Here is a 72,089-nt window from a genome sequence, read left to right on the forward strand (position 1 = left end):
TAATGGTATTCCTACCTTTGTTTTGTTCGATTCGGGGGCTTCTCAGTCGTTTGTGTCTTCGAGTCATGTTAAACAGTTGGGTTTGAGAGTATATGAATCTGTTAGTGAGCAAGTTTTCATACCCTCGGGTGAGTCTGTATCGTGTGGGAGGTTGTTTAGAGATGTATCTTTGATAGTTGGGCAAGTTGATTTCCCTGTAGACTTACTAGAGTTCCCTTTTGACGGTTTTGAGATGATAGTTGGGATGGATTGGTTAGGAAAGTATAAAGCTAAGATAGACTGTCATCAAAAGAAAGTGTCTTTAAGAGGTCCTAAGGGAGTTAGTGTGTCTTACCGTGGGTTTCTAGTCAAACCCAAAGTTAAGTTGATTGCAGCTGTTACCTTGAAGTCTTATCTGAGGAAGGGGTGTCCTCTGATCTTGTGCCATGTGAGAGATAGTCGGATAGAGAGTCCGGCAGTTGATGAGATACCAGTGGTGGGAGAGTTTGCAGATGTTTTTCCAGAGGAGATTCCGGGGTTGCCACCGAAGAGGGAGATAGATTTCACCGTAGAGTTGAAGCCAGGGACGGTGCCAATCTCTAAGGCACCGTACCGTATGGGTCCCAAGGAGATGGAGGAGCTTAGGAAGCAGTTGGATGATTTGATAGAAAAGGGATACATTAGACCTAGTGTATCACCTTGGGGAGCACCAATTCTTTTCGTGAAGAAGAAGGATGGAACTTTGAGGTTATGCATAGATTACAGAGAGCTGAACCGTGTGACGATAAAGAACAAGTACCCTTTGCCAAGGATAGATGACCTGTTTGATCAGTTGAGCGGTGCTACAGTTTTTTCTAAGATTGATTTGAGGTCAGGGTACCATCAGGTGAAGATTAGAGAGGTGGACATACCAAAGACTGCTTTCACGTCGAGGTATGGCCATTATGAGTATGTGGTGATGCCATTTGGGTTGTCTAATGCGCCGGCAGTGTTTATGGATTTGATGAATAGAATCTTCAGACAGTTCTTGGACCAGTTTGTAGTAGTGTTTATCGATGATATCTTAGTCTACTCAAAGACTAAGGAGGAGCATGAGGAGCATTTGAGGATCGTGTTGCGAACTCTGAGGGATCATGAGTTGTATGCTAAGCTGTCCAAGTGTGAGTTCTGGTTAGAGAAAGTTGCTTTTCTGGGGCATGTGATCTCTAAAGATGGGGTAGCTGTGGATCCGGCGAAGATTGAGGCAGTGACAAAGTGGGAAGCACCAAAGAATGTTGCTGAGGTTAGGAGTTTCTTGGGTCTAGCTGGGTACTACAGACGGTTCGTGAAATATTTCTCCAAGATACCTAGACCGATGACAGCGTTGATGAGGAAAGAGAACAGGTTTCGTTGGGATGAGAGTTGTGAGACGGCGTTCCAGACATTAAAGGAGCGTTTGACCACAGCTCCTGTCCTAGCATTGACTGAAGGGAGCGAGAATTTTGAGGTTTATACAGATGCCTCGAAGAATGGGCTGGGATGTGTGTTGATGCAGAATGGTAAAGTGATTGCCTATGCTTCTAGGCAATTGAAGCCTTATGAGGAGAATTACCCTACTCACGATCTGGAGTTGGGTGCAGTGGTGTTTTCTCTCAAGATTTGGAGACATTACCTTTATGGAGCAATCTTTAAGGTATTTTCTGATCACAAGAGTCTCAAGTACATCTTCACGCAGAAGGAGTTGAACATGAGACAGAGGAGGTGGATGGAGTTGATTGGCGATTACGACATGGAAAATATCTACCATGAAGGGAAGGCCAATGTTGTTGCTGATGCTTTAAGCAGGAAGAGTGTACATTCCTTGTGTACAGCTCTATCTTTGATGAGGCTGAGGGATGAGGTAGCGAGCTTTGGGATACATATGATGCAGAAAGGAGATGCCATGGGTGATATGACAGTACATCTGGAGTTTTATGATGATATTCGAGGTAAACAGTCTTTGGATCCTAAGATAGTGGAGTGGAGAGCTGGAGTAGAGAAAGGGGCAGTGTCCCGGTTTTCTATTCATACAGATGGTAGTTTGAGGTTTGATGGTACGTGGTGTGTTCCTAACGATGAGGAGTTGAAAAAGACGATCATGACAGAGGCGCATTGCACACCATATTCAGTTCATCCAGGTGGAGACAAGCTATACAAGGATTTGAAGAAAACGTTTTGGTGGCCTGGGATGAAGAAAGAGACAGCTGAGTTTGTGTCCCGTTGTTTGACATGCCAGAGAGTTAAAGGGGAACAAAGAAGACCACAAGGTAAGATTCAGTCTTTAGAGGTGCCTGAGTTGAAGTGGGAATCCATTTCCATGGATTTCATTGTGGGTTTGCCAAAGAGTCAACAAGGTAACAACATGATTTGGGTGATAGTGGATCGCTTGACCAAGTCAGCTCACTTTGTTCCAATGAAAGATACATGGACTAAGGCACAATTGGCTATGGCCTATCGAAAGAACGTGCTTAAGTTACATGGAGTCCCTAAGGACATAGTGTCTGACAGAGATGCGAGGTTTATATCAAGGTTTTGGAAGAAAGTTGCAGGAATCGTTGGGAACAGCTTTGAAGATGAGTACAGCATTTCATCCTGCGACAGATGGGCAGACTGAGAGAACAATCAAGACTCTGGAGGATATGTTGCGAGCTTGTGTGATGGATTTTGGTGGTAGCTGGGAGCAGAGGTTGGACTTGATAGAGTTTTCTTACAACAACAGCTACCACACCAGTATTGGTATGGCACCGTTTGAGGCTTTGTATGGGAGGAGATGTAGGAGTCCAATCTGTTGGGACGATAGTGCTGAGGCAGTGGTTTTAGGACCAGAGATGGTGCATGAGATGGTGGAACATATTAAGATGATCAGGGAAAGGATGAGAGCGGCTCAGGACAGACAAAAGAGTTATGCAGATCTACATCGCCGGGATATAGAGTTTCAGGTTGGGGATAAGGTTCTTCTGAAAGTGTCTCCTATGCGTGGGGTTATGAGATTTGGGAAAAAGGGCAAGTTGAGTCAGAAGTTCATCGGTCCTTATGAGATCTTAGAGCGAGTTGGAGAGGTTGCTTATCGTCTGGCTTTACCTGCTGCTTTAGAGAGAGTGCATAATGTGTTTCATGTATCGCAGCTGCGGAAGTATGTGAGTGACCCATCACATGTGTTAGAGGCAGAGAGCTTAGAGCTAGATGAGTCCTTATCATATCTTGAGGTACCTAAGCAGATTCTAGACCGAAAGGTTAGAAAGACTAGGAGTGGTGAGACAGTTTTGCTTAAGATCCTTTGGTCTAACCACGAGACTGAGGAAGCTACATGGGAGGCAGAGGATATCATGAAAGAGCGTTACCCTTTCCTTTTTGATCAGGTATGTATGGTTACGGGGACGTAACCTTGTTTCTTTTAGGGGGGTAGGAGATGATCGCGAGCGTTTTTAAGAGTTTATACCCCTTTTATATGTTATGTCGGTATGTTTGTCGGGATAAGTTGGGTTAGTATCATGTCTTAGGTTGTTTTTGTTTTGGTTATGAGTCGGGAATGTTATGGGAGTACCTTTGTTTAGTAGTGGTTTGAACTTCGGGGACGAAGTTCCTTTTTAAGGAGGGAAGACTGTAATACTCCGTATTTATATGTCTTGGGGGTACTCTATCGAGTAGCCCTTACTCTGTCGAGTAAGGGCAAGTTGCGAAGTTAAATAGTTTCTAACCTGTTGGGCACTCGATCGAGTGGCTGGGGCACTCGATCGAGTAGGGGGGTACTCGATCGAGTACCTTGGGTACTCGATCGAGTGTCCGGTTTTGCGGGGGTTTTTCTCGGGTTTTGTTAATTATGCGATTAGGGTATTTAAGTTCGCCGTCATTGTTTTAATTCACTTTTTACAAAACCTAAAATCTGTTTAAGAGAGAAAGCAACCTGTTCATCTTCCTAATCGCATTCTTAGCAATTCCCGGAGTTCAAACGGTCAGTTTGTGTCATAGTTCGTATCGTTGAGTTCCTTGCGTCAAGGGTAAGCTTTTAACATAATTTTTATAATGCTTTGTTAGATTGGTTAAACCCTAATTTAGGGTTTGGAGGTTTTATGAGTAGTATGTGATGTATAGTCTATATGTGTTATATGGTAGGAGGAGGATTCGTAGAAGAGGCGTTTTGATACAGCTGTAGATACCGTCTGCTTGTTGTGCTTTCCAGGTAGGATTTCCTACTCAGTATTAGTCCCATAATGGGGTATTGGTGATGTGTTGTATTCAGTTGTTTGATATAATGATTGTACTGTGTTTGTGGTTGTGATTGATATTGATTGGTTCTCGAGATGCGTTCTCGGCTGAGTGGGGTCACTTGCGGGAGTGACTTCACGCCCTAGTTTCGCCCTCCGTGGAACCCGCCACGGGAGGGGATGTGCACATTAATGGACAGGGTTATCGCTCGATATGATGAGCGGGGCTTAGGTGGGAACGGCTGCGGTCCCCCACCTGGTGTGGTCGGTGGTGGGATCGAGATTGAGATGATGGGAGTTGGTGGTGTGTGTGTGTGTGTATGTGACAGTTCAGCTGTGTATTTATCTTGTTGTTGTTATCTATATTGATTGTGTGATTAGTACTGACCCCGGTGTTGTTTTGTAAACCTGCGGTGATCCATTCGGGGATGGTGAGCAGATATTGAGCGAGGTAATGAGATGAGAAATCTTGGGATAGCCGGGATGCCACGACATGATGATAGGAGTCTTCCGCTGTAGCCTTTAGTTTATTTACATTTCAGTTAGACAGCCAGTTTGGAATAATGTATCGTACTTTGGTTTGGTTTGAGGATTGTATTTGTTCACTAATCTATTTATAATAAACATTGTTTCATTATTGTTGTTTGATTATCATACCTCGGGCAACCGAGATGGTAATGTCTTCATACCTGAGTGGTCCTGGTAAGGCACTTGGAGTATGGGGGTGTTACATAAGCAGGCTTTGGATCCTAAGATAGTGGAGTGGAGAGCTGGAGTAGAGAAAGGGACAGTGTCCCGCTTTTCTATTCATACAGATGGTAGTTTGAGGTTTGATGGTAGGTGGTGTGTTCCTAATGATGAGGAGTTGAAAAAGACGATCATGACAGAGGCGCATTGCACACCATATTCAGTTCATCCAGGTGGAGACAAGCTATACAAGGATTTGAAGAAAACGTTTTGGTGGCCTGGGATGAAGAAAGAGACAGCTGAGTTTGTGTCCCGTTGTTTGACATGCCAGAGAGTTAAAGGGGAACAGAGACGACCACAAGGTAAGATTCAGTCTTTAGAGGTGCCTGAGTGGAAGTGGGAATCCATTTCCATGGATTTCATTGTGGGTTTGCCTAAGAGTCAACAGGGTAACAACATGATTTGGGTGATAGTGGATCGTCTGACCAAGTCAGCTCACTTTGTTCCAATGAAAGATACATGGACTAAGGCACAATTGGCTATGGCCTATCGAAAGAACGTGCTTAAGTTGCATGGAGTCCTTAAGGACATAGTGTCTGACAGAGATGCGAGGTTTATATCAAGGTTTTGGAAGGAGTTGCAGGAATCGTTGGGAACAACTTTGAAGATGAGTACAGCATTTCATCCTGCGACAGACGGGCAGACTGAGAGAACAATCAAGACTCTTGAGGATATGTTGCGAGCTTGTGTGATGGATTTTGGTGGTAGCTGGGAGCAGAGGTTGGACTTGATAGAGTTTTCTTACAACAACAGCTATCACACCAGTATTGGCATGGCACCGTTTGAGGCTTTGTATGGGAGGAGATGTAGGAGTCCAATCTGTTGGGACGATAGTGCTGAGGCAATGGTTTAAGGACCAGAGATGGTGCATGAGATGGTGGAACAGATTTAGATGATCAGGGAACGGATGAGAGCAGCCCAGGATCGACAAAAGAGTTATGCAGATCTACATCGTCGGGACATAGAGTTTCAAGTTGGGGACAAGGTTCTTCTGAAAGTGTCTCCGATGCGTGGGGTTATGAGATTTGGGAAGAAAGGCAAGCTAAGTCCGAAGTTTATAGGGCCTTATGAGATCTTAGAGCGAGTTGGGGAAGTTGCTTATCGTCTGGCTTTACCAGCTGCGTTAGAGAGAGTACATAATGTGTTTCATGTATCGCAGCTGCGGAAGTAGGTGAGTGACCCGTCACATGTGTTGGAGGCAGAGAGTTTAGAGCTAGATGAGTCCTTATCATATCTTGAGGTGCCTAAGCAGATTCTAGACCGAAAGGTTAGAAAGACTAGGAGTGGTGAGACAGTTTTGCTTAAGATCCTTTGGTCTAACCACGAGACCGAGGAAGCTACATGGGAGCCAGAGGAAGCTATGAAAGAGCGTTACCCTTTCCTCTTTGATCAGGTATGTATGGTTACGAGGACGTAACCTTGTTTCTTTTAGGGGGGTAGGAGATGATCGCGAGCAATTTTTTAGAGTTTTATACCCCTTTTATATGTTGTGTCGGTATGTTTGTCGGGATAAGTTGGGTTAGTATCATGTTTTACGTTGAATTTTGTTTGACCTTCGAGTCGGGAAGCTTATGGGAGTACCTTTGTTTAGTAGCGGTTTGAACTTCGGGGACGAAGTTCCTTTTAAGGAGGGAAGACTGTAATACTCCGTATTTATAATTCTTGGGGTACTCTATCGAGTAGCCCTTACTCTGTCGAGTAAGGGTAAGTTGCGAAATAAAATAGTTTCGACTGTTGGGTACTCGATCGAGTAGGGGTACTCGATCGAGTAAGGGGGTACTCGATCGAGTACCTTGGGTACTCGATCGAGTGTCCGGTTTACAGGGAGTTTTTCTCGGGTTTTGTTAATTATGCGATTAAGGTATTTAAACATAGTCGTCATTGTTTTAAATCACTTTTACAAAACCTAAAACCCCGTTTAAGAGAGAAAGCAACCAGTTCATCTTCCTAATCGCATTCTTAGCAATTCCGGAGTTCGACGGTCGTTCTTGTCGTAATTTGTATCGTTGAGTTCCTTGCGTCGAGGGTAAGATCTACGTACCCTTTTTATTGTTTTTCCCTTGTTTTGGTTAAACCCTAATTTAGAAATTGGGGGTTTTTATGTGTAGTGTGTGATGTGTAGCCTTTATGTGTTATATGATAGGAGGAGGGTTCGTAGAAGAGGCTTTTTGACTCATCTGTTGATACCGTCGATCATGTTGTGCTTTCGGGTAGGATTTCCTACTCGCATTAGTCCCATAATGGGATATTGGTGATGTGTTGTATTTGGTTGTTTGATATGATGATTGTATTGTGTTTGTGGTTGTGATTGTTGTTGATGGTTCTCGAGATGCGTTCTCGGCTGAGTGGGGTCACTTGCGGGAGTGACTTCACGCCCTAGTTTCGCCCTTCGTGGAACCCGCCACGGAAGGGGATGTGCACATTAATGGACAGGGTTATCGCTCGGTATGATGAGCGGGGCTTAGGTGGGAACGGCCTGCGGTCCCCCATGGCGGTAGTCCCGTGGTCCAAAGGGTCGACCAAGATTGAGATGATGGGAATCGGTTGGTGGGGGTGTGTGTGTGTGTGTGTGTGTGATTCGGCTGTCTGTTTATCTTATTATTGTTATCTATATTGATTGTGTGATTAATCGACCCGGTGTTGTTTTGTAAACTGCGGTGATCCATTCGGGGATGGTGAGCAGATATTGAGCGGTATTGAGATGAGTACTTACCGGGATAGTGGGATGCCACGACAAGTTGATAGGAGTCTTCATTTTGTAGCCTTAGTTTATTTACATTTCAGTTAGAACAGTCATTTGAGAATAATGTATCGCACTTTAGTTGGTTTCATGGATTGTAACTATTCGTTAAACTATTTATAATAAACGTTGTTTCTTTATTGTTGTTTGATTATCATTGCCTCGGGTAACCGAGATGGTAATGTCTTCATACCTGAGTGGTCCTGGTAAGGCACTTGGAGTATGGGGGTGTTATACAATCAAAATGTCATGTTTATGCACCATGATCGAACTACGTCGGATTTGATTTCGCTCCACGCGAATACGTAGGCAGTCCTTCAGAATAAGGGATTCAATCCACCCATCATCCAAGTTGTCATCTTGTCGGTTTCTTACGGGTCTTAACCAAGTCCAAATGAAGCCACCTTTGTTTGAGTCGGTCTTAGCACTCGATGTAGGCTAGGATGAGGATATAGGTTCGGATGAATAGTATCGAGTCTCAGAATGAGCTTTATCTAATGGTTTAGGCAAAGATGCTGAGTCACATAGATGTGGGTTTCTATTGGGAACAGAAAATATGGAAAACCCGCTGAAAAGAAAGAAGGCGTGGAAGGAAAAATAGTAAAAGCCCGCTGAAAAGAAAGAAGGCGGTGGCAAGAAATGATGAAACTCGCTGAAAAGAAAGGAGGCGAGGAGAAGAGTGATAGAATGTTCCCAACAAGAGTGATGTGTGATCAGTCTGTGTTGAGTATCTAGGCGAAGCTAACGTTGTTGCTCCGTGAGTTTAATCCACCTTGTCAATGCCAAGTGATCTTGATTCCCATGTGCCCTTGGGAGCACGCCCATGTCATACGATATCTCTGTCCCAAGTCCGACGACCTTGTGATTCCCGTTTGTCATCTTTTGGCGCCAGAATGGCCAATTTACGTTTCTACCCCCAACAAGTCCATAATTGAATTAAAACCCGTGCACACTTAGGGTTTTATTTTCCTTTTTTTGTTTTACGGTAGCGGGCTACGCCCACGTTGTTTACGAGTCATACAGAGTGTCTGTGTCGTATTTCATGCTCACCCATCAAGGTTCGATTTCAAAAATTTCAAAATTTCAAAATTCCAAAAACTTTTTGCGAATTGTGGATATTTGATCCAAATAGTGGAATCCTTGTGGGTCGATGATCCAATCCTTCGAAATTCAAAAATTCAAAATTCAATTTTCGGGTCGATGACCCAATTATTCAACATTTTCAAATTCAATTTTCGGGTCGATGACCCAATCATTCAAAATTTTTAAATTCAATTTTCGGGTCGATGACCCAGTATTTCAAATGATCCAATTTAAAGATCGATGATCCAAATGTGCTTATGTGATGATTATTGCTAGTACGTTTTTGTGTTTCAAATATAGCAGTATATGCTTCAACTAGGGGCTCTAAAGTCTTCGACTTTAGAGCCATCACAAACTGGGGGCTCTGAAGCCGTTGGCTTCAGAGACCATTATCAAGATGTAAAGGATGACATCCACCAAGAATTCAATTCAATTACAAGAGTATTAAATGGAAGAATTCCGTAGCTGAAAGCAAATGAGGAAAGTGGCGGCAACCTCCTCGGAAAGTCCCGTCCCATTTGGGCACCTGCTAGCAGATGATAAGCTTGGGCAGGTGTCAACAGATGATGAATTTTGGACAAACGCCAGCAGATGATAAAGTTAGGGCAAGTGTCAGCAGTGGCCGAACTACGACGCGGGTTTGATTCCGTCAGAAAAGGATACGTAGGCGCCTAAGGATAAGGCTCAATCCACCATTTATGCAATTTATGGGTCGATGACCAATGATGACAATTTGACGCAACAGAAGCAAGAGTCAATCCCCAACGAAGTTTCAGGTATGATCTCTTCTTATGGCTGGCGAGCTTATATACGCAAGTCTAATGGACTATAAACGACCCATGAGAATCCTCGGTCGAAAGGGACTGGGGTATACTTTGACTTTCGCCTTGTCCAAGCCTTAGTCAAAGTGGGGGCTCTGTAGATACCCGTATCCGTCGATATTGGAATTTATAGAGAACCCGACAAACACCCGATGATGATAGGACACATGTATTTATTTAGTTGTCATTGTCATTATTTGGGTTCGTTTTACGATGTAGAATGGGCGTTGTCGACGGAGTATTTTAATTTAAATGATATTTAAATTAAAGCTTTTTTTAAGGTGAATTCAATTTATTTTATTTTATTTTGAATTTATTTTCTCAAGTTTATTTTATTGAAAATAAAATAAATATTTGATTTGAAAAATCATTTTATGAGTATATTTGATTTGAAAAATCATTTATTTTAATGTGTTAATTGATTTGAAAAATCGATTTGAAAATCGAAAAGAACTCGTTTTGAACATGTGTTTTTGAGCTCGATTTTAGCTCGGTTTTTGAGCCCGTTTTCTTTACGAATTGGCACGAATCTCGAGTACACTAACCAACCTAGACCACTACCCATCCAACCCCAGTTCGAACCCCATAACCATGGCCCAAATCCCGTCCCAAATCACCCCCAACAGCCCGCGCAAAACACAAAGCAGCCCCCCTGTTTTGCAGCTCAAACCCGAGCCCAAAACCCGCTCCAAATACCACCAAAACCCGTGCCCATTAACCCTAACCCATACCCTAATATCCTACCCATATTACCTTACCTTAACCACCAAGAAAGCCCCCCAAAAGCTGCTGGACAGCAGCTATGCTCAACAGGCCCGACTGCCTCTTCCTCTCTTTTACCCTACTTTAACTCATTATAAATACCACCCCTTCACCATACATTCATTCCTATAAGTTCTCCATACATCCTACCTTCACTCACAAGCTTTAAAACTCAGAAACAAACCCTAATTGCCTCTCAAAAACCCTCCACAAAACCGACATCCAAACTGAAACAGTTTGTGTGTCCTCTTCGAAAAACAATTCGTTCCTCCTTCAAACCTCCATCAAAACTCGAGTTTCTTGTTCCTAATTAACCACATAACATCCATCTACACATTAGACAAAGATTTACGAGCCAAATTGCCCTTGAGAGTACACGAAATCCCTCGAAAAAAGAGTGTTATACACTGCTTTTTTGATTTGTTCTGTCTGTCGATTCTGTTTGTGCTCGTTTTTCGTGCCCAATAACTCAAAACGAGCAGGGTTTGATTTACGATATCTGTTCTCCTCTCTTTCTAGTTTTCAAAACATCTTTTAAATCGAATTTGCATCGTGAAACGAGGGAGAAATCATTGTTTGAAAGTTGCTGTCCAGATTTGCCAAAAACGCGTGTTTGCTTTGTTTCTTCGTCGACGACGGCCTCTCGAGATAAAATCTACCATCGATTACGACCCAAGACGGTGTCAACGATACATGTAGGTTGAGGGTGCATCAAATCCTCCTCTTTCTCCCTTTTATTTCGTTTTTTTATGTTTGTTTTTTTATAGTTTGTTTTTATTCGTTTATCGTTTTTGTTTATCGATTGTTTAATTAACTATGAAACTAGTTTAGTCCGAGTATGAGTTAAAGTACCACCATGAACACCCGCGTTGACTTGAGATGGGAAAGAAACCGCTACATCAGTCGGTCGTACACCCCCGTCTCATTTACATATCCTCGTGTTCAAGGTAGGACATAAATAAAACGAACTTCTAACTTCGCTCCTCGTTTTTGACCCTTTGTTTGTTTCGGCCAATTCGACACACCCTAGGACCGTTCACATGTTAGTTTGACCTCTGATTGTTAACATATAACTCGTTTAGATGACATTAGATCAATTTAATAACCTAATTAGACACTTTAGGGTACATCGACATAGCTTTAAAAATCAACTGACGATTCTGTAACTTAAATTGAATGCATCTCTCTCTTTTCACCTAATCTCTCGCTAGTATAAGAGTGCGTGACTAGCACCTTCTTATTAACACTCGACGAGTTAATTTAATTAGCGAACTTGACCTAATTTGACCCCTTAGGCCGTGTAGAACACCCGGTTTTAGGCGAAGCTTTCTGACCTCTTTTTGTCATCGATTTCTAATGTATTTTCCGCATCGCTTTGAAAATCCATCTAACCTAATGAATCTAACCTAGGAACTAGGATAGCCGTGTATGAGGTCGTGTTTGGCCGTGTCTTTTGTATCCCTTTTCTCGTTCTCTTTTTATCTTAGTCTCATTGTTTGTATCTTGTAATCAATTTGTGTTTATCGAGTCGCGTTTTGTAACTTGTTTGTAATTAGTTCTCCTTTATCGAGTCAAACGATTTCTAAAAACCTTAGTTTTGTTTAGTTAGACGGTTGTGCCCCAATGCAAGTAAGAGCGTAGTAAATCGCATGTTGTTTAAAGCAACATGGCCCGATTTATGCTAATGCATGCTTTGGTGCGTGGCCTTATGTCTAATTCGATAAGATTAAGTGAAAGCACGCATTACGAGGAGTGACCCAAGGCCGTGAGTCATGTAAGCCGTGGGCCACCCCTTTGTGCACGGTTTCCTAGGCCGAATGGCCGTGTTTTGCGTCGTGTGTATAGCGTTGTATTTTAGATCGAGTTGTATCTTTAATTTATCGTTGTGTCGGCATGAAATGCCTGGGTTGTAATAGGATAGATCCCAACGGCTCCCCCATTCCCATTAAGCCTTGTTTGTTTTGTATGTTGTTAGATTAATCAACCCACATGCTAAATTACAACTTTGACAAAGTTAGTTTAGTTGCATCTAAAACGACATAGAAATTGTTGTCACATGTTAGGGTTTTAAAACGATGTTTGCATATCATATATCGTAGTAGCTATGGCCTTGTTTGAACTCCGACACTTGACTTAGTAGAGGCCGTTATTGACGGGTGGGGTTGGGTGTCCTTATGGGCTTCCCAACACGTACCCTCACCCCTTACTCAAGATCTATGGTTTGCGGATCCGCCTAAATACCATTGGATTACGAGAGTCATTCAAATCGAGTGATATAGGGTACAAGTCTTTATCTTTAATCACTCGTAGTCGATTGGCTTTATGCTTTTCGACGAAAGGTGTAAAGTTGACTTGAACGGTTCCAAGTTCCCAAAAACCTTGGTGGCGACTCTAATATGTCTTAATTCGATTCGAAAGAACCTCGAGTCGATTATGCCTAGTGTGGATCCCGCGGACGCAGTTTTCGAGGGCCTTGTCCACACTTTTAATCCCATAAAGGAAAGAATTTGGAAAAAATTAAAGGGTTGGAAAGGAAAATTGCTCTCATATTCGGGTAGAGAAATTCTTATAAAGGCCATTGCCCAATCGATTCCTACCTATCATATGGGACTTTTTAAATTTCCGTCTTCGTATTGCTCTAAGATTGAGGGCGACCTGGCTCGGTTTTGGTGAGGTCATAGCGGGGAGAAAAGGCAGATTTATTGGGTCTCGTGGGACAAGCTGTGTTGTGCTAAAAAAGATGGTGGTTTGGGGTTCCGTCATTTTGAGACCTTTAACCTCGCCATGTTAACAAAGAAATTATGGAGGCTATATGAAAGGCCCGAATCTCTTGTTTCACGTTTACTTTCTGCTCGATATTACCCTTCGGGTGATTTTTTGGAGGCGACTATCGGGCACCACCCGTCTTACATTTGGAGGAGTCTCATGGATGCCCTCCCTGACTTTCGTAGTGGGAGTAGATGGCTTATTGGGGATGGTAGGAAAGTCCAATTTTGGCAGGACCAGTGGTGCATTTCGGAGGCGACGCCTCGCTTAATCTCACCCATTTTCGGAATGAATAATAGTGTCGTTGCGGACTGGTTTTTGCCTGACCCGGTTAGATGGAACGAGGAGCTTCTACGGCAACACTTGTACGAGTTTGAGGTCCATGAGGTTCTTCGAATTCCGTTGTGCTCAACCCACGAGTCTGATAGGCTGGTGTGGAGTCATTCGAAATATGGGTTCTATACAGTGAGGTGGGGTTACCATTTTATTCGGGAACAACAGGATATTAGTCGGGATAGGGGTGCGACAAGTAACAGGCCTGTGTTGTGGTCGCATATATGGGGCCTTAAACTTCCTCCAAAAATTAAGAACTTCATTTGGAGGGCGTGTAGAGGGGTGTTACCTTGTGGACTTAATGTGCAGAAACGGGTTAAGGATGCTGACCCGACTTGTAAGCGATGTCTTTCCTTCATTGAAAGCGAGACACATGCTCTCTTGGACTGTCCTTTTGCTCGCCAAATATGGGAAGCTGCGGGTGTGGATTAGGAGACTATCACAGAGTGGTTGGGTGCGAATATTGTGGACTGGGTGGATGGAATTTTGAGGAGGGCGCGGGGTGGGGAGGCGTGTAAGCTCTCGGTTATTTTATGGGCTTATTGGAATGGTCGGAATGAGGTGTATTATGGGGAGGTGAGGGTGGTGCCTCAACTAGTTGTGGAGCGAGCGTTGAGTTTCTTCAATGCTTGGGTAGACGCTCAACCGAAGTGTGGAGTGCATAAAGCAGGAGCTAGGGAAGATAAGGCGAGGTGGATTCCGCCTGGTATAGGAGAATGGAAGATAAATGTTGACGCGGGAATTCTAGGGGAGATGGGGTGTGGTCTCGGATTGGTGGTGAGGGACAACACAGGACGGGTGGAAAGGGTTGGTGTTCAACAAGTTCGAGATAGATGGTGTCCGGACATCGCTGAAGCAAAAGCGGCGGAATTTGGGTTAAAAACAGCGCTGCAAATGGGGTTGGATAATGTGGTGATTGAATCGGATTCTTCAACCTTGAATACTATGTTGAAGTCGAAGACTATCCCTGCCAACTACTTTGGCAGGGGCGGATTTGCTATTCTCGAGATTGCTAATTCCTTTTCTTGTATTCGATTTAGTTTTGTCCGTAGGGATGGTAATAGTGTAGCTCATGAGATGGCTCATCTAATGCCGGTCGACTCACTACTACAAATCCAGGCAACTACAATGCCCCTTTAACAACGCTTATCCACGAAAATCACCATAAGACGTTGTAGAACGGATGACGCGAATTTTACTAAAACTAATTACAACGGTTATGGTTCCATAACTGTTGTTATAGGTTTTAACAACGGGTCAAACATGCACAACCGTTGTTAATAATTTGGCGCAAAATTGGCGCAAAATTAGTGAAAAGTAATTACAACGGTTATTTATAAACCCGTTGTTAATACTTTTTAACAACGGTTTACTATGGACCCGTTGTTAATATTTTCTGTAATGACAACGGGTTTTTGTTTAATAACCGTTGTCAATACTTTTCATACTATAAACCACACAAACACAGATCAGCTACAGCCACACCACACAAACCCTAACACAAACACAATAAACATACACAAACACAAACACAAACACAAACACAAACACACTTTATCATCGTCTCTTTCTCTCTTCCTCATCGTCGCTTTATCATCTCGCCGTCACTGTTGGTTTCATCGTCTCTTACTTTCTCTAATTATTAGGTAAATATGCATGATTTAATTTAGGTTTTGTCATCTCAGTCATTATTTTCTTTCTCTAATTATTTCATTTGCATGTGTTTTTATCGATCATTATGTTCTTTCTCTAAGTATTATTCGCTTAATTAGTTTTGTCACTGTTGTTTTTCTGCGTTTATTAGCTTGTAAAACAAATTAAATAAAATAAAACAAAGAAGAAGCAAGATGATAGAGAGGAATGCATGATAAACTTAATTAATTAATTTATATATATATATATATATATATATATATATATATATATATATATATATATATAGAGGCAAGATCCGGTGCAAACGATCATTCGGTGCAAAAAGTGAGAACAAGCTGATTTATTAACAACAAAAAGACGGCAGCGAACACATTACTCTCTAAACTACTTGCCTAGTTGCCTCTTACTCCCGTAAAAAGACAAAAAAAATCCCCAAATCTATCAACAACAAAACCTATCACCATTAATGGCGGAGAACAACAACCATTCAATCATCAATGGCAAAACTCCGTACGAATTCTTTGACAGCACCGAGTTACCTGCCTTGAAAACGCCGCCTATACCCTCCGCCATCGACATCGCTCACTCGACATCAAAACCTCCGAGTTGGAAAATACAACTCTGAGTTCGACGCGCGAGTCTCCGAGTTGACTGCTGGGTTAGCGAGATTAGGAGACGAATAGATGAGTCTCATCCATTAGGAGACGAATAGATTAGTAGACGAATAGATGAGTCCCTGCGAGTCTCCGAGTTGACTGCTGGGTTAGCGAGTCTCCGAGTCGTCGAGGTAAGATATTCGCGCACAGGGGAGTGAATAGATGAGATCTGAAAGCATTAGCTCGCCGGAGTTTGTGCCGTGGAGTAAGATGACCAGTATTTCTCCGGTGAAGTGATGTTTGCCGGCGGTGGGAGGTGTAGGTCAGGGTGCGTCGTGGTGGTGCGTCGTATGTATGTCGTCATCGGAGTTCGTAAATAAGGACTCAAGCGCCCTTGTCGAAAATCATTAGTGGCAGTGGAGTGGTTGGCCGTCACGGGCGGCAGTCGTGGGTGTTGTTCAGGGTGGTGGCGGTGATGGAGTGGGAATTAGGGTGGTGAATTAGTTTTTGGAAATTAGGGTTGATAATTTGGGGAAAGTGTATCTAGCTTGTTAAAAAATGTATATACATTGTTAAAAAGCGTAACTAGAATGTATGTAGAAAAAAACGTATCTAGGATAATATGTAGTGTATCTGACGTCTGGCCGTCACGGGCGGCAGTCGTGAGTGTTGTTCAGGGGTGGGGGTGATGGAGTGGGAATTAGGGTGGTGAATTAACATTTGAAAATTAGGGTTGATAATTTGGGGAAAGTGTATCTATCTTGTTAAAAAGCGTATATACATTGTTAAAAAGCGTAACTAGAATGTATGTAAAAAAAACGTATCTAGGAGAGTATTTAGTGTATCTGATATTTTTGGTAAAAAAAAAAGTGTATCTACATCATTAAAAAGTGTATATAGATTTTTGGTAAAAAAAAGTGTATCTACGATAGAAAAAAGCGTATCTGAGATTTTGTAAAAAAAAAATAAAAAAATAAAAAAAAAATTCTACATTATTAAAAAGGGTATATAGAATTCTGGTAAAAAAAATGTATCTACGTTAGAAAAAAGCGTATCTGAGATTTGGTAAAAAAAAAAAAAAAAAAAAAAAAAAAAAAAAAAAAAAAAAAAGTATACCTTGTATTCTAATGTATATAGTGCGTTCTCACCGTTCTCACCGAGTGATCGTTCTCACCGGATCCTAAATCTATATATATATATATATATATATATATATATATATATATATATATATATATATATATATAGAGAGAGAGAGAGAGAGAGAGAGAGAGAGAGAGAGAGAGAGAGAGAGAGAGAGAGAGAGAGAGAGGAAGGATCAACTAAGGCCACTTATATATTTGAGTCCATAAGTTCTATTATGAGCCATTGGATGGAGGGAGATGGAGGGATGAGATGAACCCACCCAAAGTCATTATAGAAGCTAATTAACACACTTTACTAATCCACCCCAATTAACCACTAATTTACTATATATTTGTTTTCTACCCACACATTTCTCTCTCATCTCACACATTTCATTCTTTTCTTCTCTCAAAACCTCAATAAAAAAAAACCCAAAAAATCCAAATAAATAAAAAAAACCCAAAAAATCCAAATAAATAAAAAAACCCAAAAAATCCAAATAAATCAAAAAATCCAAATAAATCACCCACTCCTCTCATCTTCATTCACCACCACCCACCACCACCCCACCCGACACCAACTAACCACCCACCACCCCCGCCGCCGCCACCCCCCGCCGCTGACTCGGATTTTTTTTTTTTTTTTTCAACTCGGTTTTTTTTTGTTCGCTTTGTGTTAATTTGTATGTTTTGAGTTGTTTTTTCCATTCATTATTTTTTTTGTCTTTTATTTTATTTTAGTTGTCTTTTATTTTGTTAGTTCTCATTTTTTATTCATTTTCTTAAATCTCTTCTTGTTATACGTTTTTTTTAAGATTTCGTGTTTTAAATCTCGTTTTTTTTTTTGTGAGATAATTTTTTTTCATCTAAGACAAAAATGGACTAAAGTTATGCAAAATGAACCAAAGTTATACAAAAATAGACCAAAGTTATACAAAAAAAGACTAAAGTTATACAAAAAATGGACTAAAGTTATACAAAAAATTGGACTAAAGTTATACAAAAATGAACCAAAGTTATACAAAAATGAACCAAAGTTATACAAAAATGGACTAAAGTTATACAAATATGGATTAAAGTTATACAAATATGGACTAACTTTAGTCCATTTTTGTATAACTTTGGTTCATTTTTGTATAACTTTGGTTCATTTTTGTATAACTTTGGTTTATTTTTGTATAACTTTAGTCCAATTTTTTGTATAACTTTAGTCCATTTTTTGTATAACTTTGGTTCATTTTTGTATAACTTTGGTCTATTTTTGTATAACTTTGGTTCATTTTTGTATAACTTTGGTTCATTTTTGTATAACTTTAGTCCAATTTTTTGTATAACTTTCTTCCATTTTTGTATAACTTTGGTTCATTTTTGTATAACTTTGGTTCATTTTTGTATAACTTTGATTCATTTTTGTATAACTTTAGTCCAATTTTTTGTATAACTTTAGTCTTTTTTTGTATAACTTTGGTCTATTTTTGTATAACTTTAGTCCATATTTGTATAACTTTAATCCATATTTGTATAACTTTAGTCCATTTTTGTATAACTTTGGTTCATTTTTGTATAACTTTGGTTCATTTTTGTATAACTTTAGTCCAATTTTTTGTATAACTTTAATCCTTATTTGTATAACTTTAGTCCTTATTTGTATAACTTCAGTCCAAATTTGTGTAATTTTAGTCCAAAATTGTATAACTTTATTCCATAAGAGTATAACTTCAGTCATTTTTTGTATAACTTTAGTCCAAATTTGTATAACTTTAGTTCAAAATTGTATAACTTTAGAACTATAAATTCAAATTTGAAACAACACATAAGAAGATGATATTAAAAAAACCAATAAGTCAAAAAAGTACAATAAAAAAATTTCAATAACAATAATAAAAAATTAACCAATAATTAAAAAAAAAACAAATAACAAAAAAAAAAACAAAACCAAACCAAACAAAAAAACCAACAAAACAAACTTGAATGGTTGTATAACTTCAATTTATACAATGTATAACTTTAGATGTTAATAGTGTAACTTTAATGTAAAAAGTGTATAACTTTAGTCATAAAATGTATAACTTTAATGTTTTAAGTGTATAACTTTAGTCGTAAATAGTATAACTTTTATAAAAACCAAATAAATATGAAAAATCGTAATTAATCAACAAATATTAAATCTGAAAAAAAATTAAATAACAACCATCAATAACCAACAAAAAATTAATAACCAAAAAAAATTTAAAAACCAAATAACAATAACCAACAAAAATTAAAAACCAAATAACAATAACAAAAAAGTATAACTTTAATGTTGTAAGTGTATTTTAGTCATAAATAGTATAACTTTAATGTTTTAAGTGTATAACCAACAAAAAATTAATAACCAACAAAAATTAAAAACCAAATAACAATAACAAAATAAAGTAAATATGAAAAAAACACACAAAAAAACAAAATAACAAAAACCAAAAAACAAAGAACAAAATAAAGTAAATCTGAAAAATTAAAAAAATGGACAATGAAAATAAAACAAAACCCATACAAAAACCCATACAAAATAAAACAAAACCTATATAAAACAAAACCCATATAAAAAAACAAAAAACCAAAAAAACAGAAACAAAAGGGAACGATGGATTGAAAAAAAAAAAGAGAAAGGAAGAGGAAAAGGGGAGGAAGGAAGCACGGGAGGAAGAGGAAAAAAAAAACAGCCACCACACGACCCACCGAGACCAACACCAACACCCGCATCCACCGACACAAACACCAACCCCTTTAATTTTTTTAAAAAAAATGAATCTGAAAGGAGGACGGTTGGTGGTCGGCGTGAGCGGCGGCAATATGGTGAATGGTGGTCGGCGTGAGCGGCGGCAATCTGAAAGGAGGGCTGTCGGTTGTGGGTGGTTGTGTGGGTGGTGGGGGTGGGGGGCGGCAGACGAGATAGGGAGGGAGGGAGGGAGGGAGGTGTTTAAATATGGTGAAAGGAGGGCTGTCGGTTGTGGTTGTTTTTTTTTGTTTGGTTTTTTTTTTGTTGGTTTTTTTTTGTTCATTTGGTTTTTTTTTTTTTTTGAGAGAATGAGAAAAAGATGAGAGAGAATGATTGTATGAGAGAAATGTGAATGAATGAATAATGAGGAAGTGAGTTGGAAGATTAGAATGGTGGAAGAGTTGTACAAAATTAGGTGGAGTTATACTTAATTAGGGAGGGAGATTAGGGAGGTTCATTTGTGACCCTTGAATGAGATGTAATCTCATCCCTCCATCCCTTCCATCCAAAGGCCCTTATAAGGACTTAGGGACTTATTAGATGTAGTGGCCTTATAAGAACCCTTCTCTCTCTCTCTCTCTCTCTCTCTCTCTATATATATATATATATATATATATATATATATATATATATATATATATATATATATATATACATAAATACATAAATTAAAAAACGAATTACATTGATAAAAATGCAATTCTTAGATATGCATAGAGAGTCCCATTCTCTTCTATGATATCCATCCTCTCCTCCTTAGCTATTTGGAGGTTTCGTTCAGCAGTTGCTATATCGTCATATAGCTGCAACAACTGCTGCTCTGTCAAGCCATTTTTTTTGGCGTCCTTGAGTGCGGTCCGAGCGTCCTCAAGGTAGCTCTTGTACCTGTTCTCGATGTCCAGCAATCGGCGGATGAAACTCCTGTTGTGCGCGGTCATACTAACAGTCTTACGGATAGTATCATTCATTGTTGATGATGAAGTTTGGAGTTTGTTTGAAAGATTTAGGGTTTGGAGTTTGTTTTAGCAGTTAGGGTTTGGAGATATATAGTGAGATAATGGAATGGTGGTTAGTTGAGATAATGCATGTATTTATACTAAGTAATGTGTCTTTTGAGTTATTTTTTAATTAATATATGTTTAGGAAGTTGTGCCATCATATCTCTGCTTCAAATCTTATAACTCTTCTCATTCCATATATTGTCCATTCATATGCAGGGATTGGCAGTAATAATGCATGCATCGGAATTATAACGGGCCGCCGTAATAATGCATGCATCTAGTAATATTTAATTTATTTATTGTTTAAAAAAAAATAAACAACAACGGTTATTAAAAAAAAAAACCGTTGTCTTTAGTTATAACAACGGTTTTTTATACTGTAACCGTTGTTATAACTTTCCACCAAAATTTAGTCACTCTTTCCACAACGGTGTTTTCTACTTTAAACCGTTGTTAATAGTTTTCACAACCGGTTTCTTAGTAAAACCAACCGTTGTTAAAACCTACTACAACGGACGCTTTAACAACGTCCGCTTTTTTATATAATAACGGTTTTTAACCGTTGTTGTAGCCTGTATCTGTAGTAGTGATTATTCGACACGGTTTTGGGTGGGTGCGATTCCTGAGCATATTGTTCCTCTTGTTAATTCGGATTCTGCTCTTTTATCTTAATTCTACTATCCTTTCCTTCAAAAAAAGAAATACAAATTACCCATTTAAATACAAAATTAACAACTTTTAATACAAAAAAAAATATAAATTACACATTTAAATACAAAAATAAATAAATTAACCATTAAAATTGAAAATATACGGTAAAAAGCAAATAAAAAGGTCTGAACCATGGACGGACATTGAAATTCAATGTCCGTCCATGGTCAAGACATTAAGTTTCAACGTCCCAACCAACAATAGACGTTGAAACCCAACGTCCAAACCAGTCGAGGACATCTACTATTCACGTCCTACCTATATCAACGTTGAAGTTCAACGTTTCAACCAAAGACATGCGTTGAAGTTTAACGTCCATGCCCATACAAGACGTTGAACTTCAACGTCCCTACCCATTATAGACGTTGAAGTTCAACGTCCCTACCCATGTAAGACGGTTATCAAACATCCTCAAGACCTCAAAAAACCCGACAACAAATCAATCGATATCAAATACAACAACAACAACAACAACAACAACAACAACAACAACAACAACAACAACAACAAAACCATCGAAAAAAACAAAACAACAACAAATCCATCCACAACAAACAACACTAACAATAACAACCCAACAACAAATCCGACAATAATAAGCCTATTTGCGAGATTGAAACGAGAAAATAACAAGAATGAGGAAGAATAACGAAATTGAAACAAGGATTAATTCAAATGAAGACAAACATACATTACTAGCCTAATTAAAATCAAATTATACAACTAAAACTAAATTAATTGAAAAAAAACGACTTACTTGATTAAAAACAAGGAGAATGAGCTCTCGTTGGTGCTGCTATGTCGTCCGTGGTGTTGCTGCGGTGGTGGTGGAGGTGTTGCGGTGGTGATGCAGTGGCGGATGTGGTGTGTCGTGGTGGTGTGGTGGGCGGGATGTATGGGAGTTGTGAGAGTGAAAGAGAGAAAGGGAGGAGTGAATGAGAGAGAGAGAGAGTAAGGGTAGGGGGCGTCTGTTTTTTGAAAACCATCGACGACGTTTCACAACCCGGTTCGTTTTTTTGTTTCCGCCTCTTTTCTTTTTCGCGTTTTGGTTTTCTGTACTCGATTGGCTTTGCCCAATAGGCCAATACTCCTTCCCACGGCCCACCGAAAAAAAAAACAAATACTCCATCTCAATTTCCCTTCCCTCTTTTCTAGGGATGTCAATGGGGCGGGGTGGGTGCGGAGGAGGGGTAACCCGCACCCGCCCCGCGAGTCTATAATGCGTACCCACACCCGCCCCGTGACCCGTGGCGGGTTGAACTTTTTAAACCCGTCCCCGCCCCGCGGGGACCCGTTGACCCGCCAAATTACATATCTCCTCATAAACAATTTTTAAAAATATAAATCTAAAATATACTAGTCGTACTACTTATAGAAATAAGTTTTCGCAAAATATACATTCAATTAACTAGTACACAAGTTTTTCAAACCATGAAAGAGTTTTACAAATAATGAAACACATGTCCAAAGTAAACAAAGCTGCTTGATCAAATTAACAGAGCTTCACTCATTGTCCCCTCAAATCATCTAAAGCTCCGTTAGCATTCTTACCAAACTCCGTTCACCGTTTTCAAGGTCTTCATAAATCCTAACTTTTGGTTAGTCTCCATTTAGATTGTTGGCCACTGTTGGGTATTTGGGTGGGTAGTTTTATAAAAAAATTGGTTTGGGCTTTTTATCCTCTTGTTATAATTTTTTATTATTATTATAGTATAATTACTACTACTTATTATAGGTGGGTTGGAGATTTGGAGATGAGTGAGGCGGGTATAAGCGAAGCGGGGACATGCGGAGCGGGACGGGCGGGGTGGGTGTGGGGCGGGGTGGGTATGGGGCGGGTTTCATGTGATACCCATCCCCGCGACGAATGATACTTTTGAAACCCATCCCCGCCCCATGACCCGTCAAATCATTACCCGCGCCCGCCCCAAGTGGGGCGGGTGCGGGGCTAGACCCGCCAAAACCCGCCCCACTAACATCCCTACTCTTTTCCCTTTCCTGCCGTAAATCCCAATTTCAACTTCAACTTCCCGCTTTCAATTTCAACTTCCCTCATTCAATTTCAATTTAATTCAACTTCAACTTCCCGCTTTCAATTTCAACTTCCCTCATTCAATTTCAATTTCAACTCCCCTCTTTCAATTTCAACTTCCCTCTTTCAATTTCAACTTTACCTCTTTCAGTCCGTCTCAATTTCACTCTTTCAATTTCAACTTTACCAAATCATGATTTTTAGGTATATCTCTCTCTTTTTTTAGGTATATTAAATCATGATTTTGAGATAATTCCAACTTTATCAAATCATGATATAATTTCCACCACGATAATTTTGTTTTTCAATTTCAACTTTACCAAAATATTAGTCCGAAATTTTAATATATAGGATTAGTTACAGTAATGCGAATTTACCCAATGTTTTATTATTTTGTTTTTTGTATGTAGATAATTTGTTACAGTTATTATGCCTCCCAAGACTCGCAAGAACAAGGGCAAAATTAAGGCTTCGGCGACTTTTGGGTATATATTCTTTAATTTGAAGAATTGTTGTTGAGTATACGGTTTTGTTCGTTTTTCTTATATATTGGTGTTTATTATATTTCAGATTTGAAATTGATGTTGATAACATTCCTCAACATCATCGAGAAACACTCATATCTCATTCGCTGATGATTATGAGTCAGTCAAATACTACATATAATTTCTTCCTTCTAACAATTGTTTTTGGAGAAACTTCAATCAATCTTGTCTTTTATTTGTATAATATCTATCTTTATGGTTTTACCTGTAATGGTGGGATATGGTATTAACCAAGTGAAAGTAAATATACCATAAAAGGTGGAATTGAGACTAGCTTTACGGAAACTTATCGAGTACTAAGAAAAAGATTGGGGTAGATGTATTAAGGCAGTGTGTTTCAAATCTGTATCACAATGATTCAAGTAATTGGGCGGAAGCGTATTATGATATAGTTGCAAACATCGCTGAAACCTAACCCTTTCAACGATGTTTGCAACTATATCATAATACGCTTCCTCCCAATTACTTGAATCATTGTGATACAGATTTGAAACACACTGCCTTATACATCTACCCCAATCTTAAACTTCTTATCACTCGGATAAGTTTCCGTAAAGCTAGCCTCAATTCCACCTTTTATGGTATATTTACTTTCACTTGGGTAATACCATATCCCACCATTACAGGTAAAACCATAAAGATAGATATCATACAAATGAAAGACAAGTTTGGTTGAAGTTTCTCCAAAAACAATTGTTAGAAGAAAGAAATTATCGTTTGAAGGCGTTTCAGGGACTGAAATAACATGTTTCTTGGTAAGTGCTATGTTACATTAGTTGCTTGCCTTCATTATTTAGTAAGTACATCTGGTTTCTTGGTTCTTTTGTAACTAGTTGGTGAAGCAACTTTTTTTGGGTATCTTAGTAAGCTCGTTTTTATTATTTTTATTATTTACCAAGTGCATCCCGTTTCCGGGTTCTTTTGCACCTAGTTGGTGAAGCAACTTTTTTGGTATCCTATGTTATATCGATTAGTAAACTCGCCTTTATTAGTTAGCAAGGACATCCCATTTTTGGGTTTCCTGGTACCTTATTGATGTTATAACCATTGTAAATGATGGCGTGCTGCAATTTAAAAGTTGATGCTATAATTGTTTCATACTTTGTCGTCTGTGAAAGTGTTCTAGGTTTGTTATTGATTGTTAGTGCCAATTATGCAAGCCGACATGGGGTACGGTACTCCATGGTTGGTCTTCATAGTAAAGCTACAACGAATAAGTGAAACACCTATTCTGTGCCTTTTCAATTGTTTGGTCATAATTTTGTTCCTTGATGACGTAGTCCTATTATGTGTCTTTCCAATTGTTTGGTCCTAATTTTATTGGACCTTGACTAATGATCGTAGAGATAAATCATCCGAGTAGGACACTTTAGGGATGTATTCTTGGGAGTATCACTGAAATTACGTTTGACTTAGCCTACTCCCTAACCGTGGCATGCTAAAATTCCTATAAATCTCTACTTACTACCTTTGGGCGGACATTTGAATAGTTTGCAAATAGGTTGCCAAGTTCAAACTATGAACATTGTAAACGTTGGAAGACGTAAACGTAGTAGGTTATGGGTACTTGGAACACAAACAACGCACACGTCTAAGCATAACATTTTATACGTGTTTGTCATCGTATATAAACTTATTTGGCTAGGCTTCCAACTGCAAGTACCCGTGTTTTCCTTAAGGATTATGTTGCGACACTAACGGACACCTGAGTAGCTGTGCATACAGTTCAGCAAAAGGGTGCATGCCATAAAGTGCTACTTCTATTAAACAAGGGGTTCACATAGACGGAGCAAAATATGTAGGCAGGCCTTAATATACACACCAGCCGCTACACAAGAAAACATTAAACAGTGGCCTTTACTAAACCTTTGCAAAATAAAGGTGTTTTCAAATAACACATTCTTCATTAGCACCGTATTGAATCTACTCCTTAAGTGGTTCAAGGTGTTTTTTCCATTTCTACGATGCGTAATTGTTCCTTGTCTCGTGAGCGGTATGGTGTTGTGGGGGACATTTGTAGCAAAGGCATTCTGGCAAGAAACGTGCACAATCCTTCTCCAAAAAACACAATTGGTCTTCACATATGTATGGCGGTGCTTAGTACTGTTGTCCAGTCGCCTCTAAAAAGTAGGTCTTACTCAGCTGGTAACCTAACAACATTGTCATTTTTTTACCGGCTGCCAATCCCTTGGGTATATCAGAAATTCTGTATTCAGAAATATCATGGTATTTGCAAACTCTATATTTTGGTGCATAAAGTGCATATTTAAAATTGCAATGGAGGAGAAAGGGGGCAGCATAGCTTTGTGTTTTTTTGATTGGCGTTAAGCTTCCTTTTGCTGTAACGTTTGGCCTATTTCACTGTCCAAGCGCAAAATTTAATGCAGCACAATACGGTCCTGCTATCCGGGAAATTTCTTTTTAGACGCTGGCCTATGTACTTGTGCACAGAAAATATGTTTGAGATGGCCTATGTACCTTTTTTGCATTTTCGGCATAAGCTTTCCTGGCTATTTGGCTGGACTCCTTATTTGCAGAGGTTAGCACCAAATAGAACTAACTATACTGCATTTCATAGCACACTGCGGCTCATCGTTGTGTAAAACTGATTCATAATGCATGCATCTTTTGGGTAATTTTAGGTCATTATTGAGTTTGGACCAACTTGCGGTTGTTTGCCTGGTCCTATGCTCCAGGTGTTTGCCATTTTGATTGTAACTGTCACCCAACAATAGTGATTAGCATTAGTATTTGTAGAACAGTTTGTGTTACCAAGCATCACGATATTTCTCTTGCGTATGACACAATCTAATGCACTTACATTATTCTCTATGTTCAAATAAGGCCGGCTAGCTTTAGTATACTCCTATATTGTAAGATATCACATTTTTTAAGTAGTTCAAACTTCAAAGGCAGGTCTTCAGATGCTTTAGTACTCATCTACACCAACAAGATGATATTACTTGTCAGGCAGACTTCCTTGCCAGACACCTTCATACTGTTGAGTGTGATATTGTAGCTAATAATGATTTCGTTGTCCGTTTTAATGTGTATTGGTGTCACCCACTCCAACTCAAGGATGAATTTAAGCAGCCGTCTGAATGCCCCAAGGTCGTGTGCCTTTCCGCCTCGCTTATTTTATTTTTAAATTTTTTCCGGTCTCATTTTTCTTTATCTAATTCCTATTTATGAGTTTATTTGCTAATCCATTCAGATATCCACTGATATACAAGTACACGAAGTTCGCAGGTATGTAACTCTTTATTATGTTTACTTTTTATTGTTTTGATTTTACATTTAGTTTCCATTTGGTGTTGTATCAAACAATTGTCCTTTGGACACCACGTAAATGAATTTTACATCTGATGTAGTACATCAGATGGTATAGTACTTGAGCATTAAGATAAAGTTTCTTAGTTTTAATTTAAAACTTTTGAGTTTTATTATAAAGTTTTTGAGTTCATTTACTTAGATATTAATCTCAAAAAATTACATTATAACTCAAAAAAATTACATATAAGCTCATAAAAATTTGATTTTTGACGTCATAAAGCCAAATTGTAATTTATAAGCTTTATAGAACTCAAAAAAATACACAAAAACTCATCAAGTATGAGGTAGTACATCTGATGTACAATCATTTTTCTCCGTTTTGTTGGCAGGACTGTGCGTTCCCTATTGGAGGTGTATACAGTTATGGTTCATCACGATACTAATAAGGAGTTAAAGATCTGCGGGAAAATGTTAGTTTGTGACAATTGGACCGGGTTTTTATATTTTGACAGAAAAATGCTGAATCCTGTCATACTTTCTGGAAATGTGGAAACCATACCTATAAATGTCAAAAGGCGTTGTCTTAATTTATCAGAGTATTTGGCTATGGGGATAAGGCTTAAGGATGTTGAAGGTCGGGTATTGATTGAGGGAGAAATTTCTTGGAATGATTACAAAGCTAAGGAACCGATATCTTGGTATGATAAGCGTATTTGCTCCGTCATTCGCGGTAAACATGGCTACGCGGCAGTGTTTTATTCAATATTTTCCAAGGCAAGGCAAGCTGAAGTGAAAATTTCGTTCGAGTGTGCTGAATATCCGGATGTTAGATATTCTCTTGATGGGAGTATTGTTGCTGGGCACAGTAAAGGAACATACTTGACTGAATATGACAAGGCATGCTATCAGAGTGTCCTTTTTCGAGGTAATTCTTCAGATCTCCAATCTGGTTGTACCGTACCACTTTCAAAATCCGTGGTTGCTGTGCCAATTGATGCGTTCTTAACGGTTGTCATCAACTTGTATGCAAGTCCGCTGTCTCCTGAACTTCCTAAAGAACATTTGACTTCGAATGTTACCTTTAATATGGTTCCTGATGTTAAGCCGATTAAGGAGGGGAACTGTATCATTAAAGTGTGTTTAGAATGGAGTGATTTTCCTAAATTAATTTCCGAGGAACGGAACTCCAGTCTTAGTGACAGCGAGTGAGAAGGTATTCTAAATTTCGGTTTATGGAGTTTTAGCTTATGTATTGTACTGTAAGTTAATTAGCTAATTAGCGAACTAATCTTTGGAGTATATTTGTATTATGGATTATGAAGGGATAACTAAAGCCTATGTTTTTAAAATCATTTTAATTAATTTGTTAGTAAGTATGGTGAACTCATATATTGTAAATTGTATGTCTCATGCTATTTTTAGTTTATCATGATTTCTTAGAAGACCTATCAATCACCACAGAAATATGATAATGAGAATGGATGGACTCTTACCCTAATTAGTCATTCCTAGACTTCCAGACTTGAATCTTATATTAATTGTAGCCTTATAGAAGTATCAATTCGCTACCCCGCTTAACGAGTCTTTTGAATCGGTTTGATAAACTTCGGTTCGAGCTCGAATCATTCCCGGCCCCAAGTCCAAGTTTTGGTTTGTTTTTTAGTATAGTTTTTTTTTTTAAATTATATGATAATTGTAACACCTCCAATATCCTCTTAGTCTAAAAATCATTTCTTTATGTAAAATAAGGTTGTCACAATGTAACCAAATGTGGTACTAGTATGATAACGTAACAAAGGGAAATGTCTAAATGAGATAAAGTTGAAATGATAAAAAAAAAATCCGATCACAACAATACAGATTTCCTTAAGAGGTACTTGAAATGGGTTAAGTGAACTCGAGGGAGTGATTATAGCCTCATAGGTACTTGTAATGGCGTTAAGTGAACTCGAGGAAGTAATCGTCTGCACTTCTCTTTTATCATAAACAGTTACGAAGTTTGTGCACATAGTACCATCATAGTAGTAACAAACTTGTCGAAAAAATGAGGTATATCAAACATCATATAATCTCTCTGGCTGTTCATTAACATACACACATCCAACATTTATACCAACAATAGTAATTTGTTTTACCAAAAAAACACAACATAATAACATTTGGGTGATCGATGTAATTAATTACGAAGTATTATGAAAACAATAATACTCTTTTTCAAGTTAAGGCATTGGCACCTGCAACAATCTCCAAGATTTCACCAGTAATCTTAGCTTGACGCTGTCGATTGTAAACCATCGAAAGCGATTTCTTCAAATCACTCGCATTATCAGTAGCATTACTCATGGCTGTCATCCTCGCCGCCAGTTCGCTGGCCAATGACTCCTGCAACGCCCTCAATATCTGACTGTTCAAATACAATGGCAACAATGCATCCAGAATTTGTACCGGATCTTGCTCGAATTCCAAAATTGGCGAAAAATCAGCTGTTGCTTGTCTGACAGTTTCTCTTTCCACTGTCAGTTTCCCTTCCTTTGTCGTTAGCCTGAATAGCTCGTCCTCTGCCGCGTCCACGCAGTTTCCGTTAATGTCGCAAATTTCTCCTTTTGGTGATAGCGGTAGTAGTGTGTGGATTACTGGATCGGCTTTCACCAGTGACACAAATTTCGTGTATAGAAGCTCTACCTTAATACAGAACATCACGTATCAGAAATCAATTTCTATTTTCAGAATATTATGTATGATTGTACGCACTATTGTCATAGGATTACGCTAGCGTAATCCTATGACAATAGAAGAATAATCTTTGATTTGATCAAATCAAAGAGTTATTCTAAATTAATAATTTTATTTCTTACATACCTTATCGACTTCCTCAGACACGAAAAGAGAGAAAACATCGTCTGCAATGGCCTGAGCATCTTTGGCAGTCGGTAAATTAGTCCCCTCGAGGAAGCGATCAACAGGAATATGAGGCCGACGGATGAAGTACGAGTTTCCTTTCTTACCGACACTTATAACAGTATATTCGACACCTAATTTCTTGAGCTCAGAAATGCGCTGCTCTGCTTTCTTAAGAATATAATTATTGAATCCGCCGCAAAGACCGCGGTCACCAGTAACGACAACGAGAGCAATTTTCTTGACAGGGCGATTTTTGGTCAATGGAATATCAACATCCTCAGTTTGAAGCTGTTCGTTAATGTTGTACAGAACTTCGACAAGTGTTTCGGAGAAAGGACGGCCGTTAACGACAGCTTCTTGAGCACGACGGACTTTAGCAGCCGCGACAAGCTTCATTGCTTCAGTGATCTTCTGAGTGTTTTTGACTGAGCCAATGCGGTCGCGAAGCTCGCGAAGATTGCTGCATTGGATGGAGATTGGGGAGGCTGTGGTGTTAGAGGTTGCGGAAGTAGCGGTAGCGGTTGTGGTGGTGGTTGTGAAGCTGCTCACTGAAGAGCTAAAGGATAGTGAGCAAGCCATTGGTGGGATGAGATGAGATGAGGTGAAGTATCTCTTGGAAAAGAGTAGTGTGGTTTGAGAGGGAGAAGTTGTTGAATGTGTTAGAAATCTTATCTAAGAGTGAAACGTGTGAGGAGAAATTTGTGTGGGTGTGTGATGTGGAAGAAAGGAGGGAAATGAGAGGGTGGGAATGTGGATGATTTAGATGAGGTTTTGATTTGTTGTTGAGAGGGGAGATAAGGAGGGAGATTTGGACCATTCAAATGTAGGACTTTGAGACTAAGAAATCTAATAAGAATGTTATTGACTTGTTGGATGTGTTTAAGGTATAACATTGATTCCAGTACTTGTTTTGTTAATTAAAGTAGGTTTGATCTCGGCTTTGTCCGGGTTATCTTTATTTATCATTTAAAATTTATTTTCTATGAAAAATGATTCGCTAAATTTGGTTAACACATACATTTACAATTTGAGTTAAAACTTGGGAGAGACGATCTCTCACTATGTTATTGAGAGACCAATCTTTCGTATTCTTTTATTTGTATTTCGTACCCCTTTTGTTGTTGATCATAACAAAGTAATTTCGTACTTATTTACATAATAAATGTACCAATTTTATCATTAATCATAATTTGTACCTATTTTATTACCTTTAGTACCACTTTTTCTTAAAATTGTACAATAGTATCTCAATAAAGCTTATTAAGAGACTGTCTCTCAGGAGACCTGCAATTTATATCTTGAAATTATGATGAGATGTAAAACTTATTAACAAATTATGAGACACGTTCACCACTCCCATTGTTAATATTATTACTTTCACTACATCCCTTGTTAATACTATTACGTTTACTACTTTTTCGGTTACGGTTGTTTTTTTAACTGCTCCTACTATTTTCACTACTCCCACGGTTATTATTTTTTCTTTCACTACCTCCGCATTTATTACTGTTAATTTCACTACTCCCGTTGCTGATAGTATGACTTTCACTACCCTGCTACTATTGTTGCTTTTACTACTCACATGGATGTTTACTATCATGTTAGTTGATGATTATATAGTTGTATTAAAGTTATATACTTAAATAAATCTGAAATATTAGATTAGAATATTATTTAAGAGCAATCATTATTATTTACTAATTAAATTACAAATCTAATGAATTATATATGAGAATATTATATTTTTTGGAATCTAAAATGATTTATTTACCTTTTAAAAGTTTCCAAATATAACGACTTATATTATATTTGTATATGTTAAATAATTAACATCTTTATACTAATTAATACCATAAGTAGGGCCTGTTTATTTAAAAAAGCTCACAATATTCTGGTGTTCTCTAAATTTATACTTCAACCAAAACTATATAATATTTACATTGAAATCCCTTGTTCAGGTCCATCACACAGCGCTAGCGATTAAAAACTATATAATATAATTAATTTGTTTAGATTTATTTAACTACGTTGAAGTTCCTTGCTTTCTGGATTTAATATATAGTATTGTTTAGATTTTTTTTGTCAGAAACTATTTTTTATTTAGGGTCATTTGTAAACAACTATTTTTCATTTTATTTTTGCTTACAACTAACTTTCATTTCTTCTTTTTGCAAAAGACTACCAGAATTCCACTTTCGGCGAAAAAAGTCAACTTTTCGGTATTGACTTGCTCTTTTCTCCCCTTTTCACACATATAACCTAGATTTTTCATTTGTTCACCCTACAAAATGTGAAAAAACTCCTATTCATGCCCAACACCTTATCAAAAGTCTCTTCCATCTCAATCTCCCTCCCTCTCTATCTCCGTCGTAAAATCACGTTTACTACCGCCTTCAACTACGTCTTTACATTTCGACAACCTTAACTTATAGACTATTCATGATTCATCAACCCAATGTCCATGAGTCCATCTCAGACATATTAAAGTACCCTTTTTTTTCTCTTCATGGTGAAGATGTTGGGTATAAGAAAACTAATGAGATAGTAGACAAGTAATCCTAAGAATGAATCCATGATTATTTTCTAATAGTTAACACTGGGCGTCTTTGTTTGCTCATAATAGATCATTATTGTTGAAGAAGTATTTACCATGTTCTGATAAATTTCCATGGTGGTTTGTTTGATGAATTAGGATTTTGATTCGGGTAAGAGATGGACAAATTGAGGTGATTAATGTTAGGTTTAATCAATATTTATCATCAATTATTAGGTTTAAGTAGTAAAAAATTAAATTTAACATAAAAATGACGAATCAACATTGGAGAGTTGACTTTTTTTAGTCGGAAGTGGAATTCTGGTAGTCTTTTGCAAAAAGAAGAAATGAAAGGTAGTTGAAAGCCAAAAGAAAATAAAAGGTAGTTGTTTAAAAATGACCCTAAATAAAAGATAGTTTCTGACAAAAAAAAACTCATTAAATTAAGAGTGAATTTAGAGAGGTAAGATTCTCTCTACTTTGGGACAAGAACTAGGGGTCTTTTGTCAAAATGACCGTTTGTTTCAAATTATTCGTCAAAATAATCATTACATCAAACTATTATCTAAACTAGCAATATGTAGGTAAAAAAAAGATGGTTACTTTAATTGAACCACCTTATCTTATGAACAAGAGAACTAAATAAAGAAGATAGTAAAATTTAGTAAAGTAGAATTATACTTCTATTCATTTTTTAAAATTATGGAATAATGATTATATTAACCACTAAAAAAAGTACACAATTATTAGCACATACAAAAATGAAATATACTAAAATTTACTGTTTTCGTTTCAATATCAAGATTAGTAAAATCATCGATTTTTAATAGAAATTAAATTGAAATTCACCAAAAAAATCAGTAAATTAAATTCAAATTATATGATCTACTCAACCCTAAGTCCTCAACGACTGTGTACTTCGTATTAGTAAAATTTGGCTTAATAGCTTTGTTATCATGCTATGTTTTGTATGAAGTGTTGAGTTAGAAAATGTTGAGACACAAGAATTTCCTACGAGTCTATTACTACTTTACTACTAGTCCTCCCTTACTGGCAAAATCAATCTTGCAATTTAATGTGTAATTTATCAAACGAGTGCGATCCATTAATTTTTTTTATTATTATTTTTAATGAAAACAATGTGAATAGGCTAACAATATTTGTGGGTTAATTAAGGTAAAAACTTGTTTAGCTAAGATATTATTAGTTTGGGAATTTACTTTGATAAAATGGTTACTTTGGCGAATAGTTTGAAGCATATGTTTATTTTGGAAAAAGACCCTACTTTAAAGACCTTGTATTGATATAGCATCTTTCTCAAGTGTGGTAGCACTTTTCAAATTCAATTGAATAATGAGAGAGGTGGATGGGGGAGAGGGATTATGTACAAATTAAATGAGTAGTTGATTTATTTATTTTAAGAAAAATGTATAGGGTAATTTTAATGTTGGTTTTTTTGTCATATATTTAAATGAAAATCGTGTCATTATTAAAATACTAGAAAATAAGAATAAATTTATAGTTTATTTAAGGTTTACAAACTTGTCTAAAGTGGACTTTATAGAAGCTTAACTTTTCTGAACTGAACTTATAGGAGCTGAGTGAAGGTGATACAAATACACATTGTGTATGGAATTTTCATAAACAACCCAATAACATTGTGACACGTGGCAAACTATAGTTAACTTTCATTAATTAGTGTAAGGGTAGATTAGTAATTTAGCATTTATTGTTAAATTGTTAGCACATTTAGTTAACTATGTAAGTCAAACCTTAAAAAAAGATGTTGGTGAGGCTTGAACCCATGACCTCTTGATTTGGATGGCCTTGCTGTAAATTTAATTGTATATGAATTAGATCAAAATTGCAATTGGTCTTGTTTTGTTCAATTGTTTTCACGAAGGTTTTGGCCGCGCTGAAATTGAGCCGCTGAAAAAAAAAAATTTGCTCTCTTTGCTCTCGGCAAAAACCGCTGGAAAATTTTAAAAATTTTTTTTTTTTTCGTATTTTTCCTTCTTTTGGCCGAGCTGGATTTTTTTTGTTCGAAATTTTTCTCTTTTGGCCATAAAATGTACATTATACGGATGTTGTACACTCGCTTGATAGTGAAACGGTTCACTCACGTACCATTTAGTTATTTTAAAGCAATTTAAAGTAACGGATTATCGTGAATTAAAATTAGGTTGATAGAAGCGGTTTTGTCACATAATTTTAATCGTTAAAAGGTGGTTTGGATAAATTTAACATAATTACGGAATTATGTCACGAATAAATTTTGTTTTAGTTGATGCATTTTATTTATCGTTACTTTTGAATGCCATGAATGTTTTTTATTACGTATTTAATTTTACAAACGGTTGTAACTTAGTGTGGCCTTAGTAGAACGTGTTACCGTAATGATGGAACACGGTCTTGGTTGTATTTTGAGATCTCGCATCTCCGTTTTGGGTTTTTCTTTGTAATTACAGTTTTTATTTAGAATGTAAATAGGTTTATATTTTGTAAATTTTAAATTGTAATTTTGAGAAGACCAAAGATGGAGAATCGGATGCTCACTCCCGCTACATGGATCAAGATGGAACATCAAGACAAGCTTCTCGGGTCCAACGGTGGATTCCAAAGTTGTATTATGTTCATTTTGCTAGGATAGGCCACACTAGGACTTTTATTTACGTTTTGCATTTATTTTTATGTTTTTCATCGTAACGATAGTGTGCATCATATTCCGCCTAAAACCAAACCACCTAATATTTGCATGAAAACTGACTCATATAGAGGTCACGCGTTAGTTTTCTTTGATATACAGATATCACACGTTTTTTCTTTAAGCCATCACCTAAGTTAATTCATTCACGTAATGCTAGATTTTCGTTCACTTAAAATGAATTAAAACTAAGTTGATGGGATCTTCCTCGTATAACCAAAAATTGAGAATAGTCTTTATAGGTCAAACTCCAATGAATCCCTTCTTCGTCGGTAGGCATAATATGACCCCTTCTACGTCGGGTAAGTTGGAACTGATTGACCTATTTTATCTCAACACTATGGTCACTCGTACGATCCTGTGATTATGGTGGACTATAGATAGGATTTACGGAAATCTATCGACCAAGAGTTCTTGTGACACCCTTAAAATTTAGCGTTATCTAAATACTTAAATGCGTAAATTCTACGGAAAAACTGGTAGGATATGTTTGTAAATGGTTCAACTAGTCAAAAACCTGTAATTTCAAAAAAATTTCTTCCTAAACCATTCACAACCAATCCAACTCAAGAAGAGTGTCAAAAACCCTGCAAAAGCTGATAAACTAATTTACATACATAACTAAAGACGCGGAAATATAGTGATACAAACCCAAAATAGAAAAGGGAGACATATGTCCCTTCAAATTATATACAAGACCAAAAGTTAAAAGGTTTACTAATAGAATAGCCAAAACTAGGTCCAAGGTTCCTTGCTCACTAGCTCGTCTGTGACCCCAACTAAGCATCAACAACCTGTCAATCGCATTTTATACAAACACGAAAGCCACAATTCAGTGGGGAGTAACTTCGAGTCCTCCCAGCCACGAATCGTCATAATTAATGTAACATGTAGTAAAACATGTAAACTATATGATAATTCATCTAATTTCCAAGCATCCTAACATATGAATGCTAAATTGACTAATTTAAACTATCATGTGAAAAATTTAACAAATTGTAATCCAAACTCTATCAACCATAGCCGGCTTGCATCTCACCTTCTATGATTCATAGAATCATCAAACAAGAAAGGGCAATATATCAAAGACAGGCATAAGTTCTTAGTCCCGTCAATAGTCACTTTGTAACTCGAGTCTATACCACGAGGTAGGGAAGGTAATCGAACCGGTATCTTGGCTCAGCGGTTAATATTAATAAAACATGGCCAAGAGACAACACAACCCTAGCCTAAAAATGCTTGAGACCTAGACATGCGGATACACACCACCGCACCCAAGACCCACAACTTTTTTTAAAACAAAGTGAAGTGAGTACCCTAAGGAGTCCACCAAAGGGTTGGCTAGTACTTAAGCTGACCACTTACTATCAAAATAAGTAACTGAGGTCATGCCCCAACTTGGATAAACATCCACTAGTCAGGAACACAAAGGCTATCAAGCAGTGAACATATACTCGTCAAAGACTATAAAGACCTATCTATGATGAAGGCCGAAGTACTCACCTAGGACCTAGTCCCACTAGTCCCGACTTGAATACTTTAGCCCACACCACACAAGACTCACCACACAAGTCAAGTAAGACACCCACTTAACCATAAGAGGGTAAAAAGTCCTACTTACCAACATAAATACTAACATTCTATCATGTGAAAGGCTATATAAATGTCTATTCAAAGATACAAATCCAACAAAAGTATCCTCAATAAGTATTAAATACCAATTTTCAATTCTAACAATTTTAATAATATTAAAGGCTTTAGGGGAAACTAGGGCCATTTCTACAATACAAGACACTATTAAATTCAATAAGCTATACATGTGAACTAAAGCTTGATAAATGGCCTAAAACAAGAAAAAGGCCGATTATCTAAATCATTCAACCGAATTTTTACCCGCAACCCTGACCTGCGGCAGTGCAGGTCAAATTGCGGTGACCAATCACTCAATTAAGCGACATCGCATCGATCAAAGGGACTAAGGCTCGGCTTTTTGCAGACAATCAACAAAATATTACAATTATCGCTATAAAATTCATTTTGTAAACTATCCTAACATGTGATAACTATTAATATAAGCACAATTTTACCATTAACATACTTTTTATTACTAGTATGAATCAATTCAAAATACTACCCCTTTGTTACTTATATTAATTATAACATTACTCAACCTAAAATGACCAATATTGTACGAAAAACCGCGAAACAAGCACGGACCAACCCGGGCCAACCGTGGGCTAGCCGTGGGCCTGCTGCCCGTCCCCCTACACCACCATTTTTTTCCATTTTTGTTTAGTAAAAGACCGTCTGAACATTAATTAATCGTTCCCAATTCAACTTTGTTAATTTAAACTAACAAAAGGCATAAATTAAACATGCATGCAACAAATTTTACATGTGAAAACTACTATTCAAACAAAAATCACCAAACATACAAAAACAACAAAGATTGTGACGATAATTCGTCGAGTAACTCGAAATATGTTACCTTAAGCTAGAAAATGAGCAATTAGCACCTCAAAACCGAAACCCTAACAACAACTAGCCGCTATCCTCTACAATATACGAGTCCCCGAACTCGTCCTCCAAATATTCACCTAATTAAACAATAAAAACACCATAAATAAGCACCAAAACCGAAAATACCGAAATTTCATCTTAAAACAACTTAATGAAAACTGAAATTAAATTATACCAAGTTGTAGATCGCGACGAGGGGATTCCGGAAAGGTAAATTTCGTGAAAAACCGATTAGAAACGAGTAAGTTATGTCAATTTTTAGCTTGATTTTATAAAAATGGAGTTTTGGAACAAGGAAGAAGATGAAGGAAGGAATGAAAATCAGAAAAAAAAGAATAAAGGGGAAGGGGTGCCGCGTAAGGGAGAAAGGAAAGGAGGAAAGGAAGGTGCGGGAGTTTTAGTCGGGATTTTTACGAGTTGGTTTTGACTCGTTTCTATAATAATTAAATCCGTAAGTCAAACGCAAATTCCGTCAAGACCAAAGTTTTTAAACACGAGATTACAAGAAAATTGAGTATTCATACGACCCATTTCCAATTTCGTTTACCCAACGTTCAAAAGAATTGTCATTCCCCCCCCGATACGCCCTTATTTCGAAATAAAACGTTTTACACAGTTTAAACTATTTTTAAACATTTCGAAACTATCAAAATAAATACTTTTCTTAAAAATATAATAAAATTATATTTCTTTGAATTATTTTTACTTTAATTACTTTAAATATCAAATTTTATTTGATTAATAAATTATTTTCGAAATATATTAACGGTCCGAAATTTACGGGGCGTTACAATCACCCCTCCTTTTAAAAAGTTTCGTCCTCGAAACTTAGAAGAAGAAATTATAGTTATAAGAAAATATAGGTATCTTTTCAATGAAACGGTGATACTCTTGTTGATCAGACAAGAACATCCATATTCATATCAAGATATAAAAATATTTCTACACCAATAAATGAGAAAACCCATTATTGGGACGTCACCAACAACGAGATTTAACACTCACTAATGTTAAAACCATTAAAAATCATAAAAGTATTTTCAATATCTTTGGTTTAAAGTTCTATAGTAAGAATAATATCTTACTAAGTTATAAATAAATAAGGCTTAGTAACTCGGAAAAAGAGTAAGAAAAGGAATACCTTACGAGAATAATTCAGGATATTTAGCCAACATAGAAGCTTCAGTCTCCCAAGTTTCTTCCTCGACATTTCCACAACGCCAAAGAACTCGGACTAGAGGTACAACTTTGCTCCTAAGTTGCTTGTTGGCTTTTTCAAGAATCCGAATTGGCCTTTCTTCAACCACCAAGTTAGGCTCCAATTCAAGAATCTCTTCTTGGATGATATGGCTAGAGTCACTAATGTACTTCCTCAATTGAGAAACATGGAAGACATTATGAACCTTGCTCAGATTTGGGGGCAATTCTAAACGGTAAGCAACTGGACCAATCTTTTCAATCACCCGAAAAGGTCCAATATATTTAGGGCTCAGCTTCCCTTTAACGCCAAACCGTTTCACCCCTTTCATAGGTGACACTTTAAGGAATACTTGATCATCAACCTCAAAGGAAAGTGGTCGACGACGGACATCAGCATATGACTTTTGACGGTCCTGAGCGGCTTTCATCCGCTCCCGAATGATATTAACTTGTTCAATGGACTCGGTCACCAAATCAGGACCTAACATTGGAACATTTTGGGTTTGATCCCAACAAACCGGAGTACGGCATTTTCTACCATACAGAGCTTCATATGGTGCCATTTTAATGGAAGCTTGATAGCTGTTGTTATAAGAGAATTCAACCAAAGGTAAACATTTCTCCCAAGAAGTTTGGAAATCTAAGGCACAGGCACGAAGAAGATCCTCTAAGGTTTGAATTGTTCTCTCAGTTTGACCATCAGTGGCGGCGTGAAAAGCAGTGCTCATTAAAAGTTTACTACCCAAGGCTCTCTGTAATGCAGTCCAGAAACGAGAACAAAATCGAGGGTCTCGATCTGAAACTATATCTTTAGGAACCCCATGATAGCGTACTACTTCATTCACATAGGCACCAGCTAGAACTTCTAAACCCCAGGTCTCTCTAATGGGAATAAACCGAGCACACTTAGTCAATCGGTCCACAACCACCCAAACATCATTCTTCCCAGTGGAAGTCCTGGGTAAAGCCATTACAAAATCCATGGATATAGACTCCCATTTCCAAAGAGGAACATCCAAGGGTTGAAGTAAACCCCCGGGCTTTTGATGTTCTATCTTTACTTTCGACAGGTGAGGCATTCTTGACATACTCCATAACTTCAATCTTCATCCTAGGCCACCAGAATTGCAATCTCAAATCTTTGTACATTTTGGTACCCCCCGGATGAATGGAGTAAGGAGAAAGGTGTGCTTCATCAAGAACTCTTTTTCTCAAATCAGCTGCACTCGGAACATAGATTATACCATGATAACGGAGATACCCATCATCATCAATCTTACAATCCTTTGCTTGCCCAAGTTGAATTTTAGCTCGAATGGATATGAAAGTAGGATCATTAGGAAGGCAAGTACGGATCTCACGGTGGAAGTCAGGTTCAGCTGACATGGCATCAAGATGATGAGAGCCCCTTTTTACAAGGCTTACTCCTAATTTTTGAAGTTCTAAAGCAAGTTCAGGAGGTAATTCCTGAAAAGAGTTCAAAGAATGACAGGATTTTCTGCTAAGATCATCAGCCACCACATTAGCTTTTCCTTCATGATAAATTAGATTGGCATCATAGTCATTCACCAATTCTAACCATCTTCTTTGTCTCATGTTCAGCTCTTTTTGGGTAAAGAGATATTTCAGGCTCTTGTGGTCGGTGTAGATGTTGCAATGGACTCCAATGAGGTAGTGTCTCCAAATCTTCAAAGCATGTACTACCGCAGCTAATTCAAGATCATGAGTCGGGTAGTTAACTTCATGGACTCTAAGCTGTCGAGAGGCATACGCAATGACTTTCCTCTTTTGCATCAAGACACAACCTATACCATGCTTAGAAGCATCACAGTATACATCAAAGTCCACTCCTTCTTCAGGTAAGGTCAACACCGGAGCGGTAGTCAACCTCTTTTTCAATTCCTGGAAGGCATTTTCACACTCTTCAGACCACACAAACTTAGACTCTTTCTTCAACAGCTAAGTCATCGGCCTAGCAATCTTTGAAAAATCCTTCACAAATCGTCGATAGTAACCCGCCAAGCCAAGGAAACTACGGATTTCAGAAACATTGGTTGGACTTTTCCAATCAACAACGGCTTCAATTTTGGCAGGATCTACCATAACACCCTCCTTCGAAATGACATGCCCAAGGAAGGTCACTTTAGGTAACCAGAACTCACATTTAGAGAATTTAGCATACCATTTTTCATGGCGCAAAATCTCCAAAATAGCACGAAGGTGTTGGACATGTTTTTCTTCAGATTTAGAATAGATCAAGATGTCATCAATGAACACTACAACGCATTTGTCAAGGTGTTCTCTGAAAGTACGGTTCATCTAATCCATGAATACAAATTTGGAGCATTGGTCAAACCGAATGGCATCATAAGTAAACTCGAAATGACCATACCTCGTGATCAAGGCGGTTCTAGGAATGTCACTTCTCGGACTGGAATTTGATGATAGCCCGAACGAAGATCAATTTTAGAAAAAGTAGAAGCACCACGGAGCTGATCGAAAAGATCATCAATTCTAGGAAGAGGATATTTATTCTTGATAGTAACTCGGTTAAGTTCACGATAATCTATGCATAATCGCATAGATCCATCCTTCTTTCTTACAAAGAGAACATGAGCACCCCAAGGTGAAAAGCTAGGTTGAATAAAACCTTTGGCAATCAAATCATCCAGGTGAGTCTTGACTCTTTCATTTCAGACGGTGCCAGACCTATAAGGAGCTTTAGCAATAGGGTAGGTACCAGGAATAAGATCAATAGCAAATTCAACTTCCCTTTCAGGAGGAATTCCCGGTAGCTCATCAGGAAAAACATCGGGAAATTCACATACTACAGGAATGTTCTCTTTAAGAGGCAGAGAGGAAGAATCAGAAGAAGTCACCATACACAAGAAGGCTTGATGACCCTTTTTCATTGCATTGATAAACTTCATAGCAGAAATTAGTTTAGTACTGGTTTGTCTTTTAACCATTTGATAAGACACACGGTGACCTGAAGGGCTTGTAAGAATTATTTTCTGATCTCGACATTCAAATCGAGCATGATAAGTATGTAACCAATCCATGCCCAAAATGACATCAAATTCTTCAAGTGGAAATTGGAAAAGATTTGCTGGAAATATAGATCCCATAATAGAAATAGGGACTTCCGGATAGATTTTAGAACAGGAAAAGATATCACCAGAGGGTAAGGATATAGATGTACTTTCTTCTTGTGATGATTCAAGTGATAATTTATTGGAGAGTTTTATTGAAATAAAAGATAAAGAGGCACCCGTATCAAATAGTACCAAACAAGGAGCATCAAAAATAGAAAATGTACCGGTAATGATATCAGGATGTGCCTCCTTCACTCGGCTCATAACAAAGATCCGACCCTTCGGCCTCATTTGGGGTGATAGGAGCGATAGGAGTGTCACCTTCCTCTCGGGCAAACATTGGCCTTCGGCCCGGTTTGTTACAAGAAAAGCATATAATAGGATCAATGAAGCATTTACCAGGGTGTCTTTGGTTTCTTGCGATTATAGCACACGATCGGTCTCTAGTACCTTTATTATCATTAAAAGCTGAAGATTGACCACCCCGGTTAGCTTGAACATTAGAAACAAATCTTCTCTTGTTTGGGTCAGAGGGAGATGAGATGAACCTAGGTGAAGGAGTAAAGGGCCTAGAAGAGGGATATAAAGGCCTCTTGCCAAGACTAGAACTAGTTGCACGAGCTTCATTTTCAATGTCTTTTAGGGAATTTTCAGCCCACAAAGCATCGTTGTAGATTGAAACAAAGCTAGTGGAATCCCAACGGACCATGCTTTTGATCTTAGGGGAGAGCTTTTCAAGATAAAAGAAGGCTTTTTCGTTGTCATCCTTCACCAATCGAGTTGCATAATGAGCCAACTCGTTGAATTTATCGGTGAAGGCCTCGAATCGGAAGGCTTCCTTGCTTCAACTCCATGAATCCCTTCAACTTTTCTTTGTTTCAGCTCTTGAGGATAGAAACGGGCCTCCACTAACTCCTTGAAACGTACCCAATCAAATCCTGGTTCAATTTGAAAACGGTAGGCCCAGTCATGGACCACCACCGGTCTGCTTCTCGTACTAGGAAATGAGAGGCTAGCTTCACTTTATGTTCCTCCTTGACATCATACAACGTGAAGCTTTTCTCCAACTCCCGAAACCACCCTGTAAGAGCAGCTGGATCAATCTCTCCACCATAAGTGGGAGTGTTGATTCGGGTCAATTGGTTAGCCACCCAAGTATAGGTGCCTGGAGTACCCTCATCTGGCGGAGGAGGAGCTGGTTGATTTTGTTGGTTTTGGAGAATTTGAGTAAGAACTAGTAAGATAGCATCATCAATGTCTCTCCTTGGCGGAGCCATCTTAAAAAGAAGAAAATTAATTAGTACCTAACAATTAGCAATTACAAACAGACTACCACATAAATCCTAATTCTACCCATCCTACCCTTCTCTCAAGTTTATTATTTAAAGGTCAAGTGATTTTAAGTGGGGTGCACAAACGTGCGTCGGGAGCAATAGGCTCTGATACCAACTGTGACACCCTTAAAATTTAGCGTTATCTAAATACTTAAATGCGTAAATTCTACGGAAAAACTGGTAGGATATGTTTGTAAATGGTCCAACTACTCAAAAACCTGTAATTTCAAAAAATTTTCTTCCTAAACCATTCACAACCAATCCAACTCAAGAAGAGTGTCAAAAACCCTGCAAAAGCTGATAAACTAATTTACATACATAACTAAAGACGCGGAAATATAGTGATACAAACCCAAAATAGAAAAGGGAGACATATGTCCCTTCAAATTATATACAAGACCAAAAGTTAAAAGGTTTACTAATAGAATAGCCAAAACTAGGTCCAAGGTTCCTTGCTCACTAGCTCGTCTGTGACCCCAACTAAGCATCAACAACCTGTCAATCGCATTTTATAGAAACACGAAAGCCACAATTCAGTGGGGAGTAACTTCGAGTCCTCCCAGCCACGAATCGTCATAATTAATGTAACATGTAGTAAAACATGTAAACTATATGATAATTCATCTAATTTCCAAGCATCCTAACATATGAATGCTAAATTGACTAATTTAAACTATTATGTGAAAAATTTAACAAATTGTGATCCAAACTCTATCAACCATAGCCGGCTTGCATCTCACCTTCTATGATTCATAGAATCATCAAACAAGAAAGGGCAATATATCAAAGACAGGCATAAGTTCTTAGTCCCGTCAATAGTCACTTTGTAACTCGAGTCTATACCACGAGGTAGGGAAGGTAATCGAACCGGTATCTTGGCTCAGCGGTTAATATTAATAAAACATGGCCAAGAGACAACACAACCCTAGCCTAAAATCTCTTGGAGACCTAGACATGCGGATACACACCACCGCACCCAAGACCCACAACTTTTTTTAAAACAAAGTGAAGTGAGTACCCTAAGGAGTCCACCAAAGGGTTGGCTAGTACTTAAGCTGACCACTTACTATCAAAATAAGTAACTGAGGTCATGCCCCAACTTGGATAAACATCCACTAGTCAGGAACACAAAGGCTATCAAGCAGTGAACATATACTCGTCAAAGACTATAAAGACCTATCTATGATGAAGACCGAAGTACTCACCTAGGACCTAGTCCCGACTAGTCCCGACTTGAATACTTTAGCCCACACCACACAAGACTCACCACACAAGTCAAGTAAGACACCCACTTAACCATAAGAGGGCAAAAAGTCCTACTTACCAACATAAATACTAACATTCTATCATGTGAAAGGCTATATAAATGTCTATTCAGCATACAAATCCAACAGTATCCTCAATAAGTATTAAATACCAATTTTCAATTCTAACAATTTTAATAATATTAAAGGCTTTAGGGGAAACTAGGGCCATTTCTACAATACAAGACACTATTAAATTCAATAAGCTATACATGTGAACTAAAGCTTGATAAATGGCCTAAAACAAGAAAAAGGCCGATTATCTAAATCATTCAACCGAATTTTTACCCGCAACCCCACTGCGGCAGTGCGGGTCAAATTGCGGCTGACCAATCACTCAATTAACTGACATCGCATCAGTCAAAGGGACTAAGGCTCAGTTTTCGGCACAATCAACAAAATATTACAATTATCGCTATAAAATTCATTTTGTAAACTATCCTAACATGTGATAACTATTAATATAAGCACAATTTTACCATTAACATACTTTTTATTACTAGTATGAATCAATTCAAAATACTACCCCTTTGTTACTTATATTAATTATAACATTACTCAACCTAAAATGACCAATATTGTACGAAAAACCGCGAAACAAGCACGGACCAACCCGGGCCAACCGTGGGCTAGCCGTGGGCCTGCTGCCCGTCCCCCTACACCACCATTTTTTTCCATTTTTGTTTAGTAAAAGACCGTCTGAACATTAATTAATCGTTCCCAATTCAACTTTGTTAATTTAAACTAACAAAAGGCATAAATTAAACATGCATGCAACAAATTTTACATGTGAAAACTACTATTCAAACAAAAATCACCAAACATACAAAAACAACAAAGATTGTGACGATAATTCGTCGAGTAACTCGAAATATGTTACCTTAAGCTAGAAAATGAGCAATTAGCACCTCAAAACCGAAACCCTAACAACAACTAGCCGCTATCCTCTACAATATACGAGTCCCCGAACTCGTCCTCCAAATCTTCACCTAATTAAACAATAAAAACACCATAAATAAGCACCAAAACCGAAAATACCGAAATTTCATCTTAAAACAACTTAATGAAAACTGAAATTAAATTATACCAAGTTGTAGATCGCGACGAGGGGATTCCGGAAAGGTAAATTTCGTGAAAAACCGATTAGAAACGAGTAAGTTATGTCAATTTTTAGCTTGATTTTATAAAAATGGAGTTTTGGAACAAGGAAGAAGATGAAGGAAGGAATGAAAATCAGAAAAAAAAGAATAAAGGGGAAGGGGTGCCACGTAAGGGAGAAAGGAAAGGAGGAAAGGAAGGTGCGGGATTTTTAGTCGGGATTTTTACGAGTCGGTTTTGACTCGTTTCAATAATAATTAAATCCGTAAGTCAAACGTAAATTCCGTCAAGACCAAAGTTTTTAAACACGAGATTACAAGAAAATTGAGTATTCATACGACCCATTTCCAATTTCGTTTACCCAACGTTCAAAAGAATTGTCATTCCCCCCCCGATACGCCCTTATTTCGAAATAAAAAGTGTTACACGGTTTAAACTATTTTTAAACATTTTGAAACTATCAAAATAAATACTTTTCTTCAAAATATAATAAAATTATATTTCTTTGAATTATTTTTACTTTAATTACTTTAAATATCAAATTTTATTTGATTAATAAATTATTTTCGAAATATATTAACGGTCCGAAATTTACGGGGCGTTACAGTTCTAACGGTAGAACTAGCTAAACAGTTGGCTTATCAATTTACGGAAATTGAGTCTTGGGATCATTTGTATAATTCTTGAGGTAGATCGATTATACAAGTGCAATGAGTCTACGCGTTAAAATGAATTTTAAATAGACTTAAATTACCACGATGAGTTGCTTATTTCGTTTTTGTTTTTCTTTCTTTTTCAGTGTAGAACACGATCATTTAAACTGCTAATAACAAAATGGCTTGTCTTATTGACGACCCAATGCCAAGTGCCACATTGGACCGTGAGTCCTGGCTTCGGATCTTCATGAATCAGATGAATCAGTCTACTCGACTGAAGAATGATGGATCAAACTTCGCGGAATGGGAGGCGGCATTACGGAATGCTGCCATTGCTGACGGGAAGCTCAAATATCTGACTGAGCCCATCCCGCCAAACCCAGGCCCCACGGCTGACGCTAACGAGATCGCCAAGTATAGCGATTTCGCCATGGAAGCGGGTGCGATAAAGAACGTACTCAGTTTTGCAATGGAATCCAATTTGCAGAAACGCTTCATAGCCCAAGGTGCAAACAAGATTTTCACCACACTCACTAGGGAATTCTCGAAAGCACCGAGAATCGTGACCTATGAGCATACCTGTCGCTTCTTTGAGGCGAAACTCCAGAAGGGCCAACCAGTTAGCCCACACATTCTCAGCATGATTGAGAATGTCGAGAAACTGGAGGCACTTGATTGTAAGATCAGTGAGAACATCGTGATTGACCGCATGCTTCATTCACTCCACGATGGTTTTGCGCTCTTTAGAGCCAATTACTATATGAATGATTTGAAGAAAAGTCCTCATGCACTACACTCCCTTCTCGTACAGACCGAGAAGGACATGAAGTTCAGCGGGAGCATGAAACAGGATGTTCTCGTTGTGTCAAACAAGGGCAAGGGTAAGGGCAAAGCTCAGGCAGACCTAGCAGTAGGCAAACCGAAGTTTAAGAAGTCAGGATCGGGTAAGAGTGGGCCTGGTGAGTCGAGCACCTCATCAGGCGCGACAAAGAGCAAGAACGGTAACATGAAATGCCATCATTACCACAAGACTGGGCATTGGAGGCGTACATGTCCTGTATACCATGAGGACATAAAAGCAGGTCGCGTTACTCCTGTTGGTATGTCTTCTTCCTCTTCTTCTTTTATTCATATGATTGAGATTAACCACGCAAGTTACGGAACTTGGGTACTAGATACTGGTTGTGGTTCTCATCTGTGTAATCATATGCAGGGGCTCCGAAACATCGAACCCCTCGTAAAGGGTGAGGTGGACCTGCGTGTCGGGAATGGAGCACGAGTGGCTGCCGTCTCGAGGGGAACATACGTGATCCAGCTTCCTAGCGGATTTGAGTTATTTTTATATAACTGCTATTATGTACCCAGTCTTTCTAAAAACATTATTTCAGTTTCTGCACTTGACAAACTTGGTTTTTCACTTGTAATAGAGAATAATAGCTGCATTTTCTCATTACACGATATGATTTATGGCAAGGCAGTCTCCATGAATGGAATTTATGTTTTAGATCAGACCACCGAAATATTGCACGTAATGAATAAGAAGTTAAAGGTTGGAGACAAAGATCAAACGTATCTATGGCACTGCCGTATGGGACACATTAATGAGAAACGCGTTAAACAGCTCATACAAAATGGAGCTATCTCGGCCTTCGATTTTCAATCATTTGGCACGTGTGAATCATGTCTCATTGGCAAGATGACTCGAATTTCCTTCAAAGGTGTTGGAATGCGCGCTGCTGACCTATTAGGACTCATACATACGGATGTGTGTGGACCTATGTCAATCACCGCACGAGAAGGCTATAGGTATTTCATCACTTTCACGGACGATTTAAGTAGATATGGCTATGTCTACTTAATGAAGCATAAAAGTGAGTCCTTTGAGAAATTCAAAGAATACCGAGAATCGGGTACGTAACCAACTGGGTAGAAAGATTAAAACACTACGATCAGACCGTGGTGGCGAGTATCTTTCACACGAGTTTGATCAACACCTTAAGGACTGTGGGATTGTCTTACAGTTAACTCCACCTGGAACACCACAGTTGAATGGGGTGTCCGAACGGAGAAATCGAACACTACTTGATATGGTTCGATCCATGATGAGTCACACCGTATTGCCTGATTCATTATGGGGTTATGCTCTTCTGTCATTTGCTCTAATACTTAACCGAAGTCCGTCTAAAGTGTTGACAAGACTCCATATGAACTATGGAAGGGAACGGTCCCCAACTTGTCCTTTATACGGGTTTGGGGCTGCGAGGCTTATGTCAAGTGGAGACACGAGGATAAGCTCGGCCCGCGATCGGTCAAGACATACTTTATAGGTTATCCTAAAGGAACATTTGGTCATTACTTCTATTCGCCAACCGAACAACGTGTATTTGTTGCGGCTAGTGCGACATTCTTAGAGAAGGAATTTCTCGAGAACGCGAAGAGTAATAGAACCTTCGAGCTGTCGGAGATTCCAGAACCAAATGCCGAGCAACCATTGGAGGAACCAGTTCCTTCAATCCCGGCGCGGTTAATATTCTGAGGAACCTAGGAGGTCGGAAGAGTCTCTATTCCTCCGGGACAGATACATTGGTATGGTCGAGGAACATGACATAGATGACATTCTGCTCTTAACGAGTAGTGAACCCGCAACCTATAAAGGTGCCATGACTAGTTCCGACTCAAAGCTATGGCTTGAGGCCATGCAATCCGAGATGGACTCCATGTATGAGAACAACGTATGGGATCTTGTTGACTTGCCTGCTAAGGTTCGTCCCCTTCAATGCAAATGGCTTTACAAGATAAAGCATTAGCGTGGAAGGTCAACAAGATATCTATAAAGCACGACTAGTTGCTAAAGGTTTCACCCAAGTGCCAGGTTTGCACTACGATGAAATTTTTGCACCCGTAGTCATGCTGCGTTCCATTCGGATTATCTTAGCGATCGCCGCTTTTCATGACTATGAAATTTGGCAGATGGATGTGAAAACCGCCTTCTTAAACGGTTATTTGGAGGAAGAGTTGTACATGGTACAACCTGAAGGTTTCATCAATCCTGAACATCCTAAGAAAGTGTGCAAGCTTAAGCGTTCCATTTATGGACTTAAGCAAGCTTCTCGGAGTTGGAATCATCGTTTCAACCAGGTGATAAAAGAAAATGGATTTACTCGATCGGTCGAGGAACCATGTCTATATATCAAGTCGAGTGGGAGCAAGATTGTCTTCCTAATATTGTATGTTGATGACATACTCCTGATTGGGAATGATATACCTCTCTTAACTTCGGTAAAAGTATGGTTGAAGAACCATTTCCAGATGAAAGATCTGGGTGAGGCACAAAGAATTTTGGGCATCCGTATCTATCGAGATAGATCACGTCAGATGTTATCTCTCAGTCAGGAGTCTTATATAGACAAGATTCTAGAGAGATTCAGCATGACTAACTCCAAAAAAGGGTTTCTTCCTATGGCTCTAGGGGTGCATTTGAGCAAGTCTCAGGCACCAGAGACACCGGAAGAGAAAGAGCGCATGACCCGGATTCCTTATGCTTCGGCTATAGAATCAATCATGTATGCCATGATATGCACACGTCCGGACGTGGCATATGCATTGAGTATGACAAGTCGATTCCAACAGCATCCAGGTGAATCACATTGGATGGCTGTCAAGAACATTCTTAAGTACCTACGGAGGACTAAAGATTGGGCATTGACTTATGGAGGTGAGCAAAAGCTATGCGCAACCGGTTATGCAGATGCTAGCTTCCAAACGGATCGAGATGACTCGAAATCTCAGTCTGGATTCGTTTTTACTCTTAATGGCGCTGCAGTCAGCTGGAAGAGTTCCAAACAAAGTGTTACAAAGCAGATTCTACGATCGAGTCCGAGTACTATGCCGCGTCGAAGGCTGCAAAGGAAGCGATATGGATGCGTCAATTCTTACAAGGACTATCTGTAGTGCCTAGTTCGAATGACCCGATCACCATCTATTGCGACAATAGAGGTGCCATCTTCCAGGCTAAGGAGCCTAAGTCTAGCAACAAGTCTAGACATGTACAACGGAAAGCTCATCTAATCCGAGATTACGTGGAGCAAAAGGAGGTAGTGATAGAAAAGATTGCTACAGATGATAATATAGCAGATCCTCTCATTAAACCATTACGACAAGATAAGCATGAAGGGCATGTTAATTCCATGGGAATTAAACGTGTTCCTGAGTTGTAGTACTCTTTTATGGATTAGATTCATTTTCTTGTGTACTCTATACGACATCATCGTTTTGATATTTATATATTTTGTTTTTCATGTGGACTTGTACGACAATTTTGAACACCACAAAGTGAACTGAACAAACATTATATTTTTGGTCCTTAATTGCCCACGTGAGCTGATAACTCTGGCAATTATTTTGTGACGTTGGTTGATGGTGGGTTCAACGAGCCATAAGTCAAACGGTTGACTGACCAATCACAGAGGCGAGTTATACGGATATCTCGTAGGACACAATTGTGACAACGACGTGGAGTCCTAAATGTTTTATAACATTCGGTGCCAGGTCGTGGATAGGACCTCCATGGTGATCCTAAGAGTCGATTCTTTTGACTATCGATTGTCTCTTGAGATTAAGGCAGATTTTGGGTGACTTTGGTTTCTTTCTCACGGTCATCCATAACAGGGGGCCAAGTAGATTTTTTCTGGGTCATGTCATGATGTGCTTATATCGGCAGGAGTCGAGTGGAAGGAAATATTCAGCCTTTATCAGGTACTCGATATTTCTCAGGGCCACTCGAGGAGCTGTAACTGAAATGCATGGCCATGCTCGAATACGTATTCGTTTTATCAGTTAAGTTACTCTCTAGTCGGGGAAACCACTCTTGATTCAGATCGATTGTAAAATACGACCTTTGCGGATCCGGATCTGCAAATTGTTTTACATTGAGTGGGAGAAATTTTAAATGGATATGAGAATCGGTTATCGCACATACACTTGTACGGACAAGTGGGAGTTTGTTGGAGCCGGTGTCCTCCAGTTAGTGCGGATAACGTTATTGCACGTACACTTGTACGGACAAGTGGGAGTTTGTTGGGGCTGGTGTCCTCCACAGTTAGTGCAATGACATATAAATCTCTAAAAGGATCAAAGGGTATACTTTTGTATTATTATCAGTTGGTCCACGTTGATCAATAACGGTTGGCTTGCTAGATAAGTTTGACGTTATTGTCATACAGATGGCGGTGATCAACTGGTCCCTAAAAGTCACACCTATAGGATACGTTTGAGAGATGTGACAGTATGAAAATACAGTCATGTTGATGCCTAATATGACTAAGCAGTTAGTCGGAGTTATTGACTAATAATTAGTCAAACGCGATGTTGAGATAATTATTTAATACGGATTAAATAATAATGGCTAAAGTGAATTAAGCAGTTAATTCATAAATTGAATATAAACGATTATATTTAATTAATGTATATTGAATTTAATTAATTATACAATATTGTCATTATCGGACATGTATTAATATATCGACTAATTCATGTTACTAGTCGATGTTTTATTATCCGATAACGAGTGACGATTTATAATTAAAAACCCGTCATATACATTTAGCTAATCGAGTCGGACCACGAGTTAAAATAAGGAGAAAATGAAAGCCCACTCCCTCCCCTTGCTCACGGTTTGGACGAGATTAACAAAAGGAGAGGGCTTCTCTCCTTTTGACCTAAGCATTTTCATTTGCACACAAAATTAGGGTTTCGGGGCAATTTTCTCTGAAATTCTAGATCTCACATCGAAAACCTCACAAAAACTCTCTCAATATTGCAAGGCAATTAGAGAGTACTTTCTAGCACAAGGGGCATAGTCTCAGACGATCTTGGGTGCAACGATTAGGAGGAAATCTATATTGATTCCTGTTCTTAGGCCGAATTCGAAAAGGACCCGAGGTTGATTCTTGTTCTCTTATCGCTTTCACTTGTTTTTCGTTTATGACATTTATTCACATGTTAAATTTGCGTTATAATCCTTAATTTAAGGGAATTTTACGGATATTTCCCTACATAATTGGGAGGCCTTCCTCAAGGTCATCCTAACTAATGAAGGTGTTACGCAACTTGGTTTCTCAAGCTTGTAGCGCGAACAATAAAAATGGAAGCAATTTAAATATATAAGTTTAAAGTTAAGTTAAGTTTAAGTTATTACATATTCGGGAATCCAAACATGATCCCAAATTATACAAACCAAGCTATAAAAATGGAGTATAAATAACTAATGTCAAAAACTAGATAAGAAAGTGGCGATAAGCTCAAAGGGAGACTGCTCCAAGTCCCAACCCATCCAAATGCACAATATACCTGTCAAACCACTCCTCCCCATATGATCGGAAATATCATATGGTTCACCACAATTATTTTAAAAACATTTGATGTTAGTCTCAATAATAATATGAATGCCTACTATAACATGACTAACTGATATAAATGCAATATGATATGCTATATGAATGTGCACAACACATGTGATCATCAAACAATACTCCTCCAACATAAACCCGATGACAGCATCACAACACCGACACCAACAGCCGGATCGCAGTCTGTAACAAGACAATAGAGACCTGTAACACCCCCATCTACCAAGGTGCCTTACCGAGGTCTACCTTAACAAACATGAGTGCTACCATCTCGGTTGCCTAAGGTAGTACTTATCAAAGATACCATAATGAAACGTTTATAAAAATAAAGTAAAGTTTAGCAAGGTTACAAGTTCCAAACCAAAACTCCAAAACCGAAAACACTACAAGAATTTCGGTCTCGGGCTACCAAACTAGGCTACGGAAAAGAATGATCGCGAAACTGACGACTAATAAAAAATTCGGGCGATTGATTTTTGGCGCCAAATTGGCGACGTCTTTATTATGTACATTAAATGTACATGACGATCGAAAAATTGAAAATGGCGGCTGCTATGCGTCGCTAATTTGGCGACCGAGTTCTCTTCCGTCGCCCGCCCAAATAACTTATACAAACCATATTTCCTTCCTCTCTCTCTCTTACTTTACCAATTATTAATTTTAAAAAAAAATAAGAGACCCCCAATGAGAGGAGATCCGACGCCGCTGCCACCAACATCCACCGCCGCTGCCATCAACGCCACCGCACCACCCCGGCTCCACCACCGGCGACCAGTAAGACCCCACCACCGACGACCACTAATTTCATTTGAAGGTATGTATTTTTGTTTATAATTTCAATTTCTTAGATTTAAATTTAGTTTTATTTGTTTAATTTGTCATTTTAATTAGTTTATTTAGTATATTAGTGTTCTTAGTATGTTAATTTTAGGGTAGTTTTAGTTTGGTTAGTATAAACTAGTATAGATCCCGCGCGAAAGCGCGGTTTTTAAATAGGAATATTAAAGAAGGTAATAATTATATAACTGATATTAACTCAATTTGAAATTTAATTGTAAAATTTATTATTATTAATGTTTTGTATTAATCGGTGGAAAATGAAAAGTTTATAATCCAGTTGTACATATAATGTAATGAAAACCCAATTACGAATAGGATATAATAAAAGCCCAATTATAGCCAAATTCATTTAGGCGGAAAAATTTGGAGATCTCTTATTCTTTTAGTATAAGGGGGATAATTTTAGTTTAGTTAGTATTAGTGTTGTTAGTATATGTTAATTATAGTGCAATTTTTTATTTGTTTGTTGAATTTGTTCTTTTAGATAGTTATTTGGATGTTGTTATGATGTTTAATTAGTTAGGGTTTGTATAAATTGATAATTAGGGTGAATATTGAATTGAGGTTTTTTGTGAAATTGGTAATATTATTTGAATTAGGGTTATAATTGACAATGTATTGGTGATTTTGATGATGTTAGTATACTTAATTGACAAAAATTAGTATAGTTTTAGTATTGTATAGTGTTTGTAGTGTATAATTAAAGTTAGTCTAATGTTAGTATTGGTGAATTTACTAAATTATTATAATGTTAGTATAATTTTTTTATTGTGTAATGTTAATATTGTTGAAGGTGGTAAATTAGTATAATGTTAGTATGATATTACTTTAGTAAATTGTTAGTCTTTTTAAAAACTAAGTAGTATAATGTTGTATGATTTATGGAACGTCTCAAACCCTAGATTTGGGTGAGCTAAATGATAAAAACCCAAGTTTTATTTTTGTTTCTTCTCAATTTTTGAAGCATGGTTTTTAGATTAATGACTATCTATTTTAGTTTGAAAACTAATATATTCTAAATAAAAATTAATGACTCCGAAATGATTATTTGTGTGGAGAAGTTGTGCAAGTGGTGTAATTGAAGTTGGGACTGAAGTTGAGATCATCGTTCATAGGCGGTGGACTTATGGCGGGTCTCATAAAGTGACTTGGGGCGTAGTAAAAGCCTAATGCAGTTAGAGGTTGAAGGTGGTGATGAGAAAAAGGAGGTGATATGTTGTATAACAGTTACCAATTTTTTTGTTAATTATTCGATTTTTTTTTCTTTTTTGGGCTTTTAGTTTTAACAGGCCGATCTTAGGCTAAGAGAACGTTCTATAAAACAATTTGTACTTGGGCTTTTATTTATTGGGCTAGTTTTATATTTTAATGGTTTCATGCACCAATTTGTGAAAATTATAAATGTATAATAGGAAAAAAAAACCTAGAAAATGGCCTCTTTTAAGTTTAGGCCATAGGCCACCGCCCCTCTAAACCATCCTCAAAATCAGCCTTGGAAGGCTTTTATACACGAGTTAAACAATTATCAGCAACTCTCCTATAGGACCGTCCTATAGCATAGGACTAGCCAAAAAGAGCAGAAGCCCAAAGAAAACAATTAAGTTTATTTATATTTTAATTTTATTTTAACTACCCGAATTTTATGAAGAAAATTAACATATCTAAATATACAATTTATCAATATAAAATTTCAGGTTATCAAAATAAATATTTTTTTACAAATTTATTAACAAAATTATTTGGGCTTTTAGTTATTGGGATAGTCTCATGAATAAACTTGTCTTACACAACAATTTGTGATTTTTTTTTGTTTTCGTATAAAGTTAAACTTTACCTTTTACATTTGAGCCTTTACAAACAATAAGTCCAGTAGCTTGCACTCATTGAACCATAACCTATTTTCTTTGATTTCAACATTCATGAGCCGTCAACTTCTCATTCTTCCGTCTTCAAGTTTTAATTGAGATTTCAACTGTTGAAAATATTATTATTATTATTATTATTATTATTATTATTATTATTATTGTTATTGTTATTGTTATTGTTATTATTATTGTTATTGTTATTGTTATTGTTATTGTTATTGTTATTGTTATTGTTATTGTTATTGTTATTGTTATTGTTATTGTTATTGTTATTGTTATTGTTATTGTTGTTATTGTTATTGTTATTGTTATTGTTATTGTTATTATTATTATTATTTTTATTATTATGGATGCGCGCAGCTATCATTAATAGAAAAACAAAAGTTTACATGAAATTGGCGAGGAGCCGAGAAACAAGCTGGGCTCCCACACCCTTAGCAACAGCAAAGCTAAGTCTAGTAAAAATGTAAGCGGCCACCCGAGCCCCCGCATCCTGAGATATCGAGAATTTCTGGATCCGCTTGAGTAAGGCAACAACATCCGAACCCAGCTCCCCAAGTGATGAGAAAGAGAAGGGAAGGAAACCATAACCCGTACTTAGCACACTTACACTTATTAGCATCAGCAACAACCCGGCCAGGCACAAAATCCGTCATACCAGTTTGAGTCAAAGGAGAAGACCATGTCAAGTCAACACACACATCACGCCCCCTGTCCCAAGAATAAAGCAGCAAATCCGCAAGACGAAGAGAACCCCCATGCCCGTCAACCAAACCGATATCAACCTCCTTTCTCGCAGAAATACCAGATCTATAGCAGATGTCGAAAAGAGTGTCACGGACGAGGTTATGCTGATGTTTAACGCCCACAGTACCAGTACAAGAAACAACGTGATCCCCAAAAACATCATCAACAAAAACCCGAGAGCAAGCTGGACAGGGCCTAGAGACCGTGAATAACGGAACACCCAGACGATACCCAAGCACACTACGGTAGGTCCTCCCGTTCATAGTCTGACCCAACCCCGAGATAGGAACCGCACGCAACCAATCAGAGGAGTGGGAACCCTGCTGAGACTGCCACAAAGCAAGCTGGCGAGGTGTCAAAGAGAAAACAGACTCGAGGCAAAGAAAGAACCGTCGCGAAATAAATGTCTGCCAATTTCTTCATAAGTTTGGGGGCAGCAATTTCACTAGGGTTACCTAAGATACCAGAGCCTGTAGTCGCAGTAAAACCCTGCGCGGCATCATCGAAAGCAGGGCCAGTAGCTACAATACCAGAGGGTCCGAGGAGCTTAGCCTGCAAATCAGCAGACTACAAACGGGACGCAATAAAAGCATAATGTAAAAGATCCCCCGCCGCATAGACACCAAGACCACCAAGATGAAAAGGGAAAGTAGCAAGGCGCCACTGCCAATCCCCAAAACCCAGGCCAAACGCGGTGACGATACGTTCCAAGCTGGAACGAAGAGCAGCATCAAAAGGAAGATGGACGGACCCAAAAACACTAAGGGAGCAAGTACGAAGGAAGAAATAGAGCTTAGAAATACCAGTACAAGCTTGAAGTAGAATCAACTCACATTACGGGTCCTCAATCCTCGCAACCAAGTCCATTAGCTCAATGGTCTTAGTTACTCTCCTCGCCACAATCTCACTGCCAAAACCAGGGCAAGTACTGACAGGTCCACCCAAAACTGTAACACCCCGCACGGGCCGAGCAATAGAAGGGGGGAAAACCCCAGGGAGCCGACTCTGAGGAACCTCAACAGGCCAAAAGACCTCTGTCTTGGAGACATTAAGGTGTAGTCAAAAACGGGGGCCATCCGCCATAATCAAATCCAAGACCTTCCCCACCTCCAAAGTATCCCCCACAATAGTGCCATCATCCAAGTACCATGCCTGCATAGTGAGGTCAAAAGTGTCCCGGATTTTGCATACTAAGGGATGCAAAACCAAAGCAAAAAGCAACGGACCCAAAGGATCACCCTGCTGGACTCCCTGACAAGACCATAAGCAATGCTCCCCATAAAAAAGATGGGCAGGGTTGGAATAACAAAACTCCACCCAACGGGAAAGAACCGGGCAACGTCGGCGGACTTCCTAAACCATGGTCGTATGATCAACAAGGTTGAAAGCATTCTGGAAATCAACCAGCAACATGGAAAGTCCCACCTCAGCAACCCGAGCCTCAATGAGCCGATTCAAGGCATGTAAGATAGCCTCTCCTCCACCAGACACACCCACCCCAAACTGTAAACCAGCAAAATAAGACGACAAATAAGGACCCACCATAAAAGCACCAACCTTAGAGACAAGCCGTCTCCAGACAGTGCCAACATCAATAGGACGGACCCCACCACCTGGTTTAACAAGCGGCGTGAGAGGGGCGTTGGCAATGTACTCTCCCAAAGCAAGAGGGCACCGACCCTCAAGAAAAAGATTAACCACCCTAGTAATAGAAGTGATCAACTCATCAGAAATAGCCACAGCAGCGCCACTCAAACAATCCATAAGGTGCTGGGCACGAAAACCATCCCTCCCACAAGAAGTACCACGAGGGAAACTCCGAATCATATCCAAAACCACTGACTCAGAGGCAACCAGAGGATGATGATCCCCAGAAAAAGGAGGCAATGAAGGAGGTGGGGAGACAGGATGCTTCTCACGCAAGGCCACAAGAGTGGCATCGGAGTAGGGGGCGACCCCAGAGGAAGGAAGCACCGAACAAAGCAGCGAGATAGTGACCATCGAAATCTTCCGCCGACATTGACAGAGGTTATGCTTACCCAAATCCAGATCCTCCTCCACATTAAACAAAGAAGGACCCTCATCAAAACACTCCTGCAACAGCTGCACCCCCTCCCCCCAGGTACCCCCCAAGCAAGGATAGCCCTGGCAATACTCTCCTCCTGACGCTGGCGCCGAATAGCCGTCATACACTCAACATTACTCCGAGGAGCGAAAGTCTTAAGCAGACACAGCGGTAAAACAAGTAACCGAATCCAGCGGGAGAGATCACTAGGGGAATCAGCCACATCATCCAGAGCTCCTTTCAAAGCCCGGGCAAACCCAAGACGACACTTAGGAGGAATAGATTTTACGGTGTGGAGGCCCAAAGACAATAAACGATCAAGGGAAGTTATTATTATTATTATTATTATTATTATTATTATTATTATTATTATTATTATTATTATTATTATTATTATTATTATTATTATTATTATTATTATTATTATTATTATTATTATTATTATTATTATTATTATTATTATTATTATTATTATTATTATTATTATTATTATTATTACTATTATTACTATTATTACTATTATTACTATTGTTATTATTATTATTATTATTATTTTTATTATAGGGATGCGCGCAGCTTTCATTAAAATAAAAATAAAAGTTTACATGAAATTGGTGAGGAGCCGAGAGACAATCTGGGCTCCCACACCCTTAGCAATAACAAAGCTAAGTCTAGTAAAAATGTAAGCGGCCACCTGAGCCCCCGCATCCTGAGATACCGAGAATTTCTGGATCCGCTTGAGCAAGGCAATAGCATCCGAACCCAGCTCCCCAAGTGAAGAGAAAGCGAAAGGTAGGAAACCATAACCCGCTATCGCGCACAAATCCCCATACTTAGCACACTTTCGCTGAGCAAAGATCGCCGACAACCCGCCCGCACAAAAATCGCCAACCCGGCCCGAGTCAAAGGTGAAGAACCTATCAGGTCGACGCACACATCACGCCCCCTGTCCCAAGAATGAAGCAATAAATCCGCAGGACGAAGAGAGCCGCCATGCCCATCAACCAAACCGATATCAACCTCCTTCCCCGCAGTAATACCAGATCTATAGCAGATGTCGAAAAGAGTGCCCCGGACAAGGTTATGCCGATGTTTAACGCCCATAGTACCAGTACAAGAAATAGCGTGGTCCCCAAAAACATCCCCAGCAAAACCCCGAGAGCAAGCAGAACAGGGCCTAGATACCGTGAATAACGGAACACCCAAACGATACCCCAGCACACTACGGTAAGTCCTCCCGTTCATAGTCTGCCCCAACCCTGAGATAGGAACCGCACGTAACCAATCAGAGGAGTGAGAACCCCGCCGAGATCGCCATAAAGCAAGCCGGGCGTGGTGTCAAAGAGAAAACAGACTACGAGGCGAAGAACGCCGTCGTGAAATAAATGTCCGCCAATTTCTTCATAAGTTTGGGGGCAGCAATTTCACTAGGGTGACCTAAAATACAGAACCCGTAGTCGCAGAAACACCGCGCGGCATCATCAAAAAGGGCCATCGGCTACAATACGAAGGGCCGAGGAGCTTAGCTCGCAAACCAAACAGATCGCAAGCGGGACGCAATAAAAGCATAAAATAAAACATCTCCCGCCGCATAGACACCAAGACCACCAAGATGAAAAGGGAATGTAGCAAGGCGCTACTGCCAATCCCCAAAACCCGGCCCCGATGCGGTGACAATACGTTCCAAGCTAGAACGAAGAGCGGCATCAAAAGGAAGATGGACAGACCCAAAAACACTAGGGGAGCAAGTACGAAGGGAGAAGTAGAGCTTAGAAATACCAGTACAAGCTCAAAGAAGAAGCAACTCACATTGCGGGTCCTCAATCCTCGCAACCAAGTCCATTAGCTCAATGGTCTTAGTTACTCTCGTCGCCACAATCTCACTGCTAAAACCAGGACAAGTACTGACAGGTCCTCCCAAAACTGTAACACCGCGCAAAGGCCGAGAAATAGAAGTGGGGAAAACCCTAGGAAGCCGACTCCGTGGATCCTCAACAAGCCAAAAGACCTCCGTCTTGGAGACATTATGATGTAATCCAAAATGAGGGCCATCCAACATAATCAAGTCCAAAACCTTCCCCACCTCCAAAGTATCACCCACGATGGTGCCATCATCTAAATACCAAGCCTGCAAAGTGAGGTCAAAAGTGTCCCGGATCTTGCAAACCAAGGGATGCAAAACCAACGCGAAAAGCAAAGGCCCCAACAGATCACCCTGCTGAACACCCTGACAAGACCACAAGAAGTGCTCCCCATAAAAAAGGCGGGACGGGGTGGAATAACAAAACTCCACCCAACGGGAGAGAGCCGGGCAACGACGGCGGACCTCCTGAAGCATGGTCGAACGGTCAACAAGGTTGAACGCATTATGGAAATCAACCAGCAGCATAGAAAGCCCCTCCTGAGTCCCCCGAGCCTCAATAAGCCGGTTCAAGGCATGCAAGATAGCCTCTCCTCCACCGGACACACCCACCCCGAACTGAAGCCCATCAAAATAAGAAGATAAGGACGGACCAACCATAGAAGCACCAACCTTAGAGACAAGCCGTCTCCAGACCGTACCAACAGCAATAGGACGAACTCCCCCACCCGGTTTAACGAATGGTGTGAGAGGGGCGCTGACAATGTACTCACCCAGAGGAAGAGGACACCGGCCCTCAAGAAAGAGATTAACCACCATAGTAATAGAAGTGATCAAATCATCGGAGATAGCCACAGCAGCGCCACTCAAACAGTCCATAAGGTGCTGGGCACGAAAACCATCCCTCCCACAGGAAGTACCACGAGGGAAGCTCCGAATCATATCCAAGACCACTGCCGAAGAGGCAACCAGAGGATGATGATCCCCAGACAGAGAAGGCAATGAAGGAGGCGGGGCGACAGGATGCTTCTCACGCAGGGCCACAAGAGTGGCATCGGAGTAAGGGGGCAACACCAGAGGAAGAAAGCACCCGGACAGCAGCAGTATAGTGGCCATCACAAATCTTCCGCCGACATTGTCGGAGGTTAAGCTCACTCGAGATCCGCATCCTCATCTACGAAAAAGAAGAAGGACCTCATCAAAACACTCCGAACAAATGTGAACCCCCCCCCCCCTGTGCGCCCCCAAGTAAGGATAGCCCTGGCAATACTCTCCTCCTGTTGCTGACGCCGAATAGCAGACCGACACTCATGATTACTCCGAGGAGCGAAAACCCGAAGCAAACAAAGCGGTAGAACTAGTAAACGAACCCAGCGGGAGAGATCACTAGGGGCATCAAACACCGCATCCAAGGCCCCTTTCAAAGCCCTAGCAAACCCAAGACGGCATTTAGGAGGAATGGATTTCACTGTGCGAAGGCCTGAAGACAACAAACGATCCAGCGAAGATATAGACCACTGAGCGAGCTCGACACTACCATCAGAAGAAACCGAAGTAGAAGGAGCCGTAGGTCTCGGAATCCCATAAATATGGAAGGTATAAAGGCCATCAACACACGCCGGATACATCACTATATCACCCCGACTATGCCGACATCTAGCACGAAAGGTACGGGTCATAAAACACACCCCACACAACCAGAGGCCCATCCGCCTCAAAGTACTCTCGGCATTGGAATAAACAGTCAAACTATCAGTAAGAGTCTGACGCGTAAGGTCCAATGCACCATCATGACAATGCCGTTCCTGTAAATGTTTCTGCCAAGCCGCCTTAGTCAGGCCCTTACCAAAACCATCCCGACAAGCATGAAGACTCGAAAAAGGACAATGGTACCGCACAAGCTCAGGCATGAAAGAACACACTACCAACCTGCACAGAAAATTATAGAGCCACCAACAAACACCACCTGAGCGTAAATCACCACGCACAAGAAGCTATGAGCTCAAAAAGTACCAGCTAAAATGTGCATGTATGACCGGAGAAGACACAACCACCAACCACACACTCACACGGCTTCCCCTAAACACACTAGCCTTGGCAAAATACCACCCCTGAACCACCACAGAGAGCCACAGGCAGCAGCAAAAGCGACCAGCAACTAGGCGGCAAGAAGCAGAACACCGGCAGAAAAAGGAAATACAAAAACAAAACCGAGAAAAACAAAGAAGAGGAAGAAAAACAGACTGTAGGGCAAACGGGCAGCAGCAACTGTCGACGGCGAGGGGAGATAAGGTGGCAGAGGGTCACCCCAACCAGAAGAGAGGACCTGAACCACCCCAAAACCGATAGACAATCACGCCTGAAAACCGAGAACCCGAAAACCGAGAACCCGCAAACCGCAGTCTAGGTTGAAGGAAAATGATGCAGCGTCGTCCCCCACCACTGAAATGATCGGCGACGTGAGGTCTGATGACCACTAGGTGGTGGCGCAGGTCCGTAACTGTCGCAAACGGACGACAATCACGCCTGAAAACGACAAACACCGCAAAACCCCTCCACACCAGAGACACACCGTCAGACAAGCCACAACAAACGTCCCCTGACCGGCGACGTGAGGTCTAAGTGGTCGACGTGGGGTGGTTGATGGCTGACGACGGCGACATACGACAAACGGTAACTCGCAACGCAGAAAACCCGATGCCCTAATACGAAAACGATCTCACAGACACTACCCTGAAAACCGACACCCACATCCACAACCGTCACCGACAACGTGATGGCCGGCCTGAGACGATGAAGATGGTGGTGAAAGCGTAGGTGACGGAGAACAGCGGCGGCAGGTGGCAGAAAACGCCAGAGATCAGTCGATCGCTCAAAAAATCGCACTCCCCTCTCCCCCTCCCTCAATAATTATTATTATTATTATTATTATTATTATTATTATTAGGGGTGAGCAAAACCGGTTAACCAAACCGGATTTGAAAACCGGTTCGGTTACCGGTTTTCAAAAACAGGTTTTTTCCCAAACCGAAACCGCCCCGATTTTAAACCGGTTAACCGGTTTTTTAGCAATTTTAAAACCGGATCCGAATTTATAAACCGGTTTTAACTTTTTTTACCCCAAATTGACGCTTTTCAACCCACCTCTCCATCCTAACTCTTAAATTCCTACGTAAACCTTCGTGCATCCCCATTAATTCAACCAAATCACACATCTTTGTTTATTTTAAGTCGTTTTCTTATTGTTTTTTTCGAAAAAAAAGTAAATCAGTATCCGGTTTTGCTTTTTTAGGACCTGAAACCGAACCGGATTTCCCCAAAAAAACTGGTTCGGGCACCGAACCGGAAAAAAAACCGAATTATCGGGTTTCTTAATTCGGTTATCGGTTCGGTTTCGGTTTAAAAATTTGGTTCGGTTTATTTTGCTCAGCCCTAATTATTATTATTAATTTATTATTATTATTATTATTATTATTATTATTATTATTATTATTATTATTATTATTATTATTATTATTATTATTATTATTATTATTATTATTATTATTATTATTATTATTATTATTATTATAAAGATGCGCGCAACTTTCATTAAATGAAAAATAAAAGTTTACATGAAATTGGTGGGGAGCCGAGAGACAATCTGGGCTCCCACACCCTTAGCAACCGCAAAGCTAAGTCTAGTAAAAATGTAAGCGGCTACCCGAGCCCCCCAATCCTGGGATACCGAGAATTTCTGTAATTAAACCATTATTTCCAAACAGTAAATCTGAACTTGAAGGTAGATTTTTTTTTTACCATGGTCATGATATAAATTGAGTTGTTGTTGATTATGTTGCATCACGTTCATGTCATATAACGGTGCTCGCGGTGCCTCCATATAATATACTCGGAGATTCATGAATATCTTGTAAAAGCAAGTGGTTGTAATTGTTGGATGATAGTTGTTGGTCTTTTGGTTACCATATGAGTAACAAGAAGACTGTAAGTAGATATTCTTTTTATACGATATACATCTGGAAATCTGGAAATTATGTTGTCTAATTAAAAGTTAGGGGTTTGTTTAATTCATTTTAATGTAGCATGGATATCCGATCGGCCTATTTGGTTTGGTGTTCAATGTGTAAACCTCCAAAGAATTTTAGTAACACTGACATTATTATTTAAGGTTTAATGTTTTTAAATTACGTGTGTTGAATGTAAGGCTCCGTTTGACACGATACTTCATGTAGCTTATTTGACCAAAGTTGTGACACCCTTAAATTTAGCGATAAATAACCACGTAAAATCTACAGAAAAACTGACAGGATATGTTTGTAATTGGTTCAACTAGACAAAACCTGTAATTTTTAAAATTTTCCTAAACCATTCACAACCATCTCTAACTTAAGAGTGCCAAAAACCTGTAAAAGCTAATAAACTAATTTACATAACTATGCTAAGGACAAGGAATTATAGTAATACAAACCAAAATAGAAGAGGGAGACATATGTCCCTTCAAAATATACACAACCAAAAGTTAAAGGTTTCTACAAAATAAAACCAAACTAAGTCCAAGGTTCTCTTGCTCACTAGCTCGTCCGTGAACCCCAACTAAGCATCATCAACCTGTCAATCGCATTTTATACAAACACGAAAGCCACAATTCAGTGGGGAGTAACTTCGAGTCCTCCCAGCCACGAAATGTCATATTTAATGTAACATGTAATGAAACATGTAAACAACATGATGAACAATTTAACTAACAAGTATTCTAACCTATGAATACTAAACTGACCAAATTAAACTATCATGTGAAACATATAACAAGCAGTAATCCAAACATTATCAATTGTAACCGGCTTACATCTCACCTATTACAATTCATAAAATCACCATACAAGAAAGGGCAATATATCAAAGACAGGCATAAGTTCTTAGTCCCGTCAATAGTCACTCTGTAACTCGAGTCTATACCACGAGGTAGGGAAGGTAATCGAACCGGTATCTTGGCTCAGCGGTTAATATGAATAAAACATGGCCAAGACACAACACAACCCTAGCCTAAAAATCCTTGAGACCTAGACATGCGGATACACACCACCGCACCCAAGACCCACAATTTTTCTAAAACAAAGTGAGTACCCTAAGGAGTCCACCAAAGGGTTGGCTAGTACTTAAGCTGACCACTTACTATCAAAATAAGTAACGAGGTCATGCCCCAACTTGGATATAATCCCACCAAGTCAGGAACACAAAGGCTATTAAGCAGTGAACATATACTCGTCAAAGACTATAAAGACCTATCTATGACAAACACAACAACCTGCAAGAAATATTCAATACCCATTCCAATTCTAGCAATTTAACAATATTAAAGGTTTCAGGGAATCTAGGGCCGTTTCTACAATATAAGAAGCTACTCAAATCAACTAACTACACATGTGAAATAAAAATATAATAAATGGCCTAAAACAAGAAAAAGGCCGATTATCAAATTCATATAAAATTTAATCCAACCGAATTTTTACCCGCAACCCCGATCTGCGACAGTGCGGGTTAAATTGCGGTGACCAATCACTCAATTAACTGACATCGAATCAGTCAAAGGGACTAAGGCTCAGTTTTCGGCACAATCATCAAAACATTACAATTATCGCTATAAAATTCATTTTGAGCCTAATCATTACAATTTCATTTTATAATCTATCCTAACATGTGCAACTACCAATATAAACATAATTTTTACCATTAACATAATTTTTACTACTAATATGATTCAATTCAAAAGTGTACTCATATGTAACTTATACTAACTATAACATTAATTAACCCGAAATGACAAATATTGCATGAAAAACCGCGAAACAAGCAACGGGCTGACCCGGGCAAACCGAGGGCCTGCCGTGGGCCTGCCGGGCCTGCTGGCCGCCACCCCCACTACCTCCGTTTCTCCATTTTTATTCATTTTAACACCGTTTTAAGCATTACTTAATCGTACCCAATTCATTTCCATTCTAATATGTGAACTTAAACTAACAAAAGACATGAATTAGACATGAAATTAACCCATATTATCATGTGAATTAAACTACTCAATTAACTTACACAAAATCACACAAAAAGCAAAGAATGTGACGATTATTCGTCGAGTAACTCGAAATATGTTACCTTAAGCTAGAAAATGAGCAATTAGCACCTTGAAAACCAAACCCTAACAAGCAACTAGCCACTATCTTCGACAATATACGAGTCCCCAAACTCGTCCTCCAAATCTTCACCTAAATAAACAATAAAAACACAATAATAAGTATAAAATACCGAAATTACCCAAATTCGTCTTAAAACAACTTAATGAAAACTGAAATTAAAACATACTAGGTTGTAGATCTCGAAGAGAGGATTCCGGAAATATAAATTTTATGAAAATCCGACAAGAAATGAGGAAGTTATGGCGAAATTTGGCTTAAAAAGCTTAAGTTGTATAAAAATGGTGTTTTGGAAGGTTTTAGAACATAGAGGAAGATGAAGTTGGTAAGAAAAATCAGAAAAAAGAAGGGGAAAGGAGGGGGTGCCGCGGGATAGGAGAGGAAAGGAGGAAGGGAGCGGGTTTTAGTCGGGATTTTACGAGTCGGTTTTGGCTCGTTTCGATAATAATTAAAACCGTTTGTCAAATGCAAATTCCGACAAGACCAAAGTTCTTAAACACGAGATTACTAGGAGATTGAGTACTCATACGACCCATTTCCAAAATCGTTTGCCCAATTTTCAAAAGAGTTGTCATTTTTTTCCGATATGCCCTTATTTCGAATTAAAAGATTTTTACACGGTTTAAACTATTTTTAAACATTTCGAAACTATCAAAATAAATACTTTACTTCAAAATATAATAGAATTATATTTCTTTGAATTATTTTTACTTCAAATACGTTAATATCAAATTTTACTTGATTAATAAATTACTTCCGAAATATTTTAACGATTCCGAAATTACGGGGTGTTACAATCACCCCTCCTTTTAAAAAAGTTTCGTCCTCGAAACTTAGAAGGAGAAATTATAGTATACAATATCTTAATAATATAATCATAAGAAAAATATAGGTATCTTTTCAATGAAACGGTGATACTCTTGTTGATCAGCAGAACATCCACATTTCATATCAAAGATAAGGTAAAAAGGCAAATCATTTGTATAAATCAAAAACCAAAATACCTTCAAAACATTAATGAAGAGTTTTCAAGAATGTAAGTCTCATTCATGGAACGGAATTGCTCTTGTCGTGCACACAAAAACGCTATCTTACCAAATCAGAGACAAATCTTAACGAAATCTCGGGTCTAGCGATTAAAATCGTGATAAAGAAGTCTATACTCAAGGAACAAATATGGAATTAAATCAAATTTTCATTTTCAAATCTTTAAAAATAGGTTAGGTTTGCAGAAGTGACATAAACTTTTAAGAATGAATCGAAACTGGTAGCTTGAAATATTTAGAAATTCCACGAAGTGAAAAGTAACTTAAACATCATAGGAGCACGTATGCTAAAAGGATTCAAGCTTAACTAACCAAAAGAGCTATGATGAATTTCATGGGATAGAAATTGAAGTCGAACCTAAAAGGGTGTCAAAGATGGAGTTTCATAGGTTACCAACATCAAACTTATGAAAGGAGTATGATAAAGTAAGGAAAAGAGGCATGAGCGGTAACGCTCATGATCAAGGAAGAAGGGAAAATAGACAACAAGGAAACGCCAGACACCTTCATCTCAAACAACAACATCACTCAAAACGGTTCCAAAAACTTCCTAACAACAAAACTCATAACCACATCACTCCCAAGGGTTTCCTCAATCGCTTATGTTACCTCATCCTAATATATTCCCTGAAACAAGGTACTCTACTATAAGTGTGATCTCATCGCTCCAAATCCTCAAATATCCAGAAGCAACTTTCACAAGTCTAAGGTCAAGGCTTCCAACAAAGCTATATTCGTATCCAACTAGTGTCAACTATGGGTTCCTCAAAACAAATAAACCTTTAATCAAGAATCCCAATATCAAGCTCTAAACTCCAAGAAAAGGTTCCTCAAATATTCCACAAGATTCTCATTTCAAAACAAGGTAGTAACATACCAACCCCAAAATCTGAAAAATCAATAGGATCACAAGTTTTCTATCCTTTTGCTTACTAAGGATTGCCAAAAGCGGAACCACACTCAGCTACACTCAGCTACAACATCGTCCCATCATCTCAAGTACTCAATGCGACCTCAAGGTCTATAAAACTATAGGGTTAACAAATTCTTCTCAATACTAAGTCTCTCTCAACTCAAGAACTCTCAAGAGCCAACTAATACCAAATCACATCACCAATACATTATGGTCATCAACATCCCAAGGAGTATTCTTTCAAATTTGACATCCTAAAACTTACTTACCATCAAATTCCCAAGAAATAAGGTCTTAATTGTAACAACACTTTATCACCTCAAAGTTCCTAAAACCATAAATTGAAATTATGTTCTTTAACCTAACAATTGGTGTCAACCATACCGTTACCCTTTCTAGTTATTAAAACAAGTGCTAAAACCTCCCAATAATGTAGCTTACTCTCACTCTCATACCATACCTCAAGTAGTAATCAATATCACTCACTAAAACCAACTAATAATCCCACATTTAACATTTCTCACACGGTAACATATACATTATCAAACCCTCATATCCAAAGTGATTATGGAAGCCAATCACAAACTCGACTATTTAGTCAATCCTATATCCTCAAATCACATCTCACTAACTCTGTAAACATGGTCAACAAGGTATCAACTGTACTAAGGAGATAAGGAGTGATAACGGAATAGAGAAACGGTAAAACATTTCCGAAGGGTGCATGAATCTGACAAGTTAGGAAACTAAGGAGTCGGTCCGTAAAGATAACGGTTGACAAAAATAAGAGGTATTCGAGTTAAGAAGATATCTCGGGCAAGAAGAAGATACGTAAAATTTGGCATAAAAACAAGGTTCAACGAACGTTAAAGAGAAGGAAAGGAGAATAGAAGCGGCACAATGGAAGGGTTACCGCTTACCAAACACTCATCAAAGCTTATGATCGATATGATAAGGTTACATCACTAAGGTGCTCAACAAAGCCCCAAAAGTCTACCAAATCATAGGACTAACAAGGACTCCACAATGGTAGGTATTCCTCAACTCAATTGGTTCTAAGAGCCAAAATCAATTCACCACACAAATTCATTTGTTACCATCCAAGTCCCAAAGTATCTCCTTTACAATTCTCGTCATTGAACTTCACTTACTATGTCATCCCCAAGTACCATGGCTTGTTTACTCCATTATCTCACCACTTAATACTTCTAGTCTCCGATACCATAAATTAAAATCACCTCTTTGAACTCACGAACTACATCGAACAACATTCCACCAAAATTCCCAAATTCAGATATGATTAATAAGGTCAACCACGTGTTCTCAAATTTCGAAAGGTCAACAAGGGCTACTCTATACTAGATTTGGTCAACTCAAAAGGTTTAACAAACTAGCTAATTCCAAAGTACGATACCAAACCATTAAGCAACGTCAATGTCCTATTGTATTCCTTTCAAGGCCTACAAGGATTAGGCTAACTATCATTCCTTTAATTCTCCACAAGAAACATCGAGACTCTCAAATGAAGTAGCCTAGGTTCATTCCATCTTATGTGCTAAGGTAGTACCCATGCTCAATCATCTATAACAAACAAGCTCTCAATAGACATAAATCCCATGGTGTTTCTCAACTCACTAGCCTCTCATATCAAGCACAACTAACAAGACTAACCAAAGGATCCCAAGTTATATTCTCCTATACAACTCAAACCTTAAACAATCAATTTCTCAACTCGTTCACGCCCTCCAATGTTACATTCCTTCAAAACCGGGTTCTCTTGAACAAGGGGACTATCTTGCGGAATAAAAGGAAGGTGTCCACATGGACTTTTATTATAAGAAGAAAACGAACTAAGGATGAATCGGGAGAAAGAATTAAAGAGTAGTTACCAAGGCGAGAGAAGAAGAATTTGAAAGACGAATAAACAACGAGATTGGAAGGTTAAGGTAAGATACACTGAATACGGAAAGAAATATCGGGAAAGTGGAAGCATTCTTCATTTGGCATAACCAATCTTTAACGGCACCAAAATTAATAACTAACAATCAAAAAACCTAGCTTGTAAGATTGCATTATCTACATTTCTTGAAGAGCCATCTTGCAGAAAAGAACATTGGTTAAAACCTAACAAATAGCAATCACAAACAGACTACCACATAAAATCCTATCTCTACCCATCCTACCCATCTCTCAAGTTTATTATTTAAAGGTCAAGTGATTTTAAGTGGGGTGCACAAACGTGCGTCGGGAGCAACAAGCTCTGATACCAACTGTGACACCCTTAAATTTAGCGATAAATAACCACGTAAAATCTACAGAAAAACTGACAGGATATGTTTGTAATTGGTTCAACTAGACAAAACCTGTAATTTTTAAAATTTTCCTAAACCATTCACAACCATCTCCAACTTAAGAGTGCCAAAAACCTGTAAAAGCTAATAAACTAATTTACATAACTATGCTAAGGACAAGGAATTATAGTAATACAAACCAAAATAGAAGAGGGAGACATATGTCCCTTCAAAATATACACAACCAAAAGTTAAAGGTTTCTACAAAATAAAACCAAACTAAGTCCAAGGTTCTCTTGCTCACTAGCTCGTCCGTGAACCCCAACTAAGCATCATCAACCTGTCAATCGCATTTTATACAAACACGAAAGCCACAATTCAGTGGGGAGTAACTTCGAGTCCTCCCAGCCACGAAATGTCATATTTAATGTAACATGTAATGAAACATGTAAACAACATGATGAACAATTTAACTAACAAGTATTCTAACCTATGAATACTCAACTGACCAAATTAAACTATCATGTGAAACATATAACACGCAGTAATCAAACTTTATCAATTGTAACCGGCTTACATCTCCCCTATTACAATTCATAAAATCACCATACAAGAAAGGGCAATATATCAAAGACAGGCATAAGTTCTTAGTCCCGTCAATAGTCACTCTGTAACTCGAGTCTATACCACGAGGTAGGGAAGGTAATCGAACCGGTATCTTGGCTCAGCGGTTAATATGAATAAAACATGGCCAAGACACAACACAACCCTAGCCTAAAATCTGCGCAGACCTAGACATGCGGATACACACCACCGCACCCAAGACCCACAATTTTTCTAAAACAAAGTGAGTACCCTAAGGAGTCCACCAAAGGGTTGGCTAGTACTTAAGCTGACCACTTACTATCAAAATAAGTAACGAGGTCATGCCCCAACTTGGATATAATCCCACCAAGTCAGGAACACAAAGGCTATTAAGCAGTGAACATATACTCGTCAAAGACTATAAAGACCTATCTATGACAAACACAACAACCTGCAAGAAATATTCAATACCCATTCCAATTCTAGCAATTTAACAATATTAAAGGTTTCAGGGAATCTAGGGCCGTTTCTACAATATAAGAAGCTACTCAAATCAACTAACTACACATGTGAAATAAAAATATAATAAATGGCCTAAAACAAGAAAAAGGCCGATTATCAAATTCATATAAAATTTCATCCAACCGAATTTTTACCCGCAACCCCAGTCCTGCGACAGGTACGGGTTAAATTGCGGCTGACCAATCATTCAATTAACTGACATCGAATCAGTCAAAGGGACTAAGGCTCAGTTTTCGGCACAATCATCAAAACATTACAATTATC

At 38.8% G+C, this 72,089-nt stretch overlaps 2 protein-coding genes and 2 long non-coding RNA genes across 4 annotated transcripts; 1 reads left to right on the top strand and 3 right to left on the bottom strand.

Annotated features, from left to right (window-relative positions):
* Nucleotides 1-24,933: 24,933 nt before the first annotated feature.
* LOC141638954 (uncharacterized) lies at nucleotides 24,934-28,520 on the top strand. The gene is made up of 5 exons (XM_074448139.1): nucleotides 24,934-25,047; nucleotides 26,520-26,591; nucleotides 26,776-26,988; nucleotides 27,092-27,126; nucleotides 27,540-28,520. Exons 1-5 carry the CDS (start codon nucleotides 24,934-24,936, stop codon nucleotides 28,357-28,359), a joined length of 1,254 nt encoding a protein of 417 aa, XP_074304240.1. The 3' UTR covers nucleotides 28,360-28,520.
* A 663-nt stretch (nucleotides 28,521-29,183) lies between these two features.
* LOC141642583 (ATP synthase gamma chain, chloroplastic-like) lies at nucleotides 29,184-30,776 on the bottom strand. Its single transcript, XM_074451416.1, has 2 exons — nucleotides 30,010-30,776; nucleotides 29,184-29,832 (listed from the first exon to the last, which is right to left on the bottom strand). The coding sequence occupies exons 1-2, from the start codon at nucleotides 30,628-30,630 to the stop codon at nucleotides 29,365-29,367; spliced, it is 1,089 nt and encodes a 362-aa protein (XP_074307517.1). The 5' UTR covers nucleotides 30,631-30,776; the 3' UTR covers nucleotides 29,184-29,364.
* Nucleotides 30,777-35,830: 5,054 nt separating this feature from the next.
* Nucleotides 35,831-38,004, bottom strand: LOC141629153 (uncharacterized). The gene is made up of 3 exons (XR_012537237.1): nucleotides 37,984-38,004; nucleotides 37,777-37,885; nucleotides 35,831-36,082 (listed from the first exon to the last, which is right to left on the bottom strand). It is a non-coding gene; the product is annotated as an uncharacterized LOC141629153 (long non-coding RNA).
* A 5,677-nt stretch (nucleotides 38,005-43,681) lies between these two features.
* LOC141629157 (uncharacterized) lies at nucleotides 43,682-45,926 on the bottom strand. The gene is made up of 3 exons (XR_012537239.1): nucleotides 45,829-45,926; nucleotides 45,622-45,730; nucleotides 43,682-43,932 (listed from the first exon to the last, which is right to left on the bottom strand). It is a non-coding gene; the product is annotated as an uncharacterized LOC141629157 (long non-coding RNA).
* Nucleotides 45,927-72,089: the final 26,163 nt, after the last annotated feature.

This window comes from Silene latifolia, chromosome 2 (genome assembly GCF_048544455.1).
Source record: "Silene latifolia isolate original U9 population chromosome 2, ASM4854445v1, whole genome shotgun sequence".
Taxonomy (NCBI): Eukaryota; Viridiplantae; Streptophyta; class Magnoliopsida; order Caryophyllales; family Caryophyllaceae; genus Silene; species Silene latifolia.

Coding starts and splice junctions, on each gene's coding strand:
- LOC141638954 (XM_074448139.1), top strand. CDS start 24,934: ATGGCGTGCTGCAATTTAAAAGTTGATGCTATAATTGTTTCATACTTT. Junction 26,989..27,091: donor AGCCGTCTGAATGCCCCAAG/GTCGTGTGCCTT, acceptor TAATCCATTCAG/ATATCCACTGATATACAAGT. Junction 27,127..27,539: donor CAAGTACACGAAGTTCGCAG/GTATGTAACTCT, acceptor TTTTGTTGGCAG/GACTGTGCGTTCCCTATTGG.
- LOC141642583 (XM_074451416.1), bottom strand. CDS start 30,630: ATGGCTTGCTCACTATCCTTTAGCTCTTCAGTGAGCAGCTTCACAACC. Junction 29,833..30,009: donor TGTCTGAGGAAGTCGATAAG/GTATGTAAGAAA, acceptor TTCTGTATTAAG/GTAGAGCTTCTATACACGAA.